This window comes from Arachis ipaensis, chromosome B4, assembly GCF_059453495.1.
Source record: "Arachis ipaensis isolate K30076 ecotype BB chromosome B4, ASM5945349v1, whole genome shotgun sequence".
In the NCBI taxonomy this organism is placed as follows: Eukaryota; Viridiplantae; Streptophyta; class Magnoliopsida; order Fabales; family Fabaceae; genus Arachis; species Arachis ipaensis.
The window spans coordinates 10,624,489-10,696,577 of record NC_142439.1 but is presented as its reverse complement, the minus strand read 5'-3'; the positions used below and the strand labels follow the sequence as shown (position 1 = coordinate 10,696,577).

The 72,089-nt window shown below is 39.3% G+C and overlaps 1 protein-coding gene and 2 non-coding genes across 3 annotated transcripts; all 3 read right to left on the bottom strand.

Annotated features, from left to right (window-relative positions):
* Positions 1-15,747: 15,747 nt before the first annotated feature.
* Positions 15,748-17,794, bottom strand: LOC107636019 (monolignol oxidoreductase AtBBE-like 15). Its single transcript, XM_016339558.3, has 2 exons — positions 16,840-17,794; positions 15,748-16,412 (listed from the first exon to the last, which is right to left on the bottom strand). Exons 1-2 carry the CDS (start codon positions 17,792-17,794, stop codon positions 15,748-15,750), a joined length of 1,620 nt encoding a protein of 539 aa, XP_016195044.2.
* A 26,027-nt stretch (positions 17,795-43,821) lies between these two features.
* On the bottom strand, positions 43,822-43,929 carry LOC148566648 (small nucleolar RNA R71). The gene has a single exon (XR_015881767.1). It is a non-coding gene; the product is annotated as a small nucleolar RNA R71 (small nucleolar RNA).
* A 9,063-nt stretch (positions 43,930-52,992) lies between these two features.
* Positions 52,993-53,100, bottom strand: LOC148566647 (small nucleolar RNA R71). Its single transcript, XR_015881766.1, has one exon. It is a non-coding gene; the product is annotated as a small nucleolar RNA R71 (small nucleolar RNA).
* Positions 53,101-72,089: the final 18,989 nt, after the last annotated feature.

Sequence of the window (72,089 nt, the reverse complement as noted above, 5' to 3'; positions counted from 1 at the left end):
TCTTTGAGATATCTCTTTCAGGATGATTTGGAGATCCCACCTCCTGCGAATCCGCTGTGTATCATGTGGACGTGTCTTTCTGGTGTCCGAGGTGACCGTTCAGCTCGTCCATCATCTTCGTCTCTTCGTCTTTTTCTTTGGTCATCATCCCGGGTAGCCAGAAATCGATCTAATTTTCCTTCTCTTACCAATTTTTCGATGATATTTTTCAAGTCGAAGCACTCGTTGGTAGAATGCCCTCGAATTCGATGATATTCACAATATTCCTTCCGGTTTCCTCCTCCCCTTTTGCCTTTGAGTGGCTGCGCTGGGAGGATTTTTTCTGTATGGCAGACTTCTTTGTACACGTCGACCAGGGATGCTTTGAGAGGAGTGTAGTTGTGGTATTTTTTGATTTTCTCACCCTGTCAATCTTCTTTTCTTTTGGAGTCCTTGTCTTTGTCTCGGTAGGAGGCCCCAGATTTTGAGATTTCTCCTAGCCGAGCGTTCTCTTCCATGTTGATGTATTTTTCTGCTCGCTCCTGGACTTCATCTAAGGAGGTAGGATACTTTTTTGATATAGATTGGCTGAAAGGTCCCTCTCGTAAGCCATTGATAAGCCCCATGATGGCGGCCTCTGTTGGTAAACTTTGTATGTCCATGCATGTTTTGTTGAATCTTTCCATGTAGTTACGGAGGCTCTCCCGATCTCCTTGCTTGATCCCTAGTAAGCTGGGTGCGTGCTTGGCCTTATCTTTCTGGATGGAGAATCTGGCCAGGAACTTTTTGGCCAGGTCGTCGAAGTTTGAGTTGGACTTCGGAGGTAAGTTGTCGAACCATCTGATCGCCGTTTTCGTGAGAGTTGTTGGAAAAGTTTTGCAGCGAACGACATCTGAGGCATCGGTAAGGTACATTCTGCTTCTGAAATTGCTGAGATGATGGATGGGATCTGTAGTGCCATCATACAAAACCATATCTGGGAGCTTGAAATCTTTTGGGATTTTGGTCTTCATGATTTCCCTGGTGAATGGATCCTGTTCTTTGCGTGAATTTTCCTCAGGAGTGGTCCGATGAGCTTTTGATTTGAGGTCGGCCTCTAATTGCTGTAGTTTTTCTTCTAGTTCTCGACGTCGCCGTACCTCTCTTTGTAGATCCTTTCCGATCTCCCGTTGTTGCTGGGTTTCTTTCTCTAGTTGCTTTAAGCGATCTTGAAGTGCTTCCATGGCTCCCGGATTTGGTGAGTTTTTGTCCCGGTTGGATTCCGGAGTATCCTTTAGCGTAGTGTCCGCGTTCTTGTGCGGTGTTCTGTTCTCCAGATCCGAGTCATGGTCGTTGTCATGGCCGTCTGCCATGGTTTTGTGATGACTTTCAGGTTCCCCGGCAACGGCGCCAATGTTCCGGGGGTTACCTGAAACTGGAGGTTGATCTCGGATGAGATCTTTGGTACCGGTCGGAGATAACGTGTCCGGCTAGCTGGTGGCGGCCGGAGCTGTTGTGTCCGACTTGTTGGATTTGCTGCGCTGCTGATCCTTGGCCACCGGAGGGTGGGGGGTACCTGCAAGGAACTCCGATGCTTAAGTTAGCACGGGTATTAGGCAGGTTTTTATGTAGAATCAGAGTATGAGTTATACCTGGGTGCTCCAGTGTATTTATAGTAGTGTGGGCTGACCTTTCTGATAAGATAAGTTAGTTATCTTATCTTATCTTTATCTTGAGTGAAGTCAGCTTATCTTTAAGAGAACCGCCTTTATCTCTGTAGGCTTGAACTGCCTTTGGATTTGGGTCGTGTTCCTACATTTGGGCCTTTTCCCAGGCTCTTCTGTCGATTTGGCCGATCTCTTTAAGAAAATGTCGGATAGTTGGACCTGAAGAGGTCAGTCGTTTTGCCATCAATCGTCCCGGGTCAGACAGTTCGACCCAGGGTATGAACAGATACCTTGTAGTAGCTTTTTCCCAGTACCTTTACAACTCGGTAAGGTCCTTTCCAGTTAGCTGCTAGCTTCCCATCTCCGACCGACCTGCTCTGATGTCATTTCGGATTAAGATGAGATTGTTGTTGGCAAAGCTTCGCTGGATTACTCTCCGATTATACGTTGAAGCCCTTCGATGTTTTAGCGCTTCCTCTCTAATCTGAACTCTTTCTCGGACTTCTGGAAGTAGGTCGAGCTCTTCCCTTTGAGTTTGGGCGATGGTATCTTCATTGTAAAGGATTATTTTGGGGGATCCTTCCTCTATCTCTACCGGGATCATTGCCTCCATTCCGTAAGCAAGTCGGAAGGGTGATTCTCCTGTGGTGGAGTATGGAGTTGTCCGATATGCCCATAGGACTTGTGGGAGCTCTTCGGCCCAAGCTCCCTTTGCACCCTGTAGCCTTCGTCTTAGCCCGGCTAGTATGACTTTGTTGGCAGCTTCTGCCTGTCCATTAGCTTGTGGGTGTTCTACGGATGTGAATTAGTGCTTTATTTTTAAGTCAGCTACTAGGTTTCTGAAATCGGTATCAGTGAATTGAGTGCAATTATCTGTGGTGATGGAGTAAGGGACTCCAAACCTTGTAATAATATTCTTGTACAGAAATTTCCGACTTCTTTGAGCCATGACATTGGCCAAGGACTCTGCCTCAATCCATTTTGTGAAATAGTCCACCCCTACAATGAGGAATTTGACTTGTCTTGATCCTTGGGAAAAGGGTCCGAGGAGGTCTAGTCCCCATTTTGCGAACGGCCAGGGTGACGTTACACTTATGAGCTCTTCTGGTGGGGGCGATGTGGAAGTTAGCATGCTTTTGACATGGTGGACATGTCTTGACGAACTCTATTGCTTCCTTTTGCAAGGTCGGCCAGAAAAACTCAGCTCGGAGTACCTTTTTGGAAAGAGCTCGTGCCCCCAAGTGGTTACCACACATGCTACTGTGTACTTCTTCCAGGACTTCTTTTGTGTTAGAAGTCGGTACGCATTTTAGGAGGGGTGTTGAGAACCCTCTCCTATATAAGATGTCACCTACCATAGTGTAGTACTGTGCCTCTCATATTAGACGCTTTGCTTTTTTCTTGTCTGTGGGGAGTGTTTCTGTTTTGAGGTACTTGATTATGGGGGTCATCCACCCCTGATCCTGACCTGATATGGTTAGGACCTTTTCTTCCTCTAAGATTGACGGGTTTTGCAACGTTTCCTGGATGAGGCTTCTATTATTGCCCCTTGGTTTGGTGCTGGCTAGTTTTGAGAGTGCATTAGCTTGAGCATTCTGTTCTCGAGGTATATGTTGGATCTCATATTTCCCGAGTTGACTGAGCTGTTCCCTGGTCTTGTCCATATATTTCTTCATGGTGGGATCTTTAGCTTGGTACTTCCCTTCTATTTGTGAGGTGACTATTTGAGAATCACTGAAGATGGTGAGCTTTTGAACTCCTACCTCCTTAGCTAGTCTCAAACCAGCTAATAATGCTTCGTACTCGGCTTGGTTATTTGAAGCAGGGAATTCAAACTTTAGTGAGAGTTCGATTTGGGTTCCCTGGTCGCTTTCTGTTATCACACCTGCCCCACTCCTGGTTTTGTTTGAGGATCCGTCCACGTAGAGATTCCACTTTGTGGGAGATCCCGGGGTATCTGTGTATTCGGCGATGAAGTTGGCTAGATACTGTGATTTGATTGCTGTCCGAGCTTCATATTGTAAATCAAATCCGGACAACTCGACTCCCTACTGCAGTATTCTCCTAGCTAAGTCTGTCTTCTGTAGAATACCTTTTATGAGCTGGCTGGTCCGAACCTTGATAGTGTGTGCTTGAAAGTATGGGCGAAGTCGTCGGGAAGTGAGTATGAGAGCATAGGCGAACTTCTCTATCTTCTAATAGTATAGCTCGGCTCCTTGTAGGGCTTTGCTGATAAAGTAGATATGTTGTTGCCCATTTTCGTCCTCTCTAACTAGTGCTGAAGCTATTGCCCGATTTCCTATTGCCAGGTATAATACGAGTGCTTCTCCCTCCGGTGGCCGGGTAAGAATGGGTGGTTGCCCCAAGAAACTTTTGAAATCCTGGAAGGCTTTTTCGCACTCTTCAGTCCATTCAAACCTCTTTTCCTACCTTAATGTGGCATAAAAGGGAAGGGATCTTAAGCATCCATGAAGGAGAGGTACTTGTATCCCAAAGATGCATCCACTAGAGCGTCTATACTTGGTAGTGGGTAGGGATCTTTTGGGCAAGCTTTATTGAGGTCGGTGTAGTCAGCGCATATCCACCACTTCCCATTTGACTTCTTTACCAAGACAACATTGGCTAGCCATAGTGGGTTTTTGACTTCTCTTATGAATCCTACCTCTAGTAAGACTTGCACCTGTTCTTCCACAGCTTGGGACTTTTCTGGTCCGAGCTTCCTACGCTTCTGCTGCACTGGCCGAGATCTTGGGTATACCGCCAGTTTGTGGCATATTAGTTTGGGATCTATGCCTGGCATGTCTGCGGCCTTCCAAAGAGATCGGCGTTCTCCTTTAGGAATTGTATTAGAGACTCCTTCAGGTCTCTTTTCAAGGTTCCCCCGATATTTGTCGTTTTATCCCGAGCATCACCGATTTGGACCTCTTTAGTCTCGCCTTCAGGTTGTGGGCGGGATTCTTCGCGAGCTAGAACTCCCCTGAGTTCAATGGTGTTGACTTCCTCTCCTTTGGGGTTGCCTTTGAGGCTCAGACTTTCATTGTAATAGCGTTGCGCAATTTTTTGGTCTCCTTTTATCGTGGCGATCCTTTCTGGAGTTGGAAACTTTATACATAGATGTGGAGTTGAAACTACTGTTGGGAGCTGGTTTAATATTGTCCGACCTGTTAGGGCATTATAGGCTGAGCTTACATTGACTACTATGTAGTCTATGTTGAGTCTCCTTGATCGTGTTCCCTTTTTGAAGGTTGTATGTAGTGAGATATATCCAAGTGGTTAGATTGGAGTATCTCCTAAACCGAATAAGCTATTCGGATATGCTCTGAGCTCTTTTTCTTGTAAGCCTAGTTTGTCAAGGGCAGATTTGAACAAGATATCCGTAAAGCTTCCCTGGTCTACTAGTGTCCTGTGAAGATTAGCGTTGGCCAATATGATAGTAATGACCATGGGATCATCATGTCCCGGGATGACGCCTATTGCGTCTTCTTTAGTGAAGGTAATTGTGGGGAGGTCGGTTGACCTCTCTCCTTCCCTGACATGATATACTTCTTTAAGATGTCTTTTGCGAGATGATTTAGAGATCCCCTGCGAATCCTCCATTTATCATGTGGACATGTCTCTCAAGAGTTTGAGGTGGTCGTTCAATTCGTCCGACCTCTTCACCCCTTCTTCTTTTTCTTTGTTCATCTGTCTTGTTGGCTAAGTACCGATCTAGTCGACCTTCTCTTGCCAATTTCTCTATGACATTCTTCAGGTCCAAACATTCATTAGTGGGATGTCCGTAAATTCGGTGATACTCGCAATACTCTGTCCAATTTCTGCCTCCTTTTTTGCTTTTTATTGGGCGAGGTGGATGGATCTTCTCAGTGTTGCATATTTCTCGGTAAATATCTACAAGGGACACCCGAAGTGGGGTGTAGTTGTGGTATTTTCTTGGTTTCCCACTGGGTTGATCTTCTTTCTTCTTGGACTCTTTGTCCTTGTCCCTAGATAGGTAGGAGAATCCAGATTTTGAGGTCTCTCCTAGTCGTGAGTTTTCCTCCATGTTAATGTATTTTTCTGCTCGCTCTTGTACCTCGTTCAAGGATGTCGGATGCTTTTTTGATATAGAGTGGCTAAAGGGTCCTTCTCTTAGGCCATTAATAAGATCCATGATGGATGCTTTTGTTGGCAGACTTTGTATGTCCAAACATGCTTTGTTGAATCTTTTCATGTAATTGTGGAGACTTTCCCGTTCTCCTTGCTTGATCCCTAACAGGCTAGGGGAGTGTTTGGCTTTGTCCTTTTGGATGGAGAATCTGGCAAGGAACTTCTTGGCTAAGTCATCAAAACTTGTAATAGACCTGGGAGGCAAACTGTCAAACCACTTTATTGCTATTTTTGTCAGGGTTGTTAGGAAGGCTTTGCATTGAACGGCATCCGAGGCGTCAGTAAGATACATTCTGCTTCTGAAGTTACTGAAATGATGGCTGGGATCCGAGGTACCATCATATGACCTCATGTCAGGAGCTTTAAAATCTTTTGGAACTTTAGCCTTCATGATCTCTTTGCTGAAGGGATCTTGGTCCTTGTGGGAGTTATCCTCATGGTTGGAAGGAGCAATTCTGGTCTTGAGGTCGGCTTCGAGCTTTAGAAGCTTATCCTCTAGATCTCGTCGTCGCCTAGTTTCTTTGTGGAGGTCTCTTTCAGCTTCTCGCTGATGTTCAGCCTCTTGTTCGAGCTGTTTGAGGCGATCTTGTTGTTCTCGGATGGCTTCCAAGATTTCTGTGTTTGTGTTGGAGGGTTGCTTATCCCCCTTGTTTTAAGGCACATCTTTTGATGTAGCATCCGTGTTTTTATGCGGAGTTCTTTCTTCCAAACCAGAGTTGTGGTTATTGTCATGGTTGTCCGCCATGGTGATGGGATGACTTCCAGGTTCCCCGGCAACGCCGCCAATGTTCCGAGGGTTACCTGAAACTGAAGGTCGATCTCGGATAAGATCTGCTGTGATGGCCGGAGCTGCCGTGTCCGACTTGTTGGATCTGGTGGAGCTAGAGATGCTGCTGATCCTTCGTCACCGGAGGGTGGTGGTACCTGCAAGAGACTCCGATACTTAAGTTAGCATGGGCTTTAAGTAGGTTTTTTGTAGGATCAGAATATGAGTTATACCTGGGTGCTCCAGTGTATTTATAGTGGTGTGGGATGACCTTTCTAGGTAAGATAAGTTAGTTATCTTATCTTTATCTTTCAAGTGAGGTCATCTTATCTTTCAGGGAGTATCGCCTCTATCTTTCTAGGCTATAGCTGCCTTTAGATTTGGGCTATGTCCCTTAGCTTGGGCCTTCTTGGGCCTTGGTAGCAATTTGGCCGACCTCTTTTAAAGAAGAGGTCAGTTGTACTGACTTGAAGAGGTCGGTTGCTTTGTCCTCGATCACCCCAGGTCAGATAGCTCGACCTAGGGTATGAACACCAATGTTTACCTAAATCCCATGTTCTCCTTGTCAGAGAACGGTTTAGCAGTCATGGGGCCTAAAAGATAACATTGAATTTCAATTATAATCTTGTCGAAGTAAAAGAAAATACAATGTAATACATACACAATAGGCATACATAGACACATAATGATCCTTAGTATCTGAATATTAATAATAACAACAATAAATCTAGATCACATCTAAAAATCAAAATAATTGGAGTATCATCATGATATCTAGATCATACACTGACTGCTTGGATACTGTTATTCCATTAAGGAAAGAAGCATTTAAGATAAAAAAATATTTTCTAAAACAATTAGAAATGGTTATTATTGCCAAGTAAATTATTCAACCATACAAAAAATGAGAAAGGTGATAAAGTTTAATCATTTGTGTGAATGGAATATACAGCAAAAGCTGCTCATCCACATCACGCTCCAGATGCAAACCATCATCTTTTCTATACCCCTATTTGCCAATACACACATTCATCACTACTAGAAAATTAGTTATTACAGACGGATATTTCCGATGGATTTTATACCACAGAAATACAGACGAAATTTCAGAGAAATTTTTTGTCAGAAAACCAAAAAATGAATTAGCATAAATTACAGACGAAAAAGAAAATTTGTCAATAATTCTGTCGAAAAATTAATTTTTCGTGAAAAATAGATACAGACGGAAAATTCGTCTGTAATTAAATGAACAAAAATGCTGCATTTATTAAATTATTACAGATGAAAAATCTGTCTGTAATTTAAAATTTTCCATCGGAAATATTAAAATAAAGTTCGGCGTTACGAACTCCTCCTCATTTCACATATTCTTCCCCGTGCCTCCACACCCTTCCCTCCAAATGCTCTATCGGCGGCGCTACTCAGCCTTGCACCGCCGTCGCACCTTGCGCCGCCGCCGCACCGAACCTCCATTGCACTGAACTTCCATTGCCCCATCACACCCCTTCCCGGTTCTTCTATGTGTGTTGCTCGCGTCGTTTCCTTTCGAACCCTAATGTGCATTTCTCCGCCACCGTCTTCGTCGCCTTGGTCTACCTTCGCAATTTTATAAAACTACAGCACCGATCGCTCATTCAGTGGCACTAACCATAACCAATGGCGTCCGCCGAGCAGCTGTTGAAGAAGCGAAAGCACGACAGTCTCCCGGAATCCCCACTACCACACCACTACCGCTAGCACCGCCGCCACAATATCCTCAAACCCTAGCTCATCCGCCTACTCCTCCTCCTCCGCCTCTGTCACAGGATTAGGTCGTCACCAAGCAGAGGAACAAAGATGAGGTTCGAACCATGTTTGAAAGCTACCGTCGCATCAAGCTCTTCTTGTCAAAGAAGGAAGGTGATTTCATCCATGACCTTGAACAGAGCTTCTTCGCTCTCGTCAATGCTTCCAGAGGTAAACACTACTAAACAACACTTCATAGTTCATTCTCTATCTTTATGGAGAGTATAAATTTGAAATCAAGGTTAATAAATTTGAGTTTGTTTATACCATTCAGACCCTAATGTACCATTCTTCTCTTCCTCAGAATATAGCATTTTCTCATATCTTTCTAATTCAGTATTGCTTGCATCACCATTTGCAGGTCTGTGAACTGGACTTGATATTCAACTTCCATAAGGTTTGTCCCCACAACTCCATGTCATGATTTATGTTAATAAACAAATAAATTGTAATAATAATTAGTTATTTCCATTGATTCTTCAAGGTGGCCACCCTGAACAAAAAATGCTATGTTTCCCTAATTCCCTTATCAAATACTGTTTTGTGTTTTCAATGCTTGGTTCATTTGCCATAACTAAATAATCTTATAAGAGTAGATGCTTTATTTGAATTTTGATCTGAGCTATCATTTCCTGTGTATAATATTGCCTGAAAATTATTCCCAACTATTAATAATGTTAGTGTCTTGCTTCACGATGCAAAACTAGAAAGAACAAGTTGCTAACATAGACCTTAATCATGCTAACACGATGATCTTCACGGTTAACAAATGGATGTATTTTCTCAGGAATAGAGAATTAGGGGAATAACAAAGTACTTCCAAGTCTGCAACGATAAAAAGGTAGGTCAGTTTCAATTGATTTGATAATTTTTTTTCCAAATTTTGAACCATCAAAATGCCATGTTACAGAGGAGAATAATCTGAATGAGATATGTTTCAAGCATTAAGCAATAAATTAAGTACAAACTCATGAGAAATTGTAAGTTTACATTTAGAGAGAGTTTTAGGAAAATTGAACTTATAATAAAAATATTGAATGTAAGCTAGTTCATTGGGAATAATTTATAAAACTTGGCACTTGCTAGTTCAATATGAGTAGGATGCAACAGAGAGCTTCAAAATTCAATATTATTATTATTATTATTATTATTATTATTATTATTATTATTATTATTATTATTATTATTATTATTTAACATATAAAATGCTCTACCGTGTTGTTCACATTCAGTTACTGGTACCCACTCTTCATTACTTCCCTGGCTTGTCTGTTTTGTTTGTCCTTATTTTTTCATTAAAGTTTGATGGTTGTCTATTTTTTTCTTTCATTGAAAACCATAATTTTTTTCTTTCAGGTATGCTGCGACTCCTAAAAGAGCTGTGGTTCAAAAAGTATTTCATGATTTTTCAAATGAAAAATCTAAAGCTAAAGAACAAAAATTAGCAACTATGCTAGTATCATTTCCTCTTCATCTCTATAGCTGCTTGGTTGTGATGCTTTCCCTAGTTTTGATGATGTTTTATAACATAGTTGTACAAGTGTTGGTGTCTGTTTAAACATGTGACAGTTGCGATGGCTGGTTTGAGGCGGTTTTAGTAGTTTTGATGATATGTTGTGACCAAGTTAGACTAATCTTAGTGTCTGTGTATGAACATGTGAAAATTGCAGTGCCTGGTTTGTGTTTGTTCTGGGAAATTCAATGTGACTAGGCAAGTTTTGACATGTTCTGTAACTACTATCTGTTTTTATTGCTAGTTCTTTACCTGCATATGGAGCCTATGTGCGCCCTATGCCATATTCGAATGAGGTTGGTTTGCGAATGCTTATAGGTGGAGCTACCAGGGAAGATACATTCTTAGGGTATCATATTACTCCCTTGTTTTCGTACTATGGGTATCACAGACCTGTTTTCAGAGTCTTACTCAGATTAAATCGTGGCAAGATTCATGACAGTAGGTAATGTACTTCTCTGCTTGTGTTGCACTTTTGATCTTGTTTGTGTTACTCCCTTGATTTGATTTATAACTCATATGGTTATTGTAGGCATTATGCTATATTGGTTACTGCCACAAATGTGGAAATTCTCATGAATATTCTTGGGATCAACTTGGTCAGATTAGTTGCTCTTGCAGTATGCCAATGGTATATTTCAGGTTTTTCATAAGATTTCATGAAATTTGTTTGTTTGAATCCTAAGTTCTAGATATATTAGTTGCTTTTTCCTATTGAATATGCTTTGTAAGTTATGTAGCAGCGATGAATTTATGTTATGTAACACTTATTTTTACTCTTCCATTCTGTTAGTTGCTTAAATTGTTGACTTATATAACTATTGAAGCTTCTGTAACCTTTTATTACTTTTCATTTTCAGTCTGGCAATACAGAAATCCAGTCATCAAGCTTGGAAGGGCCTTTCTTGGGGTATGGTGAGTTTTTCTTCCTTAATTTCTTCCTTTTATTATTAATTAGCTCTTATTTGTGTGTATGTGTGTGTTTCTTCTGATTGATTGGTTCTAGGTACCTCTTCTTGGTGGAGCACTTTGTGCATGTACATGACATTTCTTTTAATATACACTATACACCTAGCATGATTGAAAAGAAATAGGAAGAGTCTGAATCAATTTGTAGCCCTTTATTCTAGTGCCAGTGAATGCAGCAAAGTAATGAATGCATATAAATAGAATGAACCTGTGCGTACGTGCGTGTGTTTTTTTGTTTGTATTTTTTGGGATGGAGAAATTGAATAGTAGAAGAAAAGTATAATAATGGAGAAGTTTATTATTTATTTGCTTCAATGGCAAAAGAAGAATCAAACTGGAACTTAGCTTTAACAATTCAGTTTTGAATCAATAGGAACCAAAATTCTAGATATGAGAATTAAAATACTTGAAAAGTGAGGTAATGTTCTTTTTTTTTAATTTACCTTTAATTAAAGTTGGTTTATAATTATTGTTTAGAGAGTGAGGCCACTTTCACCTTTGATTTTTTTACATTGGTTTTGGAATTTGCTTCTAATGTGTTTTGTTTAATTTATAATATTTTCTGTTTGTTAATTTATGCCAATGCTCCTGTTGAAAGTGTAAACCGACGGTTCACTTCAATGACTTATGATCAGAAAAACGACGGTTCTGTTTCTAAAATCCAATCACAGTTTGCCTAAACCATATTTGAGCTATTAGAACCTGAGAACTACATGGTAGTAAATAAATCTTGATTGCAAAAATTTCACTTAATATACCTCATAGATAACTATTTCCTATTGTTTCATTCTGTGTCAAGTTTGACTCCATATTGCGAAGCTAAAGGTGCTGTGTGCTGGTTCTGGCCTATACGTTGACTCCATATTGGAAAGCCAGGGCATAATTGTCAAAGTTCGTTGCTTAGGTATGTTCTGGTGCAAAGAATTCCAAAAGAAATGGAGAATTTAGGTTAATATGATGCTGGTACCCTTGTATTTTACCCTTACTTTTTTCATGCTACAGGATCCTAAATACTATATGCTAAAGGAAGACGTCAGTCCTTGTATATTTGGTCCAGTAGAGAAGTAGAGATGGTCTTATGCTTGTGCAAAGCAAATGACCGATAGGCTAATATATGGTAAAGAATATACTTTTTCTTTTTTATGGTAAGCTATAATTAGATTTTATTTTCTTTGTTAACTTAATTATATTGCTGTGCAAACCTATAGCTGAGCATGCGGAGAATGGCCTCAAGTTCACAATTGTGAGACCCTATAACTAGATTGGCCCAAGAATGGACTTCAATCCTGGTGTGGATGGACCATGTGATGGTGTCCCTAGAGTTCTAGCTTGCTTCAGTAATGTAACATCAGCTACCTGGTTCTGTTTCTAGTAAATGTCTTTCATGATTTTGATACACATCAGCTACTTGAGATGTTAATTCTCTTCTGGGTCCTAAAGATATGAACTGAACTAGCCCAAATCCTAAAGGGGGTGAACAGGCCTTGGATGCTAAAAAATTTTTAATTTTTTCAGGTACCACTATTTTAGCACATGGATGATGGTCTTAGAGAACATTTGTGACCGTGTGAGGAAAACTGGGATGATGAAGAAGCAGTAGTAGCAGAAAGAGCAAGTGAAGTGAATTTTGCAGATGAGATAAGTGGAATTAACAAAGGACCTCCTTCACCAACTTCATCTAATAAATCTTCTATTACAATTTAAATATTAGAGTAGTGAAAATTGTTCAAATGAGTTAGAAAATTGAATAGGAGTTGCTTGTAGGATAGGTCTTTTAATTTACTAGTATGAGAAAAATTATTTAGAGCTCTTTGGATACCCATTAACAACTTTTAATTTACTCAATAAACTTTGTTGGTGTATGGCTGTTATTTATTATTATAGTTGATGTATCAATACACTTTGTTTATGTTTTGAATTATATTGACTTGTTTATTTATAATATTTTCTTTTAGTTTGATAATACGATGAATTTGTTTATTTTTTGAAATATTATAAATATTTAAATACAAATTAGATAAAAATTTGTATTTATTAAATTTATATTTATTTTGTATGAAAACAAGTTTATTTTGCAATGAAAAATAAAAAAATTATTTTACCTTACTGATGGATTTACAGACGGATTTTCTGTCTGTATTTAGAGTTTAGAATGGTTTTCCAAGGTTCCAATTACTGATGGAAAATCCGTTGGAAAATCCGTCTGTAATTACTGACAAAAAATCCGTCAGAAAATCCGTCTGTAATTACTGACGAAAAATCTGTTGGAAAATCCGTCTGTAATTACAGACGAAAAATCCGTAAAAAAATCTGTCTATAATTACCGACGGAAAATCCGTCGAAAAGTTTGACGTTCCAGGAAAATGGATGGAGAATTTATCGAGGGAAAATTCGTCAGTAACTGGTAAAAATCCGTTGGTAATTTTTCGACGAAAAAAAATTCGTCGGTAAATAATTTCCGACGAGGCTTTTACAGAGGGACAAAATCCGTTGGTAACCAAAAATCCATCTATAATAAAGACTAAATCTATCTGTAAATTTGTCTGTATTAATCCATTTTCTAGTTGTGTCAATAACATAACATACAACTATAACCAACACAAAAGTTTTCTTTAAGAAAAATTGCAGCAATTCTAACTATAAATAAGGGCTTTCAGAAAAGCACAACAACTATGGCGGCCGTGGAGCTGAGCAATGAGCAACAAGTTTAGTCACCAGAGAGAAACAGAAGAGCAACAACAACCGTTGGCGATGGCGACAACAACAAAATCCTGCTAAATTTCAGAATAGAGAACTAATCGTTTATTGGCTAGAGAAAATGAAAAATATCAATGTAAAACTATGAAACATGCAAGAAAGACCAAATAGTGAATCACAGATCATAGAAGCAAAATTGGTAGAACTCAAACCTATATAATTTGTTACTATTATATTCTAATTCCGATTTCTCTGAGTCCCTCACAACCGCAAATTTGAAATCCTATGATATTTGCACAATTAACACAATTATTCACAAAATCAGCAGTAGAATCTTCAAAGTTAAAAAGAAATTGCTGATATATATATATATATATATATATATATATATATATATATATATATATATATATATATATATATATATATATATATATATATATATATATATAATAGAGAGAGAGAGAGAGAGAGAGAGAGAGAGAGAGAGAGAGAGAGAGAGAGAGAGCTTAGTTGAGACAAAGGGGGGCCACAGTCCCCCAAACTTTTTATAAAAAAATTAGTAGTACTTCGAAAAATAAAAAAAAAGGTTCAAGTTGACTCAAATACTTTACTATGATTTAAAGCACTCAAGCTTAATTCTCATCCCTTACTTTTATTACACAATAATTTTTAATTTTAAACATTAAAAACATGTTGGATTTGGACTGAACTGGATGGGCTTTTATTAGCTTTCACAACACATCAAAATTAAAAGATAAAATCAAATAAAAAAAGTTATCTAACAAAAAAAAGAAAAAAAAAAGATCATCTAACAATCAAATCAAATAAAAGAAGTTATCTAACAAAAAAAAAAAGAATAAAAAAATCATCTAATAAAATAAAAAATAAAAATCATTGTTACAAAAATACGCTGCTTTGCTAGCAGCTTCTGTATTCGCATTTCGTAGCTCTTTATTCAACAAGCAACACTTCTTTTACTTTTGAGTTCAAATATAAAAAATTAGATATTTTTATTTATTTAATTTAATATTATTTTATATTTTATTATTTATTTAATTTAATTTTTTATATGATAAAAATACTAGAATATCTAATAAGTATTGATATTATTGTATTTGTATAAATTAATAAAAAAATTCAATAAATATTATAAATTGCTAAAAAGTTTAGTTCTTATTCAATTATTGAAGATTTCAAGTCACTAAAGACTCGAAGAGTTCTATTATAAATTATTTTGTATTTTTTATTTGTAGAATTATTTATTTATTATCTTATTAGTAACAAACTTAAAGAATAATTATATTTATAAATTTTATTTTAATATAAATATTATTATTAAATTTTTATGTTAAATTTTTGGCCCCTCCAAAATTTTGTTTCAAGATCCGCCACTGGAGAGGAGAATTGTCGAACCTTTTCGCGAACAGTGCCGGAATTGGAGAGCATGAGCTCAAGTTTAGAATTTCGCAGAAAGCCAAACGAGCGAGCATCCGGTTAATAACCTCCTCAACCTCCTTGTCGAGCTTCCTTGCCGCCATTAACGATACTTTTGAAGATGAAAGTGATGCTGGGTCTGCCGTAGCAACATAGATCTGAGACGAACGAAGAAACAAAAACAGTAACGTGGATCTGAGGCAGAGGATGAAAATAGGAACAACGATGTAGTTTGAATGATGGACGGTTGTTGGCGATGGCAAGATCTGTGGTAGTGGTCGGTGATGGAGGAAAGTGCTTGAGGTTGTGCTGTTTTGAGTTTTTTATTTTAGGTAGGAGAGTTTTTTACTATGTTTGGTATTTGATGAAAGAAGATGATAAAAATAAAAATAAAGTTAAAAATTTAGCGACAATAATGGTAATTGCAGTTATTGATGGAGAAAATTAGAACTAAAAGTAGAAAGACAATAATAATTTAGTGATAATAGTAATAATTATCATTACAAAATATAATAATAATGACAAATGTATAATTGCTACTAAAATATAACTTAAACAAAATTAACAGTAGCCATTATATTATGGCCACTAAAAATTTGTCACCAAAATTAATTTTTTTAGTAGCGTTAACAGATGGAGATTAAAGTAGTTGGACATGAAAATTATTGAGACTATATATTGAGTGTGTACTTCTCTTTTTATTTATTAATGCATAATAAAATTACGTACAACCCCTCCTATTCTTTTAAATTAGTATATAAACCTAAACCACTCACACATATATGTGTGGATATATATATTTTTGGATTTTAAGCCATGATTGATAGATCTGGTGGAATACTCTGCTCATGTCTAAAGACATTTTCAGGATCCATTTTATTCTTTATTTTCACTAACTTTTTGAAATTTTCTTGATAATATGAAATACCCCATGCAGCTGCTTCTGTAAAAATTGTGGCATTTTTCTTATTCACTCCTAAATCAAGATCCCTATAATTCACATATGCTATCCTGCCTAGATTTTGAGTATTTGTATAAGGGGTCATGTACTTGTAGATCTTTCTAATCCAATCTAAATGCTTTGACCCATCCTCGGATGCATTATGCCACAAAGTTAAGTACTCGACCAAAAAAAGATTTTCAAATCCATAAGGAAATGGCGTAACAGAATTTGAGAAATATGTTCTTCCTCCGGCCCATGGGTTCCAAATTATTAAAGGGTTATCTTCTTTAACCAACCTTGCGAATAACCCTTGAATGGGCGGTGTCGAATATGGAAAAAAATCCGACTTGCTTTTGAAGTAGTTTCTGAATATTGGTTTTCCTTGAAGCAAGACATCAGGGTTTGTATCATTAGGGTAACCAGCAAGATAGAGTACCGATTTAATCCAACTCATTTGCAAGCAATCTTTTTCTGTCAAACCCAACTTAGGAAAGTCATGTTGCATAATTTTGAGGAGTCTACTCGCATCACCTACATTTGTTATAAAAATATAAATACAAACATTAAATACAATACAATCTGATGCTCAATGTTAGATATATGATATCTTATGTCTTAAATTTTTGTGAAAAATGATTTCATGATATGCTATTAGAATTTTTATGACTTAAAATTTTATAGTTATTATTTTTGTATAAGATAAAATAGAAAGAGAAAAATATATATATACAAATTCCCACTCTAAATCTAAGAAAAAAAAAATCTCTAGTGTAAAAAGCATAATAAATATATATAACTATAGTTAATAATGATTTAAAATTTTGTGATACATGTAATTTTATGACAAGCTCTGAGATGCATAAGCATACGCAGATACATTATAGAGCATCACCAAGGAAGGAAAATTGTATGTAACACGTTTTAATAGGGGTGCATTGTGCATATTAGAGAGGCTTACCAAGGAAGAGGGCATTGTAAGAAGTTGAGACGGTTCTCCCAGTTTTATTGGCAGCACTAACTGGTTGAAAGATGACTCTTATGAAAAGATCATTGTCAATGGAAGCCACAACTTTCCATGCAAGGAAAATGTCTTCCGCACCTTGCTCTATTGTCTTGGTAACTGTGAACACGGTCACAGTTTCTGGCACAGGAACAAGCTTTATCTTCCACCAAAGAATGATTCCAAAGTTTCCACTTCCACCTCCTCTAATGGCCCAAAACGGGATTTCTCCCATGGCTTCTCTGTCCAGCAATCTCCCATTGGCATCAACTAGTTTTGCATCGAGGACATTGTCAGATGCAAGCCCATACTTCCTTACCATGGCTCCGAATCCACCTCCCGCAATGTGCCCTCCAACACCTATGCTTGTGCATATGCCTCCAGGGAATCCGTGAACCGCACTTTTTTCTGATATTCTATAATAAACTTCTCCGATTGTGGCTCCGGCTTGAACCCAGGCACTATTGTCTGTTATGTTTACATTGATTATACGAAGTTTAGCCAAATCAATGATTATGAAAGGAGTTTCAATCTCAGAAACATATGAGACTCCTTCGTAGTCATGGCCGCCGCTTCGTATTCTCATGTGAACATCAATTTTTTTTGAGCAAATAACTGCAGCTTGAACATGAGATTCATTTAAAGGTGTGAATATAAATTCTGGCTTTGGCATTGAAGGCGTCAAATACCTTAGGTTTTGTGCTGTGGAATTAAGGGTACTCATGAATGATTCATTTTTCCTAGTGATAACTATTGTAGAAAATTGTTTTGGATTGCTTGAAAAATATGAGCTTAGACATTGGATAAAGTTTTCTTCAATTGAAGCTGAAGTTGTCAATAAAACTAATAACAAAAGCACTATAACCAACAAGTATGAACTTGGTGATGACACCATGATTTTATGATCGAACATCTCAAATGTATAATCTATTGTTCCAATATATAGTACAACTTCAATACTAATTCATAGAATTAATGATATAATTTTTCACTTAGCTTGTACTCCCAAAAATTGTCTTAAATTTAAAAAAAAAAAAAACAAAACTACTATATAAAGTCTTATTACAAAATAATTAATTATTTCTTTATTTGAAAATTATAAAGATATTTATTAGAATTGAGTGATAGGATATGAAGAATCATATCTCCACTTTATAATATGTTAAATGAGTAGAAATCACAAAGAACAAAATTCAAATCTCATTAAATTAAACATTTAGGAAATAAATCACAATATAATAACCTTACCTTTGTAACTATTTTATTTCTTGACAAAGTCGATGTGTATCTCTTTTTTATTAAGTTTCTAAGTAAAATAATAGTAGTATTCAAATGATACTAAATTATTTTAATTTGTTAAGATCCACTATTGGTAACAGAATGATAGAAAGATGTTATTAAAGCACATGAACAATTTAAAGACAAGAAAATAATTTTATCTTGTTGAAAAGATATGTTTTATCTACCATAAAGTTAGCCTATTTATAGATTAAGAAAGAAAATATAAAATATAATGCCAAAATCAGTCGATTTAATAATTATCAACGCGTAAATTGATTTATTGAAATATTTTTCTTATAAAATTTAATGAGACTCTATTTATATATCGAAAGTAATTCTATCTTGACAAGTCAAATATTTTTCGGTTCTTATCCATTACATTTAAGTGTCTTATCAATTTATAGGAAAAAACTATTGTAAAATTTGTGACCTATCACTACAATAAAATAGTATTTTCACAATGTTTTTTTTTAATGTTTTGTGACAATTTTGTCATCGCTAAATTATTTTGTGATTGGTAAAAAAGCATCACGAATTTCACTATAAATAAATGTTGAGTACCATCGGAATTACTATCGGATTTAGTGTTGAGTTATACTGGCGAATTTACCATCGAATTTTTCAACGAAAAAGAAGAGAAAATCGTCGCCATAAAAGATTACCGATGTAAACCATGCGAAATTAATAAATAATTAGTCAATAAATTAATTATTATTAAAAAAATTAAAAAATTAAATTTTTATGATTTAGAGGAGTAGAAATATTAAAAATATAAATTTTGACATTAATTTTAAAGATTTTAGTTCAAAACAGACCAACAAGCCGAATCGGTCGGACCGGATCCAACTGGCCCAAAAACCCAACCTATTAATCACCGAGGACAAGCTTTTCTTCACCTTCATTACTAAGCATACGCTGAAGGAGAGGGAATTAATGCCGTAGCAACCCTAACCCCCACTTCGGTTTTCAAATCCTTATAACTTTCAATCCGAAGTTCTAATTGACGAGCTGTCAGTGGTCACGTTCTTCGTCTCAGAATTCTCTTCAATTCTATTTGAACAAAGTGGTAAGAAATTAGCATTTCTCTCCTAGTTCTCTCCCTTCTCAATTTTGTGACTTTATGGTTTGGATATTGTGGAATTGAATGATTTTAATGGTTTAGGTGAACTCAAACAGCGGATAACCACTGAGTTTTGTCCAATAGATCTGTGGGTAAGGTAAGAAACTGTTAAACGCTTGTGAATCATTGAATTAGTGAACTCTATGATGATTATAGTGATATTGTGTGAAATAGATTATGTTCTGATTTATTTGGCATTCAATTGGGCAGTTTGAAATGAAATATGGGTAATTAGGTTTGAAGAATTGACATTTGGAGGCTTGGAGGTTATGAAAGGAGAGGTTTTTGAGGTGTTTCGAGCTTAGGGAGGAATCGGCCAAGGTATGGTTTTGGTTTCTCGTAGTTAATGTTTAATGTCACGTGAAAACTTAGGCTAGAAGACCTTAAGATAGGAATGAACTGAATGAATTATTGATGGATTGTGTATATTGTATATGATGTATGGTTCGATTTTTGTAAATAATTTTCTATTGGAGTTGGTTGATTTTGAGAAAAGATTTAATATTGGAAGTGGTTTGATTTTGAAATTATTTGATACTGAAAATGATTTGAATGACTGAGAGGTGTTTGGTTTGGTGGTTGGGACCCTTTAAGGGTGGCAGAAGTTTAAGTTTTAGAGGAGATACTGCTAAAATTTCTATAAGAATTGGAATTGGAGTTTTGATTTGAAGTGTTATTTTAAAAAGAAAAAGATTGTTATGTGGCTTGTGTATTTGAGACTATTTGTTGACCCTTTGTCACAAGATGTGACTGGGCACTTTAACTCTCCAGGTTCCCCCATAAGCATGCATATATATATATATATATATATATATATATATATATATATATATATATATATATATATATATATATATATATATGGATTTTGAATATTATATTATTGAACTTGGAGTTTGACTCCATGGAATATTAAATTATTGATCTTGGAGTTTGACTCAAAGGATATTATTTTTGAGCTTGGGGATGCGCGCACAGACGGACTGTCCAATGGTTAACTACCAGTACATGTCGGGCTGGCTATATAACCGACAGATAAGACTCATCAGCCATAGGACAGGCATACATCATGTACATTTGTATGTTTTGCTTGGGTGTGCATTGTTTTGGTTTGCTTAATTGCTTAACTCTGCTTATCTTCTACTTGTTCTATTTGCTATAATTGTACCTCTGTCTGTGTTTTTCTTGCTTGAATTGTATGTGTATATTTTTTGAGAAATCCCTCTTGGCAGAGGTATGAGGAGGGGGGGTTGTTCCACCAGTGATTCGGAGGGTTGAAGGAGACAGAAAGTGAAATGTTAAGTTAAAGTTAGATTTAAAACTTGAATACCTTAGATAACTTACTTAATTTCTGGTTTAGTTGGGTCTTTAAGTTGAAATCTGAGTGTCGAAGTTCTAGGAATGCCTTTGGCTTTTCCGAGACCTTTTATATTAACTATGTGGGCACCTTTACCATGCCAAAAACCTCTATTTATCATTCCATATATATTCTGTTGTTTTTCAGATGCAAGTCGAGAGGCACCTCGCTGAGCGTCTGGAGTTTTTCGTGCAAGCAAAGTTTGGTTATTTTAGGGTGTTGTATTTATGCTATATATATATATATATATATATATATATATATATATATATATATATATATAGATTTTCCTCTGTATAAATTTTATATTTGTCCCTCCAAGAGGTTGATTTGGAGAAACAGGTGTTTATTATGTAGTTTGAGTTTAATTTTTGGGTTGTATATATATATATATATATATACTATGGCCGCCCTTAGCTTCGCAGGTCGATTCTAGAGCTTGATATCTATGTTTTTGGAACTCTGATATGTAAATAATATTTTTAGCCTTATTTTGAGCTTACCTATCCCTTTTACGATTATTCACACGAGTTTGAAACAATTTTCTGTTTTCGCTTGTTTAGGTTATTCTTTAAAAGTTCCTAGATATAATTTCTTTCAACTATATTTATATAAGTTTTTTCTTTTAAAGGTCGTAATACCTTGTCACCTCTGCTTTACGACTTAAGCGTAAAGCTCTGTGTGGTAGGGTGTTACATTATGGTATCAGAGTAGTTCGTTCTTGTAGAGCCTGAGGAATGGACTGACTATGCTTCTGCGCATACTCTGGGTGTGTGTATATGCTAATTAGGATATCTAATTAATATATGTGGCATATTTGTTTATAAGTACGCATTTGGAACTTTGAAGCATTAGACTTGAGATATTGAGACTGGTCACCTTAATATCACTTGTTTGGTGTGAACAGGAACCAAATGATGACTCGTGGACATGGACGCGGTCGAGGCAGAGGCCGAAATATTAATGCAGAACCTGAAACCACTATGAATAATCCGGTGAACCTTACAAATGTTTTGGAAAATATGGCAGCTGCTATGCAGTCAACGACTGAGGCCATTGGTCAGCAAGTTAATAACGGAAACGAGGGTAATGGCAGAAATGGGCCGATGACCTTAGCAACTTTTCTAAAAATAAACCCACCAACTTTTAGAGGAACTACGAATTCCACAGAGGCTGATAATTGGTTTTAGGTAATGGAACGAGCTTTGCGAGCACAACAAGTACCTGAAGATAAGTGTGTTGAATTTGCTACTTATCAGCTGATGTGTAAAGCTCAGTATTGGTGGTAAGGGACCCGACGCTTTCTTCAGCGAGATAATGTTGCAATCCCTTGGGATGTATTCCAATCCAAGTTTTATAAGAAGTATTTCCCAAACTCAATAAGGACAGCGAACGAGCTTGAGTTGCTACAGTTGAAGCAAGGTCCTATGTCAGTGGCAGAGTACACCAATCGGTTTGAAGAGTTGTATCAGTTCTCTAGGATTTGTCAAGGTGCTCCGGGGGATTTTAAAGATTGAAAATGCATAAAATATGAAGGTGGTCTGCGGAGTTACATCCTGAATACAGTGGGCCCGATGGAGATCAGAGTCTTATCTGAACTGGTAAACAAGAGCCGAGTTGTAGAGGACTGTGTGAGAAAGGTAGCATTAGACAGGGGTGATCACCGAGCTTTTGTTAGGAGAGATCAGGGGAGGAACTTTGCGCCTAGAGGACAGAATTTCAAGCGAGGCAGTTATGTCCCACAACAACATCTGGGTTAGAATAAGTTCATAGATTCAATAATAACAATAACCAGGGAAGAGGCAAAGGAAAGCAGATTCAGAATCCTCCCAATAACTTGACATGTAGGAGATGTGGGGAATATCATCCTAACACTCCCATTTAGAGCTGGACAGGGTGTATGCTACTACTGTGGTGGAGTGGGACATTTATCCTAGAATTGTCCAAAGAGGAAGAGACAGGAAGCTGAGAGAGTTTAGCAGCAGAGACGTGTATTTACCATGTCAGCGGATGGTGTTGAAAGGTCAAACACTCTGATTAGAGGTAAATGTGAAATTGGTGATAAAATCTTAATTGTTTTATTTGATACTGGGGCATCACATTCATTTATATCGTTTGAGAAAGCTAGTAAGTTAGGATTGAAGATAACCATGCTAACCTATGATTTGCAAGTACATAGTTCTGTCTCTGAGGCTGTCATAACTAGATTAGGCTATCAACAAGTTCTGTTTCGAATTAAGCACCGAACTTTTGTCCATGACTTGATTTGCTTGCCGATGACTGGACTTGATTTATGTCTGAAGGGTCTGAAGGACCTGTGGTGGCGAATGGATATTACCTGAATTCTGTCATAGTGAATTGTAGTAGGAGTGAGTGTTCAGGATTCATACTATTGGCTGCCTGTGTATCGGACGTTGAACAAAGTTTGAATCACATTCCAGTTGTGAATGAATTTCCAAAAGTATTCCCTGAGGATATCCCTGAATTTCCTCCTTCTCGAGAAATCGAGTTTGCGATTGAGCTGGTTCCTGGAGCAGGACCAATTTTAATTGAGCCTTACCGAATGTCGCCTTTGAAGCTGGTTGAACTTAAGGCTCAACTGGAGGAGTTAATGAGTAAGAACTTCATTTGTCCGAGCGTTTCTCCGTGGGGAGCACTGGTGTTGTTGGTGAAAAAGAAGGATAGAGGTATGCGGCTGTGCGTAGATTACAGACAACTGAACAAAGTAACCATAAAGAATAAATACCAATTGCCGAAAATTGATTATCTGATGGACCAATTGCAAGGAGCTGGTATCTTTTCCAAGATTGACTTAAGGTCTGGTTATCACCAGATAAGAGTGAGAGATGAAGATATCCCAAAAACGGCTCTCAGAATTTGATATGGTCAATACACTATGATGTCATTTGGATTAACCAATACCTCTGCTGTGTTCATGGACTATCTGAACCGGATATTCTGTCCTTTCCTGAATAGATTCGTCATCGTCTTCATTGATGATATTCTAATCTACTCTAAGACTGAGGAAGAGCATGCGGAACACTTGCAGATCGTGCTGCGGATTCTGAAAGAGAGGAAGTTGTATGCAAAACTTTCTAAATGTGAATTCTAGAAGAATGAGGTGAAATTTCTGGGTCACATAATGAGTAAGCAGGGAATAGTAGTGGATCCTTCTAAGGTTGAGGCAGTAATGGATTGGGGACAACCTACATCAGTGATGGAGATTAGAAGCTTCTTAGGTTTGGCAGGATATTACCAGAGGTTTATCAAGCGCTTTTCACAAATTGCATTGCCTTTGACAAAGTTAACTCAAAAGGATGCGCCATTTGTCTGGACATCAGAATGTGAGGAGAGCTTTCAATTTTTGAAGCAGAAACTGACTATAGCGCCTGTGCTTGTGTTACCCGAACCTAATGTGCCATTCGAAGTGTATTGTGATGCTTCGTTGAAAGGTTTGGGGTGTGTTTTGATGCAACACCGGAATGTGGTAGCTTACACATCGCATCAGCTGAGACCTCATGAGATGAATTACCCAACTGATGACTTGGAATTGTCTGCGGTTGTATTTGCATTGAAGATTTGGAGGCATTACTTGTACGTAGTGAAGTTTTGAGTCTTCTCTAATCATAAGAGTTTCAAGTATCACTTTGATCAAAAGGAGCTCAACATGCGGCAAAGGAGGTGGATGGAGTTGCTAGAAGATTATGACTTTGAGTTAAGTTATCACCTAGGGAAGGCAAACGTTGTAGCGGATGCCTTGAGTCGAAAGTCATTGACGGTCGCTTGGATGATGATTAAGGAAGAGGAGTTGGTGAGCAAGTTTGGGGATTTAAGACTGGGTGTCGGAGAATTTAATAGGAGTGTCTGCTTAAACCAACTGCAGATCTCTAGTGATTTCAAGTCTGAAATTTCAAAAGCTCACAAAAGGATCAGGAGTTACAGAAGGTATTGCCGACAATCGAAAAGGGAAAGCGATGGAGAGTTTCATGGGATGGAGACGGAATATGGATGTACAAGGGTAGGATTTGCATACCGAATATTAGGAATTTGTGGTAAGATATGTTGAAGGAGGCGCATATGAGCAGATTCTCTATCCATCTGGGAAGTACCAAGATGTACGATGATCTAAAGGCGATGTTCTGGTGGCCGGAAACGAAGAATGATGTGGCATTGCATGTTTCAAAATGTTTGAATTATCAGAAAGTAAAGATTGAACACTAGAAATTCCGCAATGGAAATGGGAAAGCATCGCCATGGATTTTGTGTCGGGTTTGCCAAGAACTTGAGTTGGATTTGACACAGTTTGGGTGATCGTGGATCGGCTGACGAAGTCAGCTCACTTTTTGCCCGTTCGGATCAATTATACCTTAGAGGACCTAGCACGTTTGTACATCAAGGAAATTCTAAGGTTGCACGGTGTGCCTACCACCAAAATCTCCGACAGAGATCCTTGTTTCACTTCAAGATTCTGGGGGGGCATTTTAGAAAGCATTTGGAACTCAGTTGAGTTTAAGTACTACGTACCATCCTCAAACCGATGGCCAATTAGAGAGGATAATTAAAACCCTAGAGGATATGTTGAGGGCTTGCGTTTTGGACCAATCAATGAGTTGGGATCGGTATATGCCGCTAGCAGAGTTTGCATATAATAACAGTTACCATGCAGCATTGGAATGGCTCCATATGAGGCTTTGTATAGGAGAAAGTGCCAATCTCCACTATGTTGGTATGAAGCTGGGGAAACAAGTTTGTTAGGGCCTGAGTTAGTAGCTGAAATCGCCGAACAGATTAAGAAAATCCGAAACCGAATGCAAACCGCTCAGAGTCGCCATAAGAGCTACGCTGATCAGAGACAAAAATCGTTAGAATTTGATGAAGGAGATCATGTATTTCTAAGAGTTACTCCAATAACAATAGTGGGTAGCGCAATCAAAGCAAAGAAATTGAATCCTCGTTATATCGGTCCAGTTCAAATCCTGAAGAGAATCGGGCCGGTGGTGTATTAGATAGCTCTACCACCGCATCTTTCAAACATGCACGACGTATTTCATGTTTTGCAGCTTCGAAAATACACTTCTGATGCTAGCCACATTTTAGAACCTGAATCAGTTCAATTAAAAGAGGATCTGACGCTTCAAATGACTCCGGTTCGAATTGACGATGCTAGTATTAAGCGATTACGTGGAAAGAAAGTCTCATTAGTAAAAGTTGTTTGGAGTGGAGCTGAAATTGAGGAACACACTTGAGAACTTGAGTCAGAAATGAGAAAGGACTACCCGCACCTATTTTCAGGTAATTGAATATGAATTTTGGGGGCAAAATTTATAATTAGGTGGGTAGGATGTAAACCCCACAAAATTAATAAATAATTAGCTAATAAATTAATTATTATTAAAAAAAATTAGGAAATTAAATTTTTATGATTTAGAGGAGTAGAAATATTAAATATATAAATTTTGACACTAATTTTAAAGATTTTGGTTCAAAAACGAACCAACGGACTGAATTGATCGGACTGGACCCAACTGGCCCAAAAACCCAACCTATTAATCACCGAGGACAAGCCTTTCTTCACCTTCATTACTAAGCATACGCTAAAGGAGAGGGAATTAATGCCGAAGCAACCCTAACCCCCACTTTGGTTTTCAAATCCTTATAACTTTCAATCCGAATCTCCGATTGACAAGCCGTTTGCAGCCACGTGTTCGTGTCGGATTTCTCTTCAATTTTATCTAAACAAAGTGGTAAGAAATTAGAATTTCTCTCTCAGTTCTCTCCCTTTTAAATCTCGTGACTTTAGGGTTTGGGTATTGAGGAATTGAATGAATTTGATGGTTTAGGTGAACTCTGGCAGGGGATAATCACTGGATTTTGTCCAATAGATCCGTGGGTATGGTAAGAAAATGTTAAACCCTTGTGAGTCATTGAATTAGTGAACTCTATGACGATTATAGTGATATTATGTGAAATAGATTGTGTTCTGGTTGATTTGGAGTTCAATTGGGCGGTTTGGAACGAAATCCGGGTAATTAGGTTTGAGGAATTGACGTTTGGAGGCTTAGAGCTTGTGAAAGGAGAGGTTTTTGAGGTGTTCTAAGGTTAGAGAGGAATCGGCCATGGTATGGTTTTGGTTTCTCATATTTAATGTTTAATGTCACGTGAAAACTTAGGCTAGAAGTCCTTAAGATAGGAATGAATTGAATGAATTATTGATGGATTGTGTATATGGTATATGATGTGTGTGGTTTGGTTTTTGAAAATAATTTGCTATTGGAGTTGGTTGATTTTGAGAAAAGATTTATATTGGAAGTGGTTTGATTTTGAAATAATTTGATACTGAAAATGATTTGAATGACTGAGAGGTGTTTGGTTTGGTGGTTGGGACCCTTGAAGGGTGGTAGAAGTTTAAGTTTTAGAGGAGATACTGCCGAAATTTCTATAAGAATTGGAGTTTTGATTTGAAATGTTATTTTAAAACGAAAAAGATTATTATGTGGCTTGTGTATTTGAGACTATTTGTTGACCCTCTGTCACAAGATGTGACCAGACACTTTAACTCCTCGTGTTTTCCCATGGGCATGCATATATATATATGGATTTTGAATATTAAATTATTAATCTTGGAGTTTGACTCCATGGATATTATTTTTGAGCTTGGGGGATGCACGCATAGAGGGACTGTCCAATAGTTAACTACCAAGACATGTTGGGATGGCTATATAACTGATAGATGAGACTCATCAGCCATAGGATAGGTATACATCATGTGCATTTGTATGTTTTTCTTGGGTGTGCATTGTTTTGGTTTGCTTAATTGCTTAACTATGCTTATCTGCTACTTATTCTATTTGTTGTCATTGTACCTCTGCCTGTGTTTTCCTTGCTTGATTGTATGTGTATGTTTTCTGAGAAACCCTTCTTGGCAGAGGTATGAGGGGAGGGTTGTTCCACCGGTGATTCGAAGGGTTGAAGAAGATAAAAAGTGAAGTGTTAAGTTAAAGTTAGATTCAGAACTTGAATACCTTAGATAACTTACCTAATTTCTGGTTTAGTTGGGTCTTTAAGCTAAAATCTGAGTGTCGAAGTTCTAGGAATACCTCTGGCTTTCCCGGGATCTTTTATATTATCTATGTGGGCACCTTTTCCATGTTGAGAACCTTCAGTTCTCATTCCATATATATATTTTGTTGTTTTTTAGATGCAGGTCAAGAGGCACCTCGCAGGGCGTCTGGAGTTTTCCGTGTAAGCGAAGTTTAGTTATTTTGGGGTGCTGTATTTTGTATTTATGCTATGTATATATGTATATAGAATCTCCTCTGTATAAATTTTATGTTTGCCCTTCCTAGAGGTTGAATTGGAGAAACAGGTGTTTATTATATAGTTTGATTTTAATTTTTGGGTTGTATATGTATAGGATTTCGAATCTCTAAAGTTTGAATTTCACTTTAGAGAGTAAAGTGTGATCTCTCACCATTTATTTTATAGGTGGGACCAAGAATAAATATGAGAGAGAAACCATTCAAGGATAGAAGATCACACTTTATCCTCTAAAGTACAAATTTAAAATTTAGAGGATCCAAATTCATATATATATATACTCTGGTCTGCCTTGGCTTCGCAGGTCGAGTCTGGAGCTTGATATCTATGTTTTTGGAATTCTGATCTGTAAATTATATTTTTAGCTTTCTTTTGAGCTTACCTATTTGTTTTACGATTATCCACGTGAGTGTGAAACAATTTTCTATTTTTGCTTTGTGTAGATTATTCTTCAAGGCTCTTAGATAGAATTTCTTTCAACCATATTTATATAAGTCTTTTCTGTTAGAGATTGTAATACATCGCCACCTCTACTTTACGACTTAAGCGTAAGGCTCTGTGTGGTAGGGTGTTACAACCGTCAAAAGACATTTTTTGAATACAAGAGGTTCTAGATGAAATCCACAATGAAATATGTGGAATTCATATAGGGGCAGGTCACCAGCAAAAAGGTGTTACGAGCTGGCTTCTACTGACTGACTTTTCAAAGCTCACAAAAATGCTATAAGGATATGGAACGACTCTAACTACCACTGAAGAATCTCCCTTTCGACATACATATGATACAGAAGTTATGATTCCCATCGACATAAATAAAGAAAAACCAAGGGCAACATTCTACAATGAAGTCGAAGCAGAAAAAGAAGAACTCGACCTCCTTCTAGAAATCTGAGAGCAACCTCAAGAGAAGAGGCTTTGAGAAATTCTACAATGAAGCTAGTAACATTCAAGCTCAAAAAGAAGAATTCGACCACTTTCCAGAAATCCAAGAGCAAACTCGGATAAGAAAAGAGGTTTTGAGACAAAGAATGGCTACGAGGTACAACAAGATTTGCCACAAAAGCCCCCATCCTGATAAGAAATAATATCGGATTACAGAGGTTAGGCGAAGAAAAGCTAACAGCAAACTAGAAAGGACCCTGAAGTCTCAAAAAAGGGCTACTACAAAATATCCGATCTCAAGGGTGATGAACTGTCCAGGTCATGACATGCTTCCAACATGAGAAGATACTGCAATTTTTTATGGAAATTGATTTCCTAAAATTAAAACACACTAATGGAAGCTTGGCAAACCGCAAAAATCACAGACTGACCCTATAGAGGTTGTTCGGATAAAATCATGAGGAACCAATTGGTGGAAAGAAGTGACATACGCGAATTTGAAAAAAAAAACACCTCGAAACAGCTCGAGCCAAATAGGTTGAAAGAGTTATATTTAGAACAAGTCACAAAAGTAACTTAACTAAATATGCCCTCAAGGCATAAATATGATTTAACAACTCGACCCACACGAGTAAAAAATAAATCGTACAAAATTCCATGCCCACGATCTCATATCTAAAATTTCCAAAAATAAATGACCTAGTCGTATAAAATGCAACAACTTCACAAAAACAAGTTGTCCAAAGAAAACTTGTTCAAACATGCACACCAATATAAGGACAACTCGATTTAAACGAGTTGTGCCAGTCAATCATATTTTCGACGAACTTGTATCAAGCACAAGTCGTGTCAACCTGAAAGCAAAGCTTTAAAAGTTATTTGTATGAATCACTAAAGCTAAATTGAAATAACTCGATATAAAATGAGTTGTAAAAAAAATCAAAAGGGTAAAAGAAAAAATGACAAGAAAAACAATTCCTCAACCAAAAGACTCGTACAGAAACGAGTTGGAAGGATGGTAAAAGCATTTCGAACAGAATCAAAACGTAAAATCAATTCTCCAATTAAAACAGCTCGGATAAAAATGAATTGTATCATACAAAAGGATAACAACCTTGTAAAAGCTAGAAAGGGGAGGGAATAAGCATATAATTCCTTCACCTAAGGCGCCAATTTATGCTTGATAAAGTGCGAAAATCACGAGTCGACCTTTTTAATGGTGGCTCAGATAAAGCGACGAGGTTCAAATTGGTGTCCAATAGTTATAATACGGCTTGATGAATTAAACAACTGAAGCTCATGAGAACGAAATCGAGCCAAAAATAACTATACGATCTAAGCGATTGTATTAAAAACAAGTCGTATAAAATTCTATCACTCTAGAAATAACTTGAATCTACAACTTTCAAAATAATTTGGTATAAAATGAGTTGCTGTGTAAAATCAGAATAAGTTTTAGAAAGGTGATTTGTATTAAAACACGTCATGTATAACACCCTGTTTCTCCACAGAGTTATTCTCAAAAATTCTGTGATGAGAAATTCGATAAATATCTGAGAATCACCTCATCATAAAATAATAAGGCAGATTTAGACTTGATAAGTGAAAAGAATAGATATACCGTGAGAGATAAAAGCATGTCCTAAGCCAAAAACCATATCGATAACGATGAATTTAACTATCGAGTTAAATTCATCTATTGAATCTTTACTACTAGCTTTTCTTGACTGTATTAGCTTAGTAGAATGTTCTACACTTGATCTAAAATAGAGATACTCTTTGGGGCTAATATTTCAATTGCCGGTTGTTCAAACCGATACGGTTTGAAAACGGTAATCTTACGGTTTAGTTATTGAACAGTTTCCTTTCCTTTCTTCGGCAATTTGGACAGACCTTTAAGGAAGCTACCTTTAATATAAATTCATGAAGCCACTGGTGCGCAAAATTTAGAACTCTGCATAGCTTGACTGGCAAGTGCACCGGGTCATCCAAGTAATACCTTAGGTGAGTGAGGGTCGATCCCACGAGAATTGTTGGATTGAGCAAGTAGTGGTTATCCTGCAGATCTTAGTCAAGCAAATAGAAAAGGTAGCTGTTGTTGAATGCGCATAAAATAAGATAATAAAGAAAATAAAAAAGAGAAATCAAGACAATTCTTAAAGAGATAATATATAGAAACAGTTAAGGCCTCGGAGATACTTATCCTTTTGGATTAATGCTTCTTATGGACTACTTCAACAACGATTGATTCATTTAATGACAAGGCTGTAAGTGATCATCGCCCCGCCAATGGTCATTCATCTCCTCAGATCCACATCAAACGCCACGCCAATAGTCATCCAATCTGAACGAGGGTGAAGCTCACACATTCAATCACTGATGATCCTACTCAAAATACCACAGACAAGGTCAGATCTTCCGAATCAGAGAATGAAGCTCTATGGCTCTAGCCTTAGCGCCACAGAAACCTCAGTTATCCATGACTAACGAGATTTTATGTCACTTATCCAAATTAGCCTAGATACGTGTTGGAATCTATGATGCATTCTCAAGTTGCAGCTTAATACTCTCCCGCCAAGGATTTAGAAGAACTCATGTAGAATAAGGGGTCATACGCCAGTTCTACCCCAGATTCATAAGGATGAAGAACGACAATGCATCATAGAATGGAATCACAACGTTTACTGAAGTAGAAAAGTAATAATATTAATCCATTGAGATGAGCAGAGCTCCTATCCTTAACCTAGGAAGTTTAGTTGCTCATGATTTACAGGAAAAAATATGAAAAGTGTAAAGGGTCCAAAGTTCCTAACAAGGGTGAACTCTTGTCTATATATACTAATTTAATGACTAAGGATTATAAAAATAAGATGAACTGGACTCCTGGTGCGAAAATCCACTTCTTAGGCCCACTTGGTGAGTGTTATGTCTGAGTTTGGGTTGAATTCACGTGCTTGGACTCCTCTTGGGGCGTTGAACGGCGGATTTGGTCCATTTTGGGTGTTCAACGCCGAGCTTGCTCCTTTTGGGGCGTTGAACGCCGGGCAGGGGGTGATTTGGGCGTTCAACGCCCGTTTTGGGCCATCATTTCCAAAGTTAAGTATAAACTATTATATATTGCTGGAAAGCCCTAGAAGTTAGCTTTTCAAGGCCGTTGAGAGCACGTCATTTGGACCTCTGTAGCTCCAGAAATTTTCCTTTGAATGCACTGAGGTCAGAATCTGACAACATTTGCTATGCTTTCCTTGCCTCTAACTTGGACTTTGCCAAAACTCTTCAATTTCAGTCAGAATTTACCTGAAATCATCAGAAAACACAACAACTCAAAGTAGAATCCAAAAATGTGAATTTTGCACCAAAACCTACTAAAACATAATAAAACTCAACAAAACATAACTAAAGCAGCATGAAAACAATGTCAAAAAGCGTATAAAATATCCGCTCATCAGAACACCAAACTTAAACTATTACTTATCCCCAAGCAACAAAATAGGATTAAAAAGAAGAGAGAGATACAATAAGTCTTGAAGTTTCCAATAAAGCTCAGTTTCAATTGATGAGCGGGGCTAGTTGCCATTTACTTTTGAACAATTTTGGCATCTCACTTTCCTTTGAAGCTCAGAAGTATTGACATCTTTAGGAACTCAGAATCCAGATGATATTATTGACTCTCTTAGTTTAGTTCTTCTTGATTCTTGAACACAGTTTCTTTTTGAGCCTGGCCGTGACCCTAAGTGTTTTGTTTTCCCTTATTACCACCGGATACATAAACGCCACAGACACTTAACTGGGGGAACCCTTGGATTCGACTTTAGCTTTGCTTAAAGTCCCAGACAGTGGTGTCCAGAGTTCTTAGGCACACTCTTTTGCTTTTGGGATCACAACTTTAACTGTTCAGTCTCAAGCTTTTCACTTGACACCTTCACACCACAAGCATTTAGTTAGGGGAAGCAGCTCATTTGAACTTTTTAGGCTAAGATTTTGTTTCTTTAGACCCTCCTAACCATTGATACTCAAAGCCTTGGATCCTTGCTCTTGCCTTTTGGTTTTAAGAGCTTTTGGCTTTTTCTTTTTATTTGTTTCTTTTGTTTTTTTTTCACTTTTTCTTTTTTATTTTGCTGCTGTTTCTTGCTTTAAGAATCAAATTTTTTTTTTTGGATTTTTCAAATTACCAATAACACTTCTCCTTTTCCATCATTCTTTAAAGAGCAATACACTTAACTCCAACATCAAATATGCACTGTCAATTCATGCATTCAGAAAGTAAAATCAAAGCCACCACATTAAAATAATTAAACTACTCTTATTATATGACTCGAGTTTATGTATCTCACTTTTCTTTTTCAAATAAATTTTCTTTTAAGCTTGGTGAGGGATACATAGGATATCTTATAACCATAGAAATTTCAAAAATAAATTACTAAAGCAAAGAAATCCTAAGAGTGATCATGCAAAAGCTAGAATAAAAAAAAAGAAATATAGAATGAAATACTGAAAACACAAAGAAAGGGGGAATGATACTCAACAACCTTAGTGCTGATGGTTGCTCAAGCTGTGCTCCCTTTGCTGCCATTGATGATAGTATACACCTAGAGCTCGCTTTGCAATACCAAACTTAAAAGTTTGCTTGTCCCCAAGCAAAGAGATCTTGGTCCCCTGTTGGCGTTGAACGCCAGGACTGCCTCCCTTATGGGCGTTGAACGCCCATGCTCCCTTCCTCCTTCTGGCATTGAACGCCAGTAAGGGGCACCCTCTAGGGTGTTCTGTTTCTCGCCTACCCATTTCTATTTCTGTTGTAATGGCTACACATGATCACAAACGTTAGAAAACCTGGGAAAACCTTGAAAATAAAAAATTAAACTGAGACAAAACTGAAATAAACTAAAAGATACTTATGGTTGGGTTGCCTCCCAACAAGCGCTTCTTTAATGTCATTAGCTTGACATTACTGCTGTCATGTAAGTAGTAGTGTAGAGGTGTCTTGCTCAATGTCATCCCCCAGGTAATGCTTGACTTTCTGTCCATTAACGTGAATCTTTCGTCAGAGTGTCTGTTTTGGAGCTCAATACGACCATAAGGTGACACGTCAGTGATCACATAAGGTCCCGTCCATCGTGACTTGAGCTTCCCTATGAAGAGCTTGAGTTTGGAGTTGAAGAGCAAGACCTTCTGGCCATGCTCAAAGACTCTGGAAGATATCTTCCTATCATGCCATTTCTTGGCCCTCTCCTTGTAAATTTTAGCATTCTCAAATGCAGCTTGTTGGAATTCATCCAACTGATTCAACTGGAGCAACCTCTTTTCTCCTATTGCCTTGGCATCTAAGTTGAGGAATCTGGTCGCCCAATAGGCCCTGTGTTCCAGTTCCACTGGTAAATGACATGCATTGCCATAAACCAGTTGGTAAGGGGACATCCCAATAGGAGTCTTGAAAGCTGTTCTATATGCCAAGAGGGCATCATCAAGCTTCCTTGCCCAATCTTTTCTAGAGGTGCTCACTGTTCTCTCCAGGATTCTTTTGAGTTCTCTGTTGGAGATCTCGACTTGCCCATTTTTTTACGGATGGTATGGAGTTGCCACCCTGTGGTGAATACCATAACGATGCAGAATTGAGTCAAGTTGTCTGTTACGGAAATGAGTGCCTCTATCACTGATCAGTGTCCTTGGGATACCAAATCTGCTAAAAATATACTTCTGGATAAATTTTATCACCACTTTGGTGTCATTGGTGTGTGATGCGATTGCCTCAACCCATTTAGACACATAATCCACTGCCACAAGGATGTACATGTTTGAATATGAGGATGGAAAAGGGCCCATAAAGTCTATTCCCATAAATAGAATAGCTTAGTTTCTAAAATTCCTTGCTGAGGCATCTGGTGATTATGAGGGAGATTGCCAGCCCGTTGACAACTATCACAGTTGCGGACAAACTCTCTAGAGTCCTTGAAGAGCATTGGCCAGTAAATGCCGCTTTGAAGGTCCTTGGTGGCTGTGTGCTCACCTCCAAAATGACCTCCATAATCTGAGCCATGGCAATGCCATAGAATATTCTGCGTTTCCTCCTCAGACACGTAGTAGCAGATTATACCATCTGCGCACCTTTTAAAAAGGTATGGCTCATCCCACAAGTAGTATTTAGCATCATAGATGAGTTTTTTAACTTGCTATCTATTGTATTCCTCTGGGATGAACCTTATTACCTTGTGTTCATACCCAAGGTCGAGCTATCCGACCTGGGATGATCGACGACAAAGCGATCGACCTCTTCAGGTCAAGCGGATCGACTTCTTCTTAAAGAACTCGGTCAAGTTGACAGGAAAGCCCATAAAAGGGCCCAAGTAGAGGAACACGACCCAAGTCCAAAGGCTGTCCAAGCCTATAAGAGATAAGGGCGGTTCCCTTGAAGATAAGCTGACCTCAACTCAAAGATAAAGATAAGATAAGATAACTAACTTATCTTATTCAGAAAGGTCACTCTACAACTACTATAAATACACTGGAGCACCCAGGTATAACTCATACTCTGATTCAACATAAAACCTGTTTAATACCCATGCTAACTTAAGCATCGGAGTCTCTTGCAGGTACCCCCCACCCTCCGGTGACCAAGGATCAGCAGTGCAGCAAGTCCAACAACTCGGACACAACAGCTCCGGCCGCCACCAGCCAGCCAGACACGTCATCTCCGACCAGTACAGAAGATCTCATCCGAGATCGACCTCTAGTTTCAGGTAACCCACGGAACATTGGCGCCGTTGCCGGGGAACCTGAAAGTCATCCCATCACCATGGCGGACAACCATGACAACGATCACGATTCAGGTCTGGAGGATCGAACACCGCACAAAAACGCGAACGTCACGCTACAAGACGCTCCGGAGACCAACCAAGACAAAGACTCGCCAAATTCAGGGGCCATAGAAGCACTCCTAGATCGCCTAACACAACTGGAAAAAGAAACCCACCAACAAAGGGAAATCGGAAGAGATCTACAAAGAGAGATGCGGCGACGTCGGGAGTTGGAAGAAAAACTGCAGCAATTGGAAGCCGATCTCAAATCAAAAGCCCCTCGCGCTAATCTCGAAGAGAATTCGCACAAAGAACAATACCCCTTCACTAGGGAAATCATGAAAACCAAAATTCCAAAAGACTTCAAACTCCCGGATATGGCTCTATATGACGGCACCACGGATCCTAACCACCATCTCAGTAACTTCAGAAGCAGAATGTATCTTACTGACGCCCTAGACGCCATTCACTGTAAAGCCTTCCCAACAACTCTGACAAAGACAGCTATGCGGTGGTTCGACAACTTACCACCAAAATCCATCTCAAGTTTCGACGACTTAGCTAAGAAATTCTTAGCCAGATTTTCCATTCAAAAGGATAAAGCTAAGCACGCCCCCAGTTTATTAGGAATCAAACAAGGAGATCGGGAGAGCCTTCGCAACTACATGGAAAGATTCAACAAAACATGCATGGACATACAAAGTTTACCCACGGAAGCCGCAATCATGGGACTCATCAATGGCCTACGAGAGGGACCTTTCATCCAATCTATATCAAAAAAGTACCCGACTGCCCTCGACGAAGTTCAGGAGAGAGCAGAAAATTATATCAATATGGAAGAAAACGCTCGTCTAGGAGAGTCCTCAAAATCGGGAGCTTCCTACCGTGATAGAGACAAAGAATCCAAAAGAAAAGACGACAGGCAAGGAGAGAAAATTAAGAAGTACCATAACTACACTCCTCTTAGGGCATCACTGGTCGAAATATATAAAGAAGTCTGCCACACGGAAAAAATGCCCCCAGCTCGGCCACTTAAAGGCAAAAAGGGAGGAGGAAACCGAAAAGAGTATTGCGAATATCATCGGGTCTGGGGACACTCCACTAACGAATGCTTCGATTTAAAAAACATAATAGAAAAATTGGTAAGGGAAGGAAAACTAGATCGATTCCTGGCCATCCGAGATGACGAGCAAAGAAAGAGACGAAGGGATGATGATACCGAACGAACAGAACGATCACCTCGGACGTCAGAAAGACACGTCCATATGATACATGGCGGTTTCGCAGCAGGAGGAATCTCCAAATCCTCTCGTAAGAGATACCTCAAAGAGATATACCACGTCGAAGGAGAGGAAGAAGCACTCAGCATCCCAGCAATAACATTTACTAAAGAGGATGCAACTGGTATCATTACCGGATATGACGATCCTATGGTTATCACCGTCATCTTGGCAAACGCCAACCTACACCGGACATTAATAGACCAAGGGAGTTCTGCCAACATCTTATTCAAAACAGCCTTCGATAAGCTCGGCTTAGAAGAAAAAGAACTTAAAGCGTATCCAAACAGTTTGTTCGGGTTAGGAGACACTCCGGTTCGACCACTAGGATACATACCACTGCATACAACCTTTGGAAAAGGAGACCAATCAAGAACTCTCAAAATAGACTACATCGTAGTCAGCGTAAGCTCAGCCTACAACGCTCTCATAGGTTGGACCACGCTCAACCAACTCAGCGCAATAGTCTCGACCCCACACCTATGCATGAAATTCCCAACTCCAAAAGGAATAGCTACAATAAAAGTAGACCAGAGGATGGCGCGTCGCTGTTACAACGAGAGCCTCAACCTCAGAGGCAAAGGAGAAGAGTTCCACACAATTGAACTGGGCGGAGTTCAACGACGAAAGGAGTTCCGTCCCCAACCAGAGGGCGAGATAGAAAAAATTCAGATCGGAGACACCTCGGAAAAAACAACTAATATCGGCACAATCCTCAAAGGAGATCTAAAAGAACTGCTAATACAATTTTTGCGAGATAATGCCGACCTGTTTGCATGGAAAGCTGCAGACATGCCAGGTATAGACCCTAAGCTAATGTGTCACAAGTTGGCAGTCTATCCAGGATCTCGACCAGTACAACAGAGACGAAGAAAGCTCGGGCCAGAGCGATCCCAGGCTGTGGAAGAGCAAGTGCAGGCACTATTGGAAGCTGGATTTATAAGAGAAGTCAAATACCCACTATGGCTAGCCAACGTTGTCTTGGTGAAGAAATCAAACGGGAAGTGGCGAATGTGCACCGATTATACAGATCTCAACAAAGCTTGCCCAAAAGATCCATACCCACTCCCGAGTATCGACGCTCTGGTAGACGCTTCCTCTGGATATAAATATCTCTCGTTTATGGATGCGTATTCGGGATACAACCAAATCCCCATGTACCCACCGGACCAGGAAAAGACTTCGTTCTTAACGCCAAAGGCAAACTAGTGCTACATTATAATGCCTTTCGGCCTTAATAACGCAGGAGCCACTTATCAAAGATTGATGAATAAAGTCTTCTCGGAGCACATCGGGAAAATCATGGAAGTTTATGTGGACGACATGCTAATTAAATCAAAAAGCGAACAGACACTGTTGACCGACCTAGCCCAAGTGTTCGACACCATCAGGAAACATGGTATGCGACTCAATCCAGCTAAATGCACCTTCGCGGTAGAAGCAGGAAAATTCTTAGGCTTCATGCTCACACAACGGGAATTGAAGCAAACCCAGATAAATGCCAGGCCATATTGAACATGAAGAGCCCAACCTGCATGAAAGAAGTACAGCAACTCAACGGGAGGCTGGCCGCCCTATCCCGATTCTTAGCAGGAGTTGCAATAAGATCTCTCCCCTTCTATGCAACTTTAAGAAAAGGAAAACAGTTCGAATGGACGACAGAATGCGAACAAGCGTTCCAAGACTTTAAGAAGTTTTTAGGACAGCCACCTATCCTATCCCGACCTCAAGAGGGAGAACCACTCATACTATATCTTGCAGTAGGAGAAAAAGCAATAGCATCAGCATTGATCCGAGAAAGCGAAAACGGGCAACAACCCATCTACTTCATTAGCAAAGCACTACAGGGATCCGAGCTGAACTATCAGAAAATAGAAAAGTTTGCTTACACTCTCGTCTTAACATCTCGGCGACTCCGCCCCTACTTCCAGGCCCACACCATCAAAGTTCGAACTAATCAGCCCTTAAAAGGAATACTACAGAAAACGGATTTAGCCGGTAGAATTCTACAATGGGCAGCCGAGCTGTCAGAATTTGACTTCCAATATGAAGCTCGGACCGCCATCAAATCACAATACCTAGCCGATTTTATCGCCGAGTTCACAGATGCCCTAGAGGCCCCCATAGAGTGGAATTTGTATATGGATGGATCTTCAAACAAAACAGGAAGTGGCGCAGGAGTGATAATAGAAAGCAACCAGGGAGCCCAAGTTGAGCTTTCCCTCAAGTTCGGATTCCCGGCTTCAAATAACCAGGCGGAATATGAAGCGTTACTAGCTGGCTTGAAACTGGCTGAAGAAGTGGGAGCGCAAAAACTCAACATCTATAGTGATTCGCAAGTAGTCACATCACAGATAGCAGGGAGCTACCAAGCCAAAGATCCCATCATGAAAAGATACCTGGATAAAACATACCTGGATAAAACCAAGCAACAGCTCGAACAATTCGGGGAATACAAGATCTGCCACATACCCCGCGAGCAAAATGCTCGAGCTGACGCACTCTCAAAGCTGGCTAACACCAAACCAGGAGGCAATAATAGAAGCCTCATCCAGGAAATGCTACAGAACCCATCAATCTCGGAAACAGAAAAAGTCCTAAACATAACAGGCCAGGACCAAGACTGGATGATCCCCATAATCAACTACCTCAAGTCAGGAACGCTCCCCGCAGAAGTAAAGGAAGCAAAGAATCTAAAAAGAGAAGCACAATACTACACTGATGAGCGGATAATTTATACGCTTTTTGATATTATTTTTAGTATATTTTTAGTAGAATCTAGTTACTTTTAGGGATGTTTTCATTAGTTTTTATGTTAAATTCATATTTCTGGACTTTACTATGAGTTTGTGTGTTTTTCTGTGATTTCAGGTAATTTCTGGCTGAAATTGAGGGACTTGAGCAAAAATCAGATTCAGAGGTTGAAAAAAGGACTGCTGATGCTGTTGGATTCTGACCTCTCTGCACTCAAAGTGGATTTTCTGGAGCTACAGAACTCGAAATGGTGCGCTTCCAATTGCGTTGGAAAGTAGACATCCAGGGCTTTCCAGAAATATATAATAGTCCATACTTTGGCCAAGAATAGATGACGTAAACTGGCGTTCAACGCCAGCTTTCTACCCAAATCTGGCGTCCAGCGCCAGAAAAGGAGCCAAAACCAGAGTTGAACGCCCAAACTGGCACTAAAACTGGCGTTCAACTCCAAGGAGGACCTCTACACGTGCAACACTCAGGCTCAGCCCAAACACACACCAAGTGGGCCCAGGAAGTGGATTTATACGTCAATTACTTACTCATGTAAACCCTAGTAGTTAGTTTATTATAAATAGGACCTTTTACTATTGTATTAGGCATCTTTGGATTACCTTATGATCCTTTGATCACGTTTTAGGGGGCTGGCCATCTCGGCCATGCCTGGACCTCTCACTTATGTATTTTCACGGTAGAGTTTCTACACTCCATAGATTAAGGTGTGGAGCTCTGCTGTTCCTCAAAGATTAATGCAAAGTACTACTGTTTTCTATTCAATTCATCTTATTTCGCTTCTAAGATATCCATTCATACCCAAGAACGTGATGAAGGTGATGATTATGTGTGACGCTCATCATCCTTCTCCCTTATGAACGCGTGCCTGACAAACACTTCTGTTCTACATGAAATAAGCTAGAATGAATATCTCTTAGATCTCCTAACCAGAATCTTCGTGGCGTAAGCTAGAATGATGGCGGCATTCAAGAGAATCCGGAAAGTCTAAACCTTGTCTGTGGTATTCCGAGTAGGATTCAATGATTGAATGACTGTGACGAGCTCCTAACTCGTGATTGCAGGGCGTTAGTGACAGACGCAAAAGGATAGTAAATCCTATTCCAGCATGATCGAGAACCGACAGATGAATAGCCGTGCCGTGACAGGGTGCGTGAGCATATTATTCACTGAGAGGATAAGATGAAGCCATTGACAAGGGTGATGCCTCCAAACGATTAGCCGTGCCGTGACAGGGCATTGGATCATTTTCCCGTGAGATGACCGAAAGTAGCCATTGACAGTGGTGATGTATCACATAAAGCTAGCCATGGAAAGGAGTAAGACTGATTGGATGAAGATAGCAGGAAAGCAGAGGTTCAGAGGAACGAAAAGCATCTCCATCCACTTATCTGAGATTCTTACCAATGAATTACATAAGTATCTCTATCCCTATTCTATTATATAATATTCGAAAACACCATTATCACTTTATATCTGCCTGACTGAGATTTACAAGGTGACCATAGCTTGCTTCATACCAACAATCTCCGTGGGATTCGACCCTTACTCACGTAAGGTATTACTTGGACGACCCAGTGCACTTGCTGGTTAGTTGTATCGAAGTTGTGACAATTATGAATTAAGATCAGAGCACCAAGCTTTGGAGCCATTACCAGGATTTGTTCGAGCCTGGAGATCACAATGTCGTGCATCAAGTTTTTGGCGCCGTTGCCGGGGATTGTTTGAGTTTGGACAACTGACGGTTCATCTTATTGCTCAGATTAGGTAATTTTCTTTTCGTTTTGTTTTCAAAAATTTTTCAAAAAAAAAAATATTTTCAAAAATCTCTCATCTGTTTTCGAAAAAAATAAAAATGTTTTCAAAAATTTTATTCAAGATTTTTAAGAATGAATTCTAGTGTTTCATGAAGCATGTGAAGCCTGGCTGGCTGTAAAGCCATGTCTAAATTCTTTTGGACTGAGGCTTCCAAACCATCAGAGGTAAGTTACATACTTGATAAATGATGAGCAGCAATTTGTTATCAAGAGCAATATACTCTGGTGTTACATGCTAAAGCTTGGCTGGCCATTGGCCATGTCTAGTGTTTTGGACTGGAGCTTTCATTGAAAGCTTGGCTGGCTAGTGAGCCATGTCTAATTCCTGGACTGAAGCTTTAGACTAAGAATGCAAGATTCCTGGAATTCATATTAAAAATTTTGGAATCCTTATTTTTCTTTTTCATATAATTTTCGAAAAAAAAATCCAAAAAAATTAGAAAATCATAAAAATCAAAAATATTTTTCTGTTTCTTGTTTGAGTCTTGAGTCATATCATAAGTTTGGTGTCACTTGCATATGCATCTAGCATTTTTCGAAAATTTCATGCATTCATAGTGTTCTTCATGATCTTCAAGTTGTTTTTGGTAAGTCTTCTTGTTTGATCTTGATGATTTTTTGTTTTGTGTCTTTTCTTGTTTATCATATGCATTCTTGAATTCTGAGTGCCTAAGCATTAAAGAATTCTAAGTTTGGTGTCTTGCATGTTTTCTTTGCATTAAAAATTTTTTAAAATTGTGTCTATGATGTTCATCTTGACATTCAAAGTGTTCTTGGTGTTCATCTTGACATTCATAGCATTCTTGCATGCATCACATGTTTTGATCTAAAAATTTCATGCATTGCATTATTTTACTTGTTTTTTCTCTCTCATCATAAAAATTTCAAAAATCAAAAAAATATCTTCCCCTTTTTTCTCTCATCAAATTCGAAAATTTGAGTTGACTTTTTCAAAAATTTTTAAAATCAAGTTGTTTCTTATGAGTCAAATCAAAGTTTCAATTTGAAAATCTTATCTTTTTCAAAATCTTTTTCAAAAATCAAATCTTTTTCAAAATTCTTAGTTATTTTCGAAAAAATTCCAAAAATATTTTTCAAAAATCTTTTTCTTATTTTTATATCAAATTTTCAAAAATAACATAATCAATTAATGTTTTGATTCAAAAATTTGAAGTTTGTTACTTGCTTGTTAAGAAAGATTCAAACTTTAAGTTCTAGAATCATATCTTGTGATTTCTTGTGAATCAAGTCATTAATTGAGATTTTAAAAATCAAATCTTTTTTTCAAAACTAATTTCTATCATATCTTTTCAAAAATATCTTCTCATCTTATCTTTTTCAAAAATATCTTTTCAAAATATCTTTTCTAACTTCCTAACTTCTTACCTTTTCAAAATTTGTTTCAACTAACTAACTAACTTTTTGTTTGTTTCTTAACTTTTTCAAAACCACCTAACTAACTCTCTTTCTCTCATTTTTCGAAAATATCTTCCCCCTTTTCTATTATTTTAAATTTTAAATCTTAATTCTCGAAAATTACTAACAATTTTCAAAAACCAATTTTCAAAAATCACTAACTCCTTTTCAAAAATAATTTTCGAAAATTCCCTCCTTCTCTCTCATCTTATTTTATTTATTTATTCATCTACTAACATCTCTTCCTCACATCATCACCAAATTCGAACCCCCTCCTCTATCTGTGTTCGAATTTCTTCTTCTTTTCTTCTACTAACAATAAGGAACCTCTTTACTGTGACATAGAGGATTCCTCTTCTTTTATTTTTCTCTCCTCTTTCTTATGAGCAGGGACAGAGAAAAAGGCATTCTTGTTGAAGCTGATCCAGAACCTGAAAGGACTCTGAAGAGAAAATTAAGAGAAGCTAAATTACAACAATCTAGAGACAACTTGATTGAAAATTTCGAACAAGTAAAGGAGATGGCAGCCGAACCCAACAACAATGCAAGGAGAATGCTTGGTGACTTTACTGCACCTAATTCCAATTTACATGGAAGAAGCATCTCCATTCCTGCCATTGGAGCAAACAACTTTGAGCTGAAACCTCAATTAGTTTCTCTGATGCAGCAGAACTGCAAGTTTCATGGACTTCCATCTGAAGATCCTTTTCAGTTCTTAACTGAATTCTTGCAGATATGTGATACTGTTAAGACTAATGGAGTAGATCCTGAAGTCTACAGGCTCATGCTTTTCCCTTTTGCTGTAAGAGACAGAGCTAGATTATGGTTGGATTCTCAACCCAAAGACAGCCTGAACTCTTGGGATAAGCTGGTCACGGCTTTCTTAGCCAAGTACTTTCCTCCTCAAAAGCTGAGCAAGCTTAGAGCTGATGTTCAAACCTTCAGACAGAAAGAAGGTGAATCCCTCTATGAAGCTTGGGAAAGATACAAACAGTTGACCAAAAAGTGTCCTTCTGACATGCTTTCAGAATGGACCATCCTGGATATATTCTATGATGGTTTATCTGAGCTATCAAAGATGTCACTGGACACTTCTACAGGCGGATCCATTCACCTAAAGAAAACGCCTGCAGAAGCTCAAGAACTCATTGACATGGTTGCTAATAACCAATTCATGTACACTTCTGAAAGGAATCCTGTGAACAATGGGACGCCTATAAAGAAGGGAGTTCTTGTAGTTGATACTCTGAATGCCATATTGGCTCAGAATAAAATATTGACTCAGCAAGTTAATATGATCTCTCAGAGTCTGCATGGAATGCAAGCTGCATCCAACAGTACTCAAGAGGCATCTTCTGAAGAAGAAGCCTATGATCCTGAGAACCCTGCAATAGCAGAGGTAAATTACTTAGGTGAACCTTATGGAAACACCTATAACTCAACATGGAGAAATCATCCAAATTTCTCATGGAAGGATCAAAAGCCCCAACAAGGCTTTAATAATGGTGGAAGAAACAGGTTTAGCAATAGCAAGCCTTTTCCATCATCAACTCAGCAACAGACAGAGAACTCTGAACAAAATGATTCTAATTTAGCAAATCTAGTCTCTGATCTATCTAAGGCTACTGTAAGTTTCATGAATGAAACAAGGTCTTCCATTAGAAATCTGGAAGCACAAGTGGGCCAGCTGAGTAAAAGGATCACTGAAATCCCTCCTAGTAATCTCCCAAGCAATACAGAAGAGAATCCAAAAGGAGAGTGCAAGGCCATTGACATAAGCATCATGGCCGAACCTGAGAGGAGAGGAGAGGACGTGAATCCCAAGGAGGAAGACCTCCTGGGACGTCCAGTGGTCAATAAGGAGCTTCCCTCTGAGGAACCAAAGGACTCTGAGGCTCATCTAGAGACCATAGAGATTCCATCTGAGTATTCCTCTTCTGAAGAGAATGAGGATGTTACTGAAGAGCAAACTGCCAAGTTTCTTGGTGCAATCATGAAGCTGAATGCCAAATTATTTGGCATTGATACTTGGGAAGTTGAACCTCCCTTGTTCATCAATGAACTAAGTGATCTGGATCAACTGACATTGCCTCAGAAGAAACAGGATCCTGGAAAGTTCATAATACCCTGTACCATAGGCACCATGATCTTTAAGGCTCTGTGTGACCTTGGTTCAGGAATAAACCTCATGCCCCTCTCTGTAATAGAGAAACTGGGAATCTATGGGGTGCAAGCTGCTAAAATCTCACTAGAGATGGCAGAAAGCTCAAGAAAACAGGCTTATAGACAAGTAGAAGATGTGTTAGTAAAGGTTGAAGGCCTTTACATACCTACTGATTTCATAGTCCTGGATACTGGAAAGGAAGAGGATGAATCCATCATCTTAGGAAGACCTTTCCTGGCCACAGCAAGAGCTGTGATTGAGGTTGACAGAGGTGAAATAGTCCTTCAATGGAATGAGGACTTCCTTGTGTTTAAAACTCAAGGATCTCCCTCTACAACTATGGAGAGGAAGCAGAAAAAGCTTCTCTCCAAGCAGAGTCAACCAGAGCCCCCACAGTCAAACTCTAAGTTTGGTGTTGGGAGGCCACAACCAAACTCTAAGTTTGGTGTTGAACTCCCATATCCAAACTCTAAGTTTGGTGTTGGAGAGTCTCAACAAAGCTCTGCACATCTGTGAGGCTCCATGAGAGCCCACTGTCAAGCTATTGACATTAAAGAAGCGCTTGTTGGGAGGCAACCCAATGTCTATCTAATTCTTATTTTTATTGTTTTTCATGTTTTCTTAGGTTCATGATCATGTGGAGTCACAAAATAAATATAAAAATTGAAAACGGAATCAAAAACAGCAGAAGAAAAATCACACCCTGGAGGAGCATCTGTCTAGCGTTCAGCGCCAGAACAGAGCATGGTTCTGGCGTTGAACGCCCAAAATGGGCAGCTTCTGGGCGCTGAACGCCAGAACAGGCATGGTTCTGGCATTCAACGCCAGAAATGGCACACAAATGGGCGCTGAACGTCCAAAATGGCCACCAACCTGGCGCTGAACGCCCAGAGTTGGGTACAAAGGCATTTTTACATGCCTAATGGGTGCAGGGATGTAATTCTTTGAACACCTCAGGATCTGTGGACCCCACAGGATCCACTCAGGATCTGTGGACCCCACAGGATCCCCACCTACCTCCACTCACTTCTTCTCACCACTCTCTTTCACACAACCCCATAAACACTCTTCCCCAAAAACCCTTCACCAATCACCTCAATCTCTCTTCCCCATCACCTCTTCACCACTCACATCCATCCACTCTTCCCCATAAACCTACCTCATAAACTCCACCTACCTTCAAAATTCAAAACCAATTTCCCACCCAAACCCACCCATATGGCCGAACCTTAACCCCCCCTCCCTTCCCTATATAAAGACCTCCATTCTTCATCAAATTCACACAACACACCCCTCTACACTCCTCTTGGCCAAAACCACATCTCCCTCTCCCCCTCCATATTGCTTCTTATTCTTCTTCTATTCTTTTGTTTATTGCTCGAGGGCGAGCAATATTCTAAGTTTGGTGTGGTAAAAAGCAGAGCTTTTTTGTTTTTCCATTACCATTGATGGCATCTAAGACCGGAGAATCCTCTAGAAGAGGGAAAGGGAAGACAAAAGCTTCCACATCCGAGTCATGAGAGATGGAAAGATTCATCTCCAAAGCCCATCAAGACCACTTCTATGATGTTGTGGCCAAGAAGAAGGTGATCCCTGAGGTCCCTTTTAAACTCAAAAGAAATGAGTATCCGGAGATCCGACATGAAATTCAAAGAAGAGGTTGGGAAGTCCTAACAAATCCCATCCAACAAGTCGGCATCCTAATGGTTCAAGAGTTCTATGCCAATGCATGGATCACCGAGAACCATGATCAAAGTAAGAACCCGGATCCAAAGAACTATGTTACAATGGTTCGGGGGAAATACTTAGATTTTAGTCCGGAAAATGTGAGGTTGGCGTTCAACTTGCCATACATGGAAGAGAACGCACGCCCCTACACAAGGAGAGTCAACTTTGATCAAAGGTTGGACCAAGTCCTTATGGACATATCTGTAGAAGGAGCTCAATGGAAGATTGACTCCAAAGGCAAGCCGGTTCAACTAAGAAGATTGGACCTCAAGCCTGTAGCTAGAGGATGGTTGGAGTTCATTCAATGCTCAATCATTCCCACTAGCAACCGGTCTGAAGTTACTATAGACCGGGCCATCATGATCCATAGCATCATGATTGGAGAAGAGGTGGAAGTTCATGAGATTATACCTCAAGAACTCTACAAGGTGGCTGACAAGTCTTCCACTATGGCAAGGTTAGCCTTTCCTCACCTCATTTGCCACCTATGCAATTCGGCTGGGATTGACATAGAGGGAGATATCCTCATCAAAGAGGACAAGCCCATCACTAAGAAAAAGATGGAGCAAGCAAGAGAGCCCACTCATAGAGCTCAAGAGGCGTATGAAGCTCATTACCATGAGATCCCTGAGATGCCTCAAATGCACTTTCCTCCACAAAACTATTGGGAGCAAATCAACACCTCCCTAGGAGAATTGAGTTCCAATATGGGACAACTAAGGGTGGAACATCAAGAGCACTCCATCATGCTTCATGAAATAAGAGAAGATCAAAAAGCAATGAGGGAGGAGCAACAAAGACAAGGAAGAGACATAGAAGAGCTCAAGGACATCATTGGTTCCTCAAGAAGGAAACGCCACCATCACTAAGGTGAATTCATTCCTTGTTCTTAACTCTTCTGTTTTTCGTTTTCTATGTTATGTGCTTATCTATGTTTGTGCCTTCATTACATGATCATTAGTAGTAGTAACTTTGTCTTAAAGTTATAAATGTCCTATGAATCCATCACCTCTCTTAAATGAAAAATGTTTTAATTCAAAAGAACAAGAAGTACATGAGTTTCGAATTTATCCTTGAACTTAGCTTAATTATATTGATGTGGTGACAATGCTTCTTGTTTTCTGAATGTATGCTTGAACAGTGCATATGTCTTTTGAAGTTGTTGTTTAAGAATGTTAAATATGTTGGCTCTTGAAAGAATGATGACTAGGAGACATGTTATTTGATAATCTGAAAAATCATAAAAATGATTCTTGAAGCAAGAAAAAGCAGCAAAGAACAAAGCTTGCAGAAAAAAAAATAGGCGAAAAAAAATGTAGAAAAAAAATAGAAAGAAAAAGCAAGCAGAAAAAGCCAATAACCCTTAAAACCAAAAGGCAAGGGCAAATAAAAAGGATCCCAAGGCTTTGAGCATCAGTGGATAGGAGGGCCTAAAGGAATAAAATCCTGGTCTAAGCGGCTAAACCAAGCTGTCCCTAACCATGTGCTTGTGGCGTGTAGGTGTCAAGTGAAAACTTGAGACTGAGCGGTTAAAGTCAAGGTCCAAAGCAAAAAAAAAAAAAAAAAAAAAAAAAAAAGAGTGTGCTTAAGAACCCTGGACACCTCTAATTGGGGACTCTAGCAAAGCTGGGTCACAATCTGAAAAGGTTCACCCAATTATGTGTCTGTGGCAATTATGTATCCGGTGGTAATACTGGAAAACAAAGTGCTTAGGGCCACGGCCAAGACTCATAAAGAAGCTGTGTTCAAGAATCATCATACTGAACTAGGAGAGTCAATAACACTATTCGAAATCTGAAGTTCCTATAGATGCCAATCATTCTAAACTTCAATGGATAAAGTGAGATGCCAAAACTATTCAAGAGGCAAAAAGCTATAAGTCCCGCTCATATGACTGAAGCTCTGTTTCACTGATAGTTTGGAATTTATAGTATATTCTCTTCTTTTTATCCTATTTGATTTTCAGTTGCTTGGGGACAAGCAACAATTTAAGTTTGGTGTTGTGATGAGCGGATAATTTATACGCTTTTTGACATTGTTTTTAGTATGTTTTTAGTAGAATCTAGTTACTTTTAGGGATGTTTTCATTAGTTTTTATGTTAAATTCACATTTCTGGACTTTACTATGAGTTTGTGTATTTTTCTGTGATTTCAGGTAATTTCTGGCTGAAATTGAGGGACTTGAGCAAAAATCAGATTCAGAGGTTGAAAAAGGACTGCTGATGCTGTTGGATTCTGACCTCCCAGCACTCAAAGTGGATTTTCTGGAGCTACAGAACTCAAAATGGCGCGCTTCCAATTGCGTTGGAAAGTAGACATCCATGGCTTTCCAGCAATATATAATAGTCCATACTTTGGCCAATAATAGATGATGTAAACTGGCGTTCAACGCTAGCTTTCTACCCAAATCTGGCGTCCAGCGCCAGAAAAGGAGCCAAAACCAGAGTTGAACGCCCAAACTGGCACTAAAACTGGCGTTCAACTCCAAGGAGGACCTCTACACGTGCAACACTCAGGCTCAGCCCAAACACACACCAAGTGGGCCCAGGAAGTGGATTTATACGTCAATTACTTACTCATGTAAACCCTAGTAGCTAGTTTATTATAAATAGGACCTTTTACTATTGTATTAGGCATCTTTGGATTACCTTATGATCCTTTGATCACGTTTTAGGGGGCTGGCCATCTCGGCCATGCCTGGACCTCTCACTTATGTATTTTCACGGTAGAGTTTCTACACTCCATAGATTAAGGTGTGGAGCTCTGCTGTTCCTCAAAGATTAATGCAAAGTACTACTGTTTTCTATTCAATTCATCTTATTTCGCTTCTAAGATATCCATTCATACCCAAGAACGTGATGAAGGTGATGATTATGTGTGACGCTCATCATCCTTCTCCCTTATGAACGCGTGCCTGACAAACACTTCTGTTCTACATGAAATAAGCTAGAATGAATATCTCTTAGATCTCCTAACCAGAATCTTCGTGGCGTAAGGTAGAATGATGGCGGCATTCAAGAGAATCCAGAAAGTCTAAACCTTGTCTGTGGTATTCCGAGTAGGATTCAATGATTGAATGACTGTGACGAGCTCCTAACTCGCGATTGCAGGGCGTTAGTGACAGACGCAAAAGGATAGTAAATCCTATTCCAGCATGATCGAGAACCGACAGATGAATAGCCGTGCCGTGACAGGGTGCGTGAGCATATTATTCACTGAGAGGATAAGATGAAGCCATTGACAAGGGTGATGCCTCCAGACGATTAGCCGTGCCGTGACAGGGCATTGGATCATTTTCCCGTGAGATGACCGAAAGTAGCCATTGACAGTGGTGATGTATCACATAAAGCCAGCCATGGAAAGGAGTAAGACTGATTGGATGAAGATAGCAGGAAAGCAGAGGTTCAGAGGAACGAAAAGCATCTCCATCCGCTTATCTGAGATTCTTACCAATGAATTACATAAGTATCTCTATCCCTATTCTATTATATAATATTCGAAAACACCATTATCACTTTATATCTGCCTGACTGAGATTTACAAGGTGACCATAGCTTGCTTCATACCAACAATCTCCGTGGGATTCGACCCTTACTCACGTAAGGTATTACTTGGACGACCCAGTGTACTTGCTGGTTAGTTGTATCGAAGTTGTGACAATTATGAATTAAGATCAGAGCACCAAGCTTTGGAGCCATTACCAGGATTTGTTCGAGCCTGGAGATCACAATGTCGTGCATCAAGTTTTTGGCGCCATTGTCGGGGATTGTTTGAGTTTGGACAACTGACGGTTCATCTTATTGCTCAGATTAGGTAATTTTCTTTTCGTTTTGTTTTCAAAAATTTTTCAAAAAAAAAAATATTTTCAAAAATCTCTCATCTGTTTTCGAAAAAAATAAAAATGTTTTCAAAAATTTTATTCAAGATTTTTAAGAATGAATTCTAGTGTTTCATGAAGCATGTGAAGCCTGGCTGGCTGTAAAGCCATGTCTAAATTCTTTGGACTGAGGCTTCCAAACCATCAGAGGTAAGTTACATACTTGATAAATGATGAACAACAATTTGTTATCAAGAGCAATATACTCTGGTGTTACATGCTAAAGCTTGGCTGGCCATTGGCCATGTCTAGTGTTTTGGACTGGAGCTTTCATTGAAAGCTTGGCTGGCTAGTGAGCCATGTCTAATTCCTGGACTGAAGCTTTAGACTAAGAATGCAAAATTTCTGGAATTCATATTAAAAATTTTGGAATCCTTATTTTTCTTTTTCATATAATTTTCGAAAAAAAAAATCCAAAAAATTAGAAAATCATAAAAATCAAAAATATTTTTCTGTTTCTTGTTTGAGTCTTGAGTCATATCATAAGTTTGGTGTCACTTGCATATGCATCTAGCATTTTTCGAAAATTTCATGCATTCATAGTGTTCTTCATGATCTTCAAGTTGTTTTTGGTAAGTCTTCTTGTTTGATCTTGATGATTTTTTGTTTTGTGTCTTTTCTTGTTTATCATATGCATTCTTGAATTCTGAGTGCCTAAGCATTAAAGAATTCTAAGTTTGGTGTCTTGCATGTTTTCTTTGCATTAAAAATTTTTCAAAATTGTGTCTATGATGTTCATCTTGACATTCAAAGTGTTCTTGGTGTTCATCTTGACATTCATAGCATTCTTGCATGCATCACATGTTTTGATCTAAAAATTTCATGCATTGCATTATTTTACTTGTTTTTTCTCTCTCATCATAAAAATTTCAAAAATTAAAAAAAATATCTTCCCCTTTTTTCTCTCATCAAATTCGAAAATTTGAGTTGACTTTCTCAAAAATTTTTAAAATCAAGTTGTTTCTTATGAGTCAAATCAAAGTTTCAATTTGAAAATCTTATCTTTTTCAAAATCTTTTTCAAAAATCAAATCTTTTTCAAAATTCTTAGTTATTTTCGAAAAAATTCCAAAAATATTTTTCAAAAATCTTTTTCTTATTTTTATATCAAATTTTCAAAAATAACATAATCAATTAATGTTTTGATTCAAAAATTTGAAGTTTGTTACTTGCTTGTTAAGAAAGATTCAAACTTTAAGTTCTAGAATCATATCTTGTGATTTCTTGTGAATCAAGTCATTAATTGAGATTTTAAAAATCAAATCTTTTTTTCAAAACTAATTTCTATCATATCTTTTCAAAAATATCTTCTCATCTTATCTTTTTCAAAAATATCTTTTCAAAATATCTTTTCTAACTTCCTAACTTCTTACCTTTTCAAAATTTGTTTCAACTAACTAACTAACTTTTTGTTTGTTTCTTAACTTTTTCAAAACCACCGAACTAACTCTCTTTCTCTCATTTTTCGAAAATATCTTCCCCCTTTTCTATTATTTTAAATTTTAAATCTTAATTCTCGAAAATTACTAACAATTTTCAAAAACCAATTTTCAAAAATCACTAACTCCTTTTCAAAAATAATTTTCGAAAATTCCCTCCTTCTCTCTCATCTTATTTTATTTATTTATTCATCTACTAACATCTCTTCCTCACATCATCACCAAATTCGAACCCCCTCCTCTATCTGTGTTCGAATTTCTTCTTCTTTTCTTCTACTAACAATAAGGAACCTCTTTACTGTGACATAGAGGATTCCTCTTCTTTTCTTTTTCTCTCCTCTTTCTTATGAGCAGGGACAGAGAAAAAGGCATTCTTGTTGAAGCTGATCCAGAACCTGAAAGGACTCTGAAGAGAAAATTAAGAGAAGCTAAATTACAACAATCTAGAGACAACTTGATTGAAAATTTCGAACAAGTAAAGGAGATGGCAGCCGAACCCAACAACAATGCAAGGAGAATGCTTGGTGACTTTACTGCACCTAATTCCAATTTACATGGAAGAAGCATATCCATTCCTGCCATTGGAGCAAACAACTTTGAGCTGAAACCTCAATTAGTTTCTCTGATGCAGCAGAACTGCAAGTTTCATGGACTTCCATCTGAAGATCCTTTTCAGTTCTTAACTGAATTCTTGCAGATATGTGATACTTTTAAGACTAATGGAGTAGATCCTGAAGTCTACAGGCTCATGCTTTTCCCTTTTGCTGTAAGAGACAGAGCTAGATTATGGTTGGATTCTCAACCCAAAGACAGCCTGAACTCTTGGGATAAGCTGGTCACGGCTTTCTTAGCCAAGTACTTTCCTCCTCAAAAGCTGAGCAAGCTTAGAGCTGATGTTCAAACCTTCAGACAGAAAGAAGGTGAATCCCTCTATGAAGCTTGGGAAAGATACAAACAGTTGACCAAAAAGTGTCCTTCTGACATGCTTTCAGAATGGACCATCCTGGATATATTCTATGATGGTTTATCTGAGCTATCAAAGATGTCACTGGACACTTCTGCAGGCGGATCCATTCACCTAAAGAAAATGCCTGCAGAAGCTCAAGAACTCATTGACATGGTTGCTAATAACCAGTTCATGTACACTTCTGAAAGGAATCCTGTGAACAATGGGACGCCTATAAAGAAGGGAGTTCTTGAAGTTGATACTCTGAATGCCATATTGGCTCATAATAAAATATTGACTCAGCAAGTCAATATGATCTCTCAGAGTCTGCATGGAATGCAAGCTGCATCCAACAGTACTCAAGAGGCATCTTCTGAAGAAGAAGCCTATGATCCTGAGAACCCTGCAATAGCAGAGGTAAATTACTTAGGTGAACCTTATGGAAACACCTATAACTCAACATGGAGAAATCATCCAAATTTCTCATGGAAGGATCAAAAGCCCCAACAAGGCTTTAATAATGGTGGAAGAAACAGGTTTAGCAATAGCAAGCCTTTTCCATCATCAACTCAGCAACAGACAGAGAACTCTGAACAAAATGCTTCTAATTTAGCAAATCTAGTCTCTGATCTATCTAAGGCTACTGTAAGTTTCATGAATGAAACAAGGTCTTCCATTAGAAATCTGGAAGCACAAGTGGGCCAGCTGAGTAAAAGGATCACTGAAATCCCTCCTAGTAATCTCCCAAGCAATACAGAAGAGAATCCAAAAGGAGAGTGCAAGGCCATTGACATAAGCATCATGGCCGAACCTGAGAGGAGAGGAGAGGATGTGAATCCCAAGGAGGAAGACCTCCTGGGACGTCCAGTGGTCAATAAGGAGCTTCCCTCTGAGGAACCAAAGGACTCTGAGGCTCATCTAGAGACCATAGAGATTCCATTGAACCTCCTTATGCCCTTCATGAGCTCTGCTGAGTATTCCTCTTCTGAAGAGAATGAGGATGTTATTGAAGAGCAAACTGCCAAGTTTCTTGGTGCAATCATGAAGCTGAATGCCAAATTATTTGGCATTGATACTTGGGAAGTTGAACCTCCCTTGTTCATCAATGAACTAAGTGATCTGGATCAACTGACATTGCCTCAGAAGAAACAGGATCCTAGAATGTTCATAATACCCTGTACCATAGGCACCATGATCTTTAAGGCTCTGTGTGACCTTGGTTCAGGAATAAACCTCATGCCCCTCTCTGTAATAGAGAAACTGGGAATCTATGGGGTGCAAGCTGCTAAAATCTCACTAGAGATGGCAGACAGCTCAAGAAAACAGGCTTATGGACAAGTAGAAGATGTGTTAGTAAAGGTTGAAGGCCTTTACATACCTACTGATTTCATAGTCCTGGATACTGGAAAGGAAGAGGATGAATCCATCATCTTAGGAAGACCTTTCCTGGCCACAGCAAGAGCTGTGATTGAGGTTGACAGAGGTGAAATAGTCCTTCAATGGAATGAGGACTTCCTTGTGTTTAAAACTCAAGGATCTCCCTCTACAACTATGGAGAGGAAGCAGAAAAAGCTTCTCTCCAAGCAGAGTCAACCAGAGCCCCCACAGTCAAACTCTAAGTTTGGTGTTGGGAGGCCACAACCAAACTCTAAGTTTGGTGTTGAACTCCCATATCCAAACTCTAAGTTTGGTGTTGGAGAGTCTCAACAAAGCTCTGCACATCTGTGAGGCTCCATGAGAGCCCACTGTCAAGCTATTGACATTAAAGAAGCGCTTGTTGGGAGGCAACCCAATGTCTATCTAATTCTTATTTTTATTGTTTTTCATGTTTTCTTAGGTTCATGATCATGTGGAGTCACAAAATAAATATAAAAATTGAAAACGGAATCAAAAACAGTAGAAGAAAAATCACACCCTGGAGGAGCATCTGTCTAGCGTTCAGCGCCAGAACAGAGCATGGTTCTGGCGCTGAACGCCCAAAATGGGCAGCTTCTGGGCGCTGAACGCCAGAACAGGCATGGTTCTGGCGTTCAACGCCAGAAATGGCACACAAATGGGCGCTGAACGCCCAAAATGGCCACCAACCTGGCGCTGAACGCCCAGAGTTGGGTACAAAGGCATTTTTACATGCCTAATGGGTGCAGGGATGTAATTCCTTGAACACCTCAGGATCTGTGGACCCCACAGGATCCACTCAGGATCTGTGGACCCCACAGGATCCCTACCTACCTCCACTCACTTCTTCTCACCACTCTCTTTCACACAACCCCATAAACACTCTTCCCCAAAAACCCTTCACCAATCACCTCAATCTCTCTTCCCCATCACCTCTTCACCACTCACATCCATCCACTCTTCCCCATAAACCTACCTCATAAACTCCACCTACCTTCAAAATTCAAAACCAATTTCCCACCCAAACCCACCCATATGGCCGAACCTTAACCCCCCCTCCCTTCCCTATATAAAGACCTCCATTCTTCATCAAATTCACACAACACACCCCTCTACACTCCTGTTGGCCGAAACCACATCTCCCTCTCCCCCTCCATATTTCTTCTTCTTCCTCTTCTATTCTTTTGTTTATTGCTCGAGGGCGAGCAATATTCTAAGTTTGGTTTGGTAAAAAGCATAGCTTTTTTGTTTTTCCATTACCATTGATGGCATCTAAGACCGGAGAATCCTCTAGAAGAGGGAAAGGGAAGACAAAAGCTTCCACATCCGAGTCATGGGAGATGGAAAGATTCATCTCCAAAGCCCATCAAGACCACTTCTATGATGTTGTGGCCAAGAAGAAGGTGATCCCTGAGGTCCCTTTTAAACTCAAAAGAAATGAGTATCCGGAGATCCGACATGAAATTCAAAGAAGAGGTTGGGAAGTCCTAACAAATCCCATCCAACAAGTCGGCATCCTAATGGTTCAAGAGTTCTATGCCAATGCATGGATCACCGAGAACCATGATCAAAGTAAGAACCCGGATCCAAAGAACTATGTTACAATGGTTCGGGGGAAATACTTAGATTTTAGTCCGAAAAATGTGAGGTTGGCGTTCAACTTGCCATACATGGAAGAGAACGCACGCCCCTACACAAGGAGAGTCAAATTTGATCAAAGGTTGGACCAAGTCCTTATGGACATATGTGTAGAAGGAGCTCAATGGAAGATTGACTCCAAAGGCAAGCCGGTTCAACTAAGAAGATTGGAACTCAAGCCTGTAGCTAGAGGATGGTTGGAGTTCATTCAATGCTCAATCATTCCCACTAGCAACCGGTCTGAAGTTACTATAGACCGGAACAACATGATCCATAGCATCATGATTGGAGAAGAGGTGGAAGTTCATGAGATTATACCTCAAGAACTCTACAAGGTGGCTGACAAGTCTTCCACTATGGCAAGGTTAGCCTTTCCTCACCTTATTTGCCACCTATGCAATTCGGCTGGGATTGACATAGAGGGAGATATCCTCATCAAAGAGGACAAGCCCATCACTAAGAAAAAGATGGAGCAAGCAAGAGAGCCCACTCATGGAGCTCAAGAGGCGTATGAAGCTCATTACCATGAGATCCCTGAGATGCCTCAAATGCACTTTCCTCCACAAAACTATTGGGAGCAAATCAACACCTCCCTAGGAGAATTGAGTTCCAATATGGGACAACTAAGGGTGGAACATCAAGAGCACTCCATCATGCTTCATGAAATAAGAGAAGATCAAAAAGCAATGAGGGAGGAGCAACAAAGACAAGGAAGAGACATAGAAGAGCTCAAGGACATCATTGGTTCCTCAAGAAGGAAACGCCACCATCACTAAGGTGGATTCATTCCTTGTTCTTAACTCTTCTGTTTTTCGTTTTCTATGTTATGTGCTTATCTATGTTTGTGCCTTCATTACATGATCATTAGTAGTAGTAACTTTGTCTTAAAGTTATAAATGTCCTATGAATCCATCACCTCTCTTAAATGAAAAATGTTTTAATTCAAAAGAACAAGAAGTACATGAGTTTCGAATTTATCCTTGAACTTAGCTTAATTATATTGATGTGGTGACAATGCTTCTTGTTTTCTGAATGTATGCTTGAACAGTGCATATGTCTTTTGAAGTTGTTGTTTAAGAATGTTAAATATGTTGGCTCTTGAAATAATGATGACTAGGAGACATGTTATTTGATAATCTGAAAAATCATAAAAATGATTCTTGAAGCAAGAAAAAGCAGCAAAGAACAAAGCTTGCAGAAAAAAAAATAGGCGAAAAAAAAATGTAGAAAAAAAATAGAAAGAAAAAGCAAGCAGAAAAAGCCAATAACCCTTAAAACCAAAAGGCAAGGGCAAATAAAAAGGATCCCAAGGCTTTGAGCATCAGTGGATAGGAGGGCCTAAAGGAATAAAATCCTGGTCTAAGCGACTAAACCAAGCTGTCCCTAACCATGTGCTTGTGGCGTGTAGGTGTCAAGTGAAAACTTGAGACTGAGCGGTTAAAGTCAAGGTCCAAAGCAAAAAAAAAAAAAAAAGAAAGAGTGTGCTTAAGAACCCTGGACACCTCTAATTGGGGACTCTAGCAAAGTTGGGTCACAATCTGAAAAGGTTCACCCAATTATGTGTCTGTGGCAATTATGTATCCGGTGGTAATACTGGAAAACAAAGTGCTTAGGGCCACGGCCAAGACTCATAAAGAAGTTGTGTTCAAGAATCATCATACTGAACTAGGAGAGTCAATAACACTATTCGAAATCTAAAGTTCCTATAGATGCCAATCATTCTAAACTTCAATGGATAAAGTGAGATGCCAAAACTATTCAAGAGGCAAAAAGCTATAAGTCCCGCTCATATGACTGAAGCTCTGTTTCACTGATAGTTTGGAATTTATAGTATATTCTCTTCTTTTTATCCTATTTGATTTTCAGTTGCTTGGGGACAAGCAACAATTTAAGTTTGGTGTTGTGATGAGCGGATAATTTATACGCTTTTTGACATTGTTTTTAGTATGTTTTTAGTAGAATCTAGTTACTTTTAGGGATTTTTCATTAGTTTTTATGTTAAATTCACATTTCTAGACTTTACTATGAGTTTTTGTGTTTTTCTGTGATTTCAGGTAATTTCTGGCTGAAATTGAGGGACTTGAGCAAAAATCAGATTCAGAGGTTGAAAAAGGACTGCTGATGCTGTTGGATTCTGACCTCCCAGCACTTTGATTTTCTGGAGCTACAGAACTCGAAATGGCGCGCTTCCAATTGCGTTGGAAAGTAGACATCCAGGGCTTTCCAGCAATATATAATAGTCCATACTTTGGCCAAGAATAGATGACGTAAACTGGCGTTCAACGCCAGCTTTCTACCCAAATCTGGCGTCCAGCGCCAGAAAAGGAGCCAAAACCAGAGTTGAACGCCCAAACTGGCACTAAAACTGGCGTTCAACTCCAAGGAGGACCTCTACACGTGCAACACTCAGGCTCATCCCAAACACACACCAAGTGGGCCCAGGAAGTGGATTTATACGTCAATTACTTACTCATGTAAACCCTAGTAGCTAGTTTATTATAAATAGGATCTTTTACTATTGTATTAGGCATCTTTGGATTACCTTATGATCCTTTGATCACGTTTTAGGGGGCTGGCCATCTCGGCCATGCCTGGACCTCTCACTTATGTATTTTCACGGTAGAGTTTCTACACTCCATAGATTAAGGTGTGGAGCTCTGCTGTTCCTCAAAGATTAATGCAAAGTACTACTGTTTTCTATTCAATTCATCTTATTTCGCTTCTAAGATATCCATTCATACCCAAGAACGTGATGAAGGTGATGATTATGTGTGACGCTCATCATCCTTCTCCCTTATGAACGCGTGCCTGACAAACACTTCTGTTCTACATGAAATAAGCTAGAATGAATATCTCTTAGATCTCCTAACCAGAATCTTCGTGGCGTAAGCTAGAATGATGGCGGCATTCAAGAGAATCCGGAAAGTCTAAACCTTGTCTGTGGTATTCCGAGTAGGATTCAATGATTGAATGACTGTGACGAGCTCCTAACTCGCGATTGCAGGGCGTTAGTGACAGACGCAAAAGGATAGTAAATCCTATTCCAGCATGATCGAGAACCGACAGATGAATAGCCGTGCCGTGACAGGGTGCGTGAGCATATTATTCACTGAGAGGATAAGATGAAGCCATTGACAAGGGTGATGCCTCCAAACGATTAGTCGTGCCGTGACAGGGCATTGGATCATTTTCCCGTGAGATGACCGAAAGTAGCCATTGATAGTGGTGATGTATCACATAAAGCCAGCCATGGAAAGGAGTAAGACTGATTGGATGAAGATAGCAGGAAAGCAGAGGTTCAGAGGAACGAAAAGCATCTCCATCCGCTTATCTGAGATTCTTACCAATGAATTACATAAGTATCTCTATCCCTATTCTATTATATAATATTTGAAAACACCATTATCACTTTATATCTGCCTGACTGAGATTTACAAGGTGACCATAGCTTACTTCATACCAACAATCTCCGTGGGATTCGACCCTTACTCACGTAAGGTATTACTTGGACGACCCAGTGCACTTGCTGGTTAGTTGTATCGAAGTTGTGACAATTATGAATTAAGATCAGAGCACCAAGCTTTGGAGCCATTACCAGGATTTGTTCGAGCCTGGAGATCACAATATCGTGCATCATACACCATTATAAATAACACCTTGTACAAAAGAGGGATATCGGTGCCATTACTAAAGTGCGTGCCGACCTCCCACACCAGGGAAGTGCTAGAAGAGGTACACAGCGGCATCTGTGGCAGTCATCTCGGAGCGAGGGCTCTTGCCAAAAAGATACTCCGGGCAGGGTTTTACTGGCCAACTCTACAGAAAGAATCTACAGAGTTCGTAAAGACATGTCCACCATGTCAGAAGCATGCCAACTTCCACATTGCCCCACCAGAAGAACTCATCAGTGTAACCGCACCTTGGCCTTTTGCGAAGTGGGGACTCGACCTTCTCGGCCCCTTTCCCCAGGGATCGGGGCAAGTTAAATTCCTCATAGTAGGGGTAGATTATTTCACAAAGTGGATCGAGGCAGAACCCTTAGCCAACGCCACTGCCCAAAGAAGCCGGAAGTTTTTATACAGAAACATTGTCACAAGATTTGGGGTCCCATATTCAATAACCACAGACAATGGCACCCAATTCACAGATACCGGCTTCAGGAAACTAGTATCCGACTTGAATATAAAGCACCAGTTTACCTCTGTCGAACACCCTCAAGCCAACGGACAGGCCGAAGCCGCCAATAAAGTCATATTAGCAGGGTTAAAACGACGACTACAAGATGCAAAGGGAGCTTGGGCAGAGGAGCTTCCACAAGTCCTATGGGCCTATCGAACGACGCCACATTCTACCACCAAGGAATCCCCATTTCGGTTAACATACGGAACGGAGGCAATGATTCCAGTAGAAATTGAGGAAGGATCGCACAGGGCAGTCCATTATAATGAGGGAGCAAACCCCCAACTTCAGAGGGAAGAACTCGACCTACTACCTGAGATCCAGGAAAGAGCTCGGATCAGGGAAGAAGCGCTAAAATGTCGAATGGCATCCAGATATAACCAAAGGGTAGTACCAAGGAGTTTCACTGAGAACGATCTCATCTTAATCCGAAACGACATAGGAACAACTCGACCCGGAGAAGGAAAACTGGCAGCCAATTGGAAAAGACCATACCGGGTCACAGAAGTACTCGGGAAGGGCTACTACAGAATATCCGAACTCAACGGACGGGAGCTTCCAAGGTCATGGCATGCCTGCAACCTAAGAAGGTACTACAGTTAGAAAGGGTAAAGGATCTCACCAGTGGATGCGCTCTTTTTCCTGAAAAGGTTTTTTAATGAGGCACCAGGTCGAGACCCAGACCCAACTTAAGAGGATGAGAAAAATTCCACATGTATATATTTGCATTTTTCTTTGAATAAAATATTACCTAGGTATTCTACAAAGATTTCAAGACGCATTATTCTGAAGCATTCATCGTCCGATTATAAAGCTACAGGTCGGCAAAAAGTGAAAAACAATTTCACTGCACGACCACGATAAAGACAAATCGTCCAATAAAGGTGAAAACGCGATTCACCCAAAGGACGAGCTCGATATGCCAACCACTTTCTACAAATCGGCAAAAATGAACACAGAATAATGTAAGAAGTTATCGAAAGCAATCTAAAAAGAACCTGACGAGGTCTTACGGATAGCTAATATAAATAACTTAAAGAGACTGGCCGACATCAAAAAGTCGGACCAAGTCAACCCAAGTTATCAGCGAATCCCTGGAAAGAGGTCTGATCAACCCTATTAAAGAGGAATTGCTATAACTTAGAAGAGATTGACCTAACGAAGTCGGTTTCCTACAAAAACAAGTTATAAAAGTAATCCCTGAAAGAGACCTAACAAGGGTCCAAGAAAGAGGATTACGAAATAACTTAGAAGAGATCGACCTAACGAAGTCGGTTTCCTACAAAAACAAGTTATAAAAGTAATCCCTGAAAGAGACCTAACAAGGGTCCAAGAAAGAGGATTACGAAATAACTTAGAAGAGATCGACCTAACGAAGTCAACCTCCTACAAAAGACAAGTTATAAAAGTAATTCCTGAAAGAGACCTAACAAAGGTCCAAGAAAGAGGATTACGAAATAACTTAGAAGAAATCAACCCAACGAAGTCGATCCACTACAAAAATCCAGCAATCCCTGAAAGAGACCTCACGAAGGTCCAAGAAAGAGGATTACAAAAAGGAGTCTATCAGGGGACCAATGCAAAGAAGTCGGTCACAAAGCACTAAAAAACACACGCAAAGCAAGAAAACCAAATTGGACCCCTACGACTACAAAGAGTCAAAAGACTCAAAGAAGTTCAAATTGGGAGAGTTCAACATCAGCAGGTTTTATATAAAATTATAAAGGCCTCGAAGGATCACCAACACTTACTACCCAAAGGATAGCAAGCTACTTGTCTGTTTCTAAAAGTAATAAAAGCTGCTAGGAAAGCAACTAAGAAGAGTCAAACATCTAAATAAAGAGATCAAAAGGCCAAAAAATCGGGCCATCTACACAAAAGTTATAAAAAGTTCCCACAAAACGCCCACAAGCCGGGCCAACTACAAATCAACAGGCATCAGAAGTTTTCTCGGCACCATTAGGAGCTTTCTTCGCGGCATCAAGACCAGGGGAAGGAGGGCGAGCTTGAATCGGCATCGCATCAACAGTCCCATCCTCCTGATTCAGGATCTCGCAATCCAAGTCAGGCACAGCAGGAGGAGCGGAAGAAGTCGGCGCCTTGGTGGAAGACACGAGGGGAGGAACAACTTCATCATCATCACCCTCATCATCAGGGACAATTTTGCCATCTCGGACAACATTATCCAAACTGAAAAGGGTGAGATCGGCCTCAGGAGCAATGATCCGGACTTGTTCTTTCAAGTTCTCGTAAGCAGCAGTTACGCTACCAACAAGATGACCCTGGAGGTCGGCATAATCCTCCCGGGCGTTGTCCAGCTCTTCCCTCAAGCGCCTCCCCTCCCTATAGGATGTCACATAGCTTTCCTTATGCATCATGGCTGCATCCTCAGCCAACCTCAAGGAAGCAGCCAGCGACTCAGAGCTCGCCTTCTCATTCTCGAGGTCCTTCTCTAATTTGGACACCTTCACCTCGAGCTCCTCCTTCAACCCCTTCATCCGGTCGAACTCTCGTTTTGCCTCCTCCATAAATGCCTTAGTAGCATGAAGAGGAAGGTTCTGGGCAGTTCGATGAATCGCAGCCGCCATATAGGCCATCCTCACATGATTCTGAGCCATAAACTCCAAATGATGAAGAATGGACACATCATCCATGGGAATGGTACCATATGGCCCAATCTGTTGATCTATAAATTCAATAGCGTTGAGGTTAGGAGCATTGAGATCAAAGGGCTTGGAAGTCTTTTGCTTTTTACTTGGAGGAACAATGGGTGGAACAGCAGAAGAAGAAGGGGAATCCACCAAACGGACCCGAGGTATTGGGATCGTCTTCTTCACCCCGGGAGAGCTCGGCACGGCCGGCTTCTCACGAGGCTGAGAAGACCCCTCCCCAGCAGCCCTGGCCGCAACATTCCTGGCAGCAGTCGCCTTCTATGCCCTTTTAAAAGCTTTCATAGACTCATTGTTCTTCATTGCCTCTGCAAATAAAATAGAAGTCAAGCTACAAATCAAACAAGTCGAAAATACAGCTACAAGCATCATAAGACAAACAGCAAAGGAAACACAAGATACCCAGTTCAGATTGAAGAAGAGAAGGGTTGGTTAGAAATTTCTTTGTGTCAAGATGGGGAGGCTGACCCCAACGCTCCTCTAAAACAGTCACAAAGGCTCGCTCAGCCTCATCCAACATATCCCAAGAGTACCTAGAGACCCTAACATCCTTCTGCCACTCTAGGGGAAAGGCGGGCTCATCATTTTCATCCAAGAAAAAGGGCCGAGATCCTTCAATAGCTCGGACCTTGAAGAAATAGTTTTTAAAATCCCGAAACGATTCGTCAAACATGGAAAAAACCTTCTTTCCTTGGGTAGAACGGAAGGAGACCCAAGCTGACTTCTTTTTCACCACACCAGGCTTAGTCAAGACAAACAAATAGAAAAAGAGAGATTGGGAAGCAGGAATACCAAAACTATTACACAACAATTGGAAGATTTTAATAAAACCCCAGGAGTTGGGGTGAAGTTGAGAAGGGGCAACATTACAAGACCATAACAGGTCGATTTCAAATGGAGTAAAGGGAAGAGTAACTCCGAGTTGACCAAAGAAAAAATCGTAAGCATAAAAGAAAGGGCGATCGTCAACAACTCGAGTCGAGAAACAGACTCTCTCGTCAGAGGAAGGAGGAACAAGCTCATAATTCTTCTCATCACCAGAGTTACTACAGACGCTGTGAAACTGCCTAAGCTGAGAACAAAACTCAGAATCAACCAGCGAGACACACATGAGGACCATGGAATCCACCCAATCGGCCATACCCGCAGGGACTTGAGAAGGCGTCGCTACGACGTTATTTCGGGAAGACATGAGGTCAACTAAGATCCTACAAAAGAAAAGAAGAGCGGATTACTCAAAAAACATCTTGGGCACGGGTCAAAACATCTCGATGGGCGGATAAACAAAAGGAAAACCCCAAGACTAAAGCCAAAAAGTCCTGGGGCATCCTTTGGGGGCAATAACAAAGCAAGATTTCTAGGAAAAACCTACACCCCAGTATCTCTCAAAACAAGGAAAGAAGACCTAAAGCAGCAAGCATTTCGTCCATCAAAGTTAAGAAACGCAAAGTCATCAAAGCAACTATCTTTCTACAGTCTACCAGCGAAAGCACTGTTAACGTCAGCAATACCAAACAGAAAACCATCAAAAGCAGAGAAACAGCAAAGACGCAAACTTTTTCGAAATCAAGCAAAAATCATCATCAGAGAACAAGCACCAACATCGAACATTCCCAAAATCGTCAAAGGAGCAACCTTTTTCAGAGTCAAACAGAGTCATCATTCCAAAGCTTCAAATACAAAAGCATTCACAAAACATGCAAAGTCCTTAAAGTATCAAAAAACAGAGGGAGAAACTACAAGACACACAATGATCAGCAAAAAAGACAGAAAAACCCAAACTTTCTCAAAACAGACACAAAAAATGGCATAGAGAAAGATAGAAAGAAAAATCGAACCTAGAGAAATAGAAGAAATATTGTAAAAGAAAGCCGAAGAGCAGAAGCAAAACCACCCCCCTCGAAGCAGAAATTACGAAGATAGAAGGAGAAATCAGGAAATCGCCCCTTTCCCACAAAAAGCAGTAACAGAACAGGCGTTGCAGGAGAAATTGCGAAAGAAACAGAAAATGAGATAGTAAAGGGAGAAGTTACGAAGAGGAGCGAAGAAGAGAAACCGTTTTTGATTAAGAATTTCAAAATAAAAGCCAAGAGAGAACGAGGGCAATTAATAACCAATTAATGAAGGCATTAAACCCTCTCACGTTCCCAAGAACAAAGCGCTGGTATAAAAGCGCGTGTTTTTAGAGGAAAACGTTCTACATTCAAAAGCTCTACGTAGAAAGGAATCGACAAAAGTGCTCGAGTTCGGCTTCGCTGTAAAGAAGTTCGAAGTCAAGAAACTCGACTTCAAAGCAGAAGACCGAGCTCAAGCAGGGGCACTGTTCATACCCAAGGTCGAGCTATCCGACCTGGGATGATCGACAACAAAGCGATCGACCTCTTCAGGTCAAGCGGATCGACTTCTTCTTAAAGAACTCGGTCAAGTTGACAGGAAAGCCCATAAAAGGGCCCAAGTAGAGGAACACGACCCAAGTCCAAAGGCTGTCCAAGCCTATAAGAGATAAGGGCGGTTCCCTTGAAGATAAGCTGACCTCAACTCAAAGATAAAGATAAGATAAGATAACTAACTTATCTTATCCAGAAAGGTCACTCTACAACTACTATAAATACACTGGAGCACCCAGGTATAACTCATACTCTGATTCAACATAAAACCTGTTTAATACCCATGCTAACTTAAGCATCGGAGTCTCTTGCAGGTACCCCCCACCCTCCGGTGACCAAGGATCAGCAGTGCAGCAAGTCCAACAACTCGGACACAACAGCTCCGGCCGCCACCAGCCAGCCGGACACGTCATCTCCGACCAGTACAGAAGATCTCATCCGAGATCGACCTCTAGTTTCAGGTAACCCACGGAACACCTTGTAATTTTTAATGTCAGCAAACCAAGGTGCTTTGCGTATTGCAAAGAGTTGTTCATCAGGGAAGGCCTCAGATATCTCCGTGGTGGGAGGAGACGTCCTTGCTGCAGGTTCAATCCTGGACAGGTGGTCAGCCACCTGGTTCTCTGACCCCATCTTGTCCCTTATTTCTATGTCAAATTCTTGTAATAGCAATACCCATCTTATCAATCTGGATTTAAAGTCCTGCTTGGACAGAAAATACTTGAGAGCATCATGGTCTGTATAGATGATGACCTTAGATCCTATTAAATAAGATATAAACTTGTCAATGGTGTAAACCACTGCAAGTAGCTCGTTCTCTGTGGTGGTGTAGTTTTTCTGTGCATCATTTAAAACACGACTGGTATAATAAATGACGTGTAATAGCTTATCATGTCTCTGTCCCAAGACGGCACCAACTGCATGATCACTGGCATCACACATTAGTTCGAAGGGAGGTTCCAGTCAGGTGCAGAAATGACAGGTGCAGAGACAAGATTTGCTTTCAGAGTTTCGAAGGCATCCCTGCACTCTTTATTAAAATGAAAAGGAGTGTCAGTGGCTAAGAGATTGTACAGGGGTTTCGCAATTTTGGAAAAATCTTTGATAAATCTCCTATAGAATCTAGCATGTCCTAAGAAGCTTCTGTTTGCCTTGACATTAGCAGGTGGTGGTAATCGCTCAATTGCCTCCACTTTGGCCTGATCGACCGCTATCCCCTTGTTGGAAATTCGGTGTCCAAGAACAATGCCTTCAGTCACCATGAAATAGCATTTCTTCCAATTTAAAACTAGGTTAGTTTCTTGACATCGTTTCAGAACTAAGGTCAGATGGTCAAGGCAGGAATCAAAGGAATCCCCAAAGACAGAGAAATCATCCATGAATACTTCAAGACACTTTTCAACCATGTCTGAAAAGATGGAGAGCATACACCTTTGAAAGGTGGCAGGTGCATTACAAAGGCCAAATGGCATCCTTCTGTAAGCAAACACTCCAAATGGGCATGTGAATGCTGTCTTTTCTTGATCTTGGGAATTTACTGCAATTTGATTATAGCCTGAATATCCATCCATAAAGCAGTAAAAAGCATGTCCAGCTAGTCTCTCTAGCATTTAGTCTATGAATGGTAGAGGGAAATGGTCATTCCTTTTGGTGCTATTGAGTCTTCTATAATCAATGCACATGCGCCACCCTGTCACTGTCCTTGTGGGGATCAGTTCATTCTTTTCATTATGGACCACTGTCATCCCTTCCTTCTTAGGTACAACCTGGACAGGACTAACCCAAGGGCTATCTGAGATGGGATAGATAATCCCGGCCTCCCATAGCTTAGTGACTTCTTTCTGCACCACTTCCTTCATGGCGGGATTTAGCCGCCTCTATGGTTGCACCACAGGTCTGACATCATTCTTGAGCCTTATCTTTTGCATGCAACGAGCTGAGCTTATCCCCTTTAAGTTACGTATGGTCTAGCCTAGAGCTATTTTGTGTGTCTTTAGTACCTGAATCAGTGCTTCTTTCTCTTGTGGCGTCAGGGAAGAACTTATGATCACAGGGTAAGTGTTACCATCTCCCAGAAATACGTATTTCAAGGATGGTGGCAGTGGCTTGAGCTCAAGTTTGGGAGGTCCATCCTCCACTGTAGGAGCTTTTGAGGCCTCCTTCTGCTATTCTGATTCCTCCTTGCCAGAGCTGGCATCCTCAAGGATGTCATTCAGCTCCTCCTCTAGGCTCTCAACTGCATGTATCTCCTCCACCAGAGAATCGATGATATCGATCCTCAAGCACTCCTCTGATACATCAGGGTACTACATTGCCTTGGTGGCGTCCAGTACGAACTCACCCTCATTGATTCTCAGGGTTACTTTCCTCTTTTTTACGTCAATGAGGGTCCTTCCTGTGGCTAGGAAAGATCTCCCTAGAATGATGGACACATTCTTGTGTTCCTCCATATCCAAGACTACAAAGTCTGTAGGGAATGTAAATGGTCCAACCCTTACAATCATATCTTCAATTACTCCTGATGGAATCTTAGCTGAGCCGTCAGCTAATTACAGGCATATGCGGGTGGGCTTGATTTCTCGATTTAGACCAAGTTTCTCTATCAATAAGGCAGGTATTAAGTTGATGCTTGTCCCAAGATCACATAGAGCCCTCCTTGTGCTGGCGTCTCCAAGATTGCATGGTATCATAAAGATTCCAGGGTCCTGTAACTTTTCTGGTAGATTCCCTTAGATGACTGCACTGTACTCTTCAGTAAGGAAGACGGTCTCTGCCTCCCTCCAGTCCTTCTTGTGACTTAATATATCCTTCATGAACTTTGTATAGAAAGGTATTTGTTCAAGGGCTTTTACAAATGGGATTTTGATTTCCAGAGTGCTGAGATAATCTGCAAACTTAGCAAATTTTTTATCTTTCTCTGCTTGACGAAGTTTCTGAGGATATGGCATCCTGGTCTTGTATTCAGGTGTGCTGAATGGTACAGAGTGGTTGTCTATCTTACCAGAAAGAGGAACACTAGCTTGCTTAGAAGGGGTTTTCCTTGGGTTTACACCTGCTTGACTTCCCCCTTCTGGGCGTTCAACGCTCAGGCTAGTCCCTTCCTAGTGTTGAACGCTAGGGCTACCCTCTTCTGGGCGTTTACCGCCCAAGGTGATCCCTTATGCGGGTTGGATGCCCTCTCTGCCCCCCTTCTGGGCGTTGGACGCCCAAGGGCATGCCCTGGGTTGTTGTGTTTTAGCCTTCTGACACTTCCTCCCCTCCTTGCCTTTCTCTGTCGAGAGAGTGGCTGTTTAATGTCCTGCCACTCCTTAATTTGATGGCTTGGCACTCTTTTCTTATTTGTGCAGAAAAATGTTGCTCTGCCTGGTTCAACCGTGCTTCCATATTTCTGATGGAGGCTTTGGTCTCCTACATAAAGCCTTGCTGGCTCTTTACAAGTTCTGCTATTGCAGGTGCCAGGTCAAGAGTACTCTGAAGCTGCGGAGGCTGAGGAGGAGGGTTGTTAACTGAACTTTGCAGGCTCAACACTTGTTGTGTGAGAAAGTTCAGCTGCTGGACTAAAGATTCATTTTGTTCATGAATAGCAGGTTCGGTTGACACTCCGTTGACTTCCCTTTTCATTGGGGTCTTCTCTGATGAGTATAGGTATTGGTTGTTAGCCACCATCTCAATGAGTTCGTTGGCCTCCTCTAGTGTCTTCTTCATGTGTAAAGAGCCACCCGCAGAATTATCCAAGGATACCTTGGCTCTGTCAGAGAGTCCGTCATAGAAGATATCTAGCTTGACCCACTCTATGAACATTTCAATGGGACATTTTTTGAGCATCAACTTGTACCTTTCCCAGTCGTCATAGAGAGACTCGCTCTTTTCCTTCTTAAAAGTCTGAATATCCCATCTGGCGCTTAGTCAGCTTCCACGGCGAAAAGTACTTGTTTAGAAATTTGCTGATTACCTCACTCTAGGTGTTCAAGCTCTTCTTGGGTTGGACATCTAACCAATCTTTTGATTGATCTCTCAAAGTAAATGGGAAGAGCATCATCCTATAGGCTTCAAGATCCACTCCATGAGTCTTTACAGTGTCACAGATCTGCAAGAAATCTGATATAAACTTGTTGGGGTCTTCCTGCGAAAGCCCATGAATCTGACAGTTCTGTTGTACCAGGATGATTAACTGAGGATTGAGTTCAAATTTTTTTTACTTCAATAGGAGGTGCATTAATGCTCCTTCCATAGAAGTCAGGAGTGGGAGCTGTATAAGACTCCAAAGTTCTTCTGGGTTATGCATCCTCATTTGGATCCATAGTGATTTTTGGTATTCCTGCACAAGCAAAAGACAAAGAAAAGTGGGGGTCTCTATGTTAAAGTATAGAGAACTCCCAGTGAGATACCCAAAAATAACAGGAATTAAAATAAGTTTTTTTTTTTAATTTCGAAAATAAATAAAAAAATGGAAAAGAAATAATTAGAAATTTCAAAAATTAAAAAGAAAAAGTCAACTAAAGATTTTGAAATTCAAATTTGAAAAAAAAAGAAAGACCAATGAAACACCAAACTTAGAATTAAAACAAGATAAAGCAAACAATTAATTAAAAATATTTGAAAATAAGATAAAAGATTTTATTTTGAAAATTTTTAAAATTTTGAAAAGAAAGAGTCAATCAGAGATTTGAAAAATTGAATTTGAAAAGAACAAGTCAAACAAGATAAGATAAGATTTTAAAATTTAAGACCAAAGATTTGATTTTGAAAATTTCAAATTTAAAAAGAGAAAGTCTAAGAAAGATTTTGAAATTCAAAAGAAAGAAAAGATAACAAAATACTAAACTTTTAAAATTTGATTTAGAAAAGATTTGAACTCTAAAATTTGAATTTTGAAATTTAAAATTTTTATTTTAAAGTTTAGAATTTAGAATTTTGGATTTAAAATTTTGAATTTGAAAATTGAATTTGAAGTAAGATAAGATAAAATTTTAAAATTTTGAATTTAAAATAAGATAAGATAAATTTGAAATTTAAAGAAAAAGATAAGATAAAGATTTGAAAAGATAAACAAGAAAATTTGAAATTTAAAAAGATAACAAAAAAAGATAACTAATAGGACACCAAACTTAAAAATTTTTGAAATCAAAGCACTAATTTTCGAAAATTTGCAAAGACAAACACAAAAAGACACCAAACATAAAGATTTTGAAATCAAAAACTATAATTTTCGAAATTTTGGAAAGAAAAAACATAAAAAGGCACCAAACTTAAAAATTTTAAGATCAAACAAAGAAAAACAACAAGAACAATTCGAACACAATGAAGAACAATCAAGAACAATTTTCAAAAGGCTCAAGAAAAGGAAAACCAAAAAGACACCAAACTTAAAAATTGACACAAGACTTAAACAAAAGAAAAAGTTTTTGAAAATTTTTTGAAAAAGAAACCAAGAAAGTTTGGGACTTTTAACAAGAAACAAGAACAAAAGACTCAAACAAAAAGAAAAACAGTAAAAAGTACCTGATCTAAAGAACAAGACAGCCGATCGTTTGTCAATCTCAAACAATCCCCAGCAACGACGCCAAAAACTTGGTGTGCGAAATTTAGAACTCCGCACAGCTTGACCGGCAAGTGCACCGAGTCGTCCAAGTAATACCTCAGGTGAGTGAGGGTCAATCCCATGAGAATTGTTAGATTGAGCAAGCAGTGGTTATTCTGCAGATCTTAGTCAGACAAATAGAAAAGGTAGTTGTTGTTGAGTGCGCATAAAACAAGATAATAAAGAAAATAAAGAAGAGCAATCAAGACAATTCTTAAAGAGATAATATAAAGAAACAGTTAAGGCTTCGAAGATACATATCCTTCCGGATTAATGCTTCTTACGGACTACTTCAACAACGATTAATTCATTCAATGACAAGGCTGTAAGTGATCAACGCCACGCCAATGGTCATTAATCTCCTCAGATCCACATCAAACGCCATGCCAATGGTCATCTAATCTGAACGAGGGTGAAGCTCACGCATTCAATCTCTGATGATCTTACTCAAAACGCCACAGACAAGGTCAGATCTTCCATATCAGAGAATGAAGCTCTATGGTTCTAGCCTTAGCGCCACAAAAACCTTAGTTACCCATGACTGATGAGATTTTATGTCACTTATCCCAATTAGCCCAGATACATGTTGGAATATGTGATGCATTCTCAAGCTATAGCTCAATACTCTCCTGCCAAGGATTCGCAAGAACTCATGTAGAATAAGGGTTCATATGCCAGTTCCACCCCAGATTCATAAGGATGAAGAACGACAATGCATCATAGAATGGAATCACAACGTTTACTGAAGTAGAAAAGTAATAATATTAATCCATTGAGATGAGCAAAGCTCCTATCCTTAATCTAGGAGGTTTAGTTGCTCATGATTTAGAGAAAAAAATATGAAACGTGTAAAGGGTCCAAACTAATTTAATGACTAAGGATTACAAAAATAAGATGAACTGGACTCCTGGTGCGAAAATCCACTTCTTGGACCTACTTGGTGAGTATTTGGTATGTGTTTGGGTTGAATTCACGTGCTTAAACTCCTCTTGGGGCGTTGAACACCGGATTTGGTCCATTTCGGGCGTTCAACGCCGAGCTTGCTCCTTTTGGGGCGTTGAATACCGGGCAGGGGGTGATTTGGGCGTTCAATGCCCATTTTGGGCCATTATTTCCAAAGTAAAGCATAGACTATTATATATTGCTGGAAAGCCCTGGAAGTTAGCTTTCCAACGCTGTTGA

Bases quoted from the DNA above. Each gene is read 5' to 3' on its own strand.
- LOC107636019 (XM_016339558.3), bottom strand. From the start codon at position 17,794: ATGTTCGATCATAAAATCATGGTGTCATCACCAAGTTCATACTTGTTG. The intron at 16,413-16,839 runs GTAAGCCTCTCT...TAACAAATGTAG, and splicing joins TTACAATGCCCTCTTCCTTG to GTGATGCGAGTAGACTCCTC.